We start from the raw sequence: 63,069 nt of genomic DNA, 5'->3' as shown, positions 1-63,069 counted from the left end.
AAATAACGAATGGGTGTCCGCGGTGCATGTAATAAGAAGGAAACATAATCGTTAATCATTAAGGTAATACAGGTCATCCCTAAAAAAAGCAAGCGTGGCAGGCTGCTGCAGAAAGTTAGGTGTGCGGATGAGACAAAAAATTTGGGGGGATAAATTGGTCACAGTTAGCACAGGACCGGGATAAGTGGATATCTGTGGTAGTGGCCTTTGCCCTGCAGCGGGCGTAGACAACATGATGATGATGCTGCCGCGGTTGATCATGAAGATGATAATGACATACTGCTAGGGAAAGGGAAAGGTGCGTCAGTGCACCGTCGTTTTCGCTGTCCCCTGAAGAATTGATTTTTTTAGGGGTAGTTGGTTGCACTAAGCGATTGGTGAATTCTGTACACACTTGTCGGTTTAATTTACGCCATACGCTATAGGCCGGCGCTGTGGTGTAGCTTGTGATACAAGCCGGTGTGAGAATTGCGATACTGGTTGGTTTGTTCTTGCCGTGTTTTTTATGAGCCCCTGTTCTACGTATCATATACATTAACGTGTTTCCGTGTGTCTGTGGCATAAACGGAGTTCTTGTTCTAGCGTGTGTTTTGTGTCCCCTTTATCTTTGTCCCTGTTTTAATGTTCGCTGGTACGACGAATTCGCTAGGTCGCACATGATGCTAGGCAGCAAATTAAAAAAAAGCAACTTGTTGCTAGGACCGAAACGGATCTTTTTATACGGCAAACGTATTGAAAGAACTATGGGAGTAATCTCTAAGACAAAACGTCAAGGAAATACCATTTGTTTACTCGTTTTTTTTCTCTTTCTAAATTATATTTTCCCCCGCAAATCCAGCCATTTACCGCACATATATACAGTAGACTCGATATCGTTGGAAGTAGTGCCTATAAAATTTTTAGTTTAGAGGAACAATGGGTTTCCGAAACATCAATGACATGAGGAGTCATGTAAAAAAACCGCATCGAGGTGACCTAGCGATTTTGGTATTGTTTCATTTCTTGTCCTTATTTACCCTACGTTATGGACATTAAAAATGTAATTTTATAACGTAATGGTGTTACCAGCAAGGGGAAACAATAGCACGTGCTGCCATTTGTAAAGAAGAAAACAAAAATCTTCCATTGGTTAGAATCGCCCCTGGGTTCCTCGCCCTTTGAAACCGGCATCTCTCTGACTGCGCTACAATCCCATTCGGGGCGCACAGCATTTTCTTTGCGTTCGGCTCCCAGGCGTCTGCCTTGGAATTTGGTAGAGTTGAAGTAGACTTTTGCTTAGGACTTTGGAAGGGGGGAATGTGGTCACCAAAAGGCTAAAATATGGGCTTTGATGTAGCTCAGTTTGCACAGAGAAAGCTTTGTTTTCTAACAATCTTTTTCTTACGAAAGGGGGAAGACTTTAAGAATGAAAAGTTAAAGCTAGTAAAGAGCACTAGCTCTACCGCTTTCCAAGTCTCTCGCCTCTTAATGGCGAAGGTGGCCAAATTATTAAACCTCAAACGGTTTTCGGGGACACTTTACTGTTGGGTGTTTCCTGTCGACAAATATCTTTTTACTACAGTTGATATTCAAGAGAAACCTGTGCATGCTATGTTTTAATATGCAGGCGCACAGCATAACAGCCATAAAAATAACGCAGCACACGTTGGTCAAAGAAATTAAGCCACGTTAACACCTCTGAGACTTTTGGTACTTTAGAGCTTCGCAGCACTATTTTCTCATTTCACGCAAGCATTTTGTTCCCTTGGAGTGTATACTTACAAAATATGTAATGTTGTTCTCTTGGGTCTTTTACTTTGTAGGAATGTGTATTATAAATGGTAGGAGGTTATTTCGGGATTTAAATCCCGTTTTAGTTACACGTAATTCTGGTTTTTGAACACATTTCCATGGCATGTAGTAACGGAAGACGATACGCTAAAAAGGAGAGTATATCGAGAAAAAGTGCGACTTTTTATTCTGGTACATAAAAAAACTTCTCTGGCCAAAGTGTACGAGTATTAACCGTCCTTCTTATATCTACCATCAGATATGACCACTCATGCCAACGCCTGCCGCCTCCGCCCCCCCCCGCCCCTAAAAAAAACAAAAAAAAAAAACGAATTGAAGTGTTTTAGGAAGCCTGCACTGTGGGCGGAATATTTGCTGTCATCAAGTTCGGCCCATTCGGCGGTCGCTTCTGTGTGTTACCATACATGCCGGCATGGTACTATCCCACCACGAACCCCGCATGGAAGCAGATATCTGGCTTGGCGCTTGTGCACACTGTTTGGACACAAAAATTGTACTTTTAAGTGCGACCAAGAAAAAAAAAAATCGAGTGGCGTTCTCCCCGTGGAGAGCTTTCGGAGGAAACACGGGAAAAGAGCGTGGTACAAGCGATCACCCCCGCCGTCAGTCCAGCTATCAGGTGTCCAGGCAAGATTCTCCTCCGGTCGTCGCACGTCCAGCATCGCGCACCCAGATGGGGAGGACCATAAGGCCACATTTGCTTGTGTGTTGTGTAGCTTCTACAGCATATATTGCGAAAATACTTTGTTCCCGGGAAATATTTCTGGGCACTCGCTGCTGGGCAACATTGTTAGTTATAAAATCTCTTCCCCTCCCTTTTAATGCAAGCTAGGGGGGCCCAAATCATAAGTAGGCATGAGTAGAGGTCAGCGCGTATTTACGAAGGATAACAAAACGACTCAAGAGTAACCGCAGTGCATCAAGATGAATCAATTCAGATAGCTGCATTAGGTTAATTAGGATGGATAAAAATAGTTCAGTGAGGAAGACAAAACAAATAACTGGACTCAATGCTGATTAATACAATCAAAGTGGAAAGAAACGCTCATGTAAATAAATTACGCGATCTTCAAAGCACCGAATGTAAGACCAAGGACAACAAACAGTTTACAAGAACAAGCGCTTTCGTAATACACTGTCATAAACAGTGCCTTTAACAGTCATCAAATGGAATAACAACTCGCCGAAACATTCGCCTAGGCAAGTGAATTAAGACCTATCAAAGTGTACTAGGGTAATATAAATTGATAGAATACCAAATAAACTGAATTGAGATGGATCAAAACGAATTAGGGAGAAGTTAAAGCAAAAAAAGAGGAATAGAATAATTAAAATTTTAGGGGTACAACGCGCCGAATTATGCCAATGAGATGTGCTGAACCACGAGTATCGATTATTTTTCGTGAGCTGGGGATTATTAACGTGCGCCGAAATCTCGACCAGGCCCCATTCGCGCCTTTTGCCTTGTTCTAAAATGCAGCCACCATTGACGGGTTTCAACCTGCGTTCTTGGGCTCACCAGCCCAAGACCTTAGCCACCATGCCACCACGGCTGGAAAATAAGAGAAACCAGTGTGAATTAGGAAGGCAAAAAATATCAAGAATGAAAGCAAAGAAAAGTGCATGTATAATAGTAATAACAGCAAATAAATTGAAATAAGGTGAACATTACACAGTCAGGCTTCACCATGTTATTGCTTCCAACCGATACTCTGTACCTTGCGAAATAAACAAACTGGGCCGAGAATATAACTGTCTTTTTTCATAACCAAATATTTCGATTCAAATGCGCGGTCAGTAAACAACAAGCACGATGAGTAGGGTTTGCTCTCATCTTGATATTGTCGTTTAATAAAATGTTGATATAAAAATGCGGTTATATTCTGGTATTGGTTTTCTGCTTCCTTCATTTTCTACTTTTACTCTCAAAATAAGTGTATGTCGAGGTGGAATTGTTTGTATTCTGGTTAGCAATAAGTTTAAATTTGGCTTAATATGAGAGTTTTGTTTATTTAATGCCAATTTTGTAATCGTATTGGTAGTGAGCAGCACTAAAGTACTGTCGGTGTTCTACACACCCATGGGGCTGATATCCGTTCTATCGTGGAGTTCATGGAAGGTAATTGTAGTCGCATTACTAAGCACAAATATCAAGCCAACATAAGTGCTTACTTCAACACAGACAATATTGCGTAGTGCCCCAATTACTACAGATTTTGATGTGTTATTGAAATGATTTGATTTTCTCGTTTCGACCAGGCGGTCCACTCGCATCAATTTGGCAAAAAAAACATTGATTTTTCTTGTATTGCAACAATTGTCTCCTCGCTTGTACAGTCGGGGCTTACATGTTGCAATTTCACTGACCACCTAGGCTTTACCTTTATTGCAGTAAATCTATTTATCAACGTAAAGAACTTCACGGGTACTCACCTCACTGTGTTATACAAAAAAGACTCGAGAACGCTTTCGCAGAACTTCAATAAGAGTACCAGAGTAACGTGTACCCTGAATTGGACGTTCAGAAATTTTATGAAACATTTCCGTCGAATTGTAGCATGATGTACCGGAAGCACTTCTTCAAAAACACGTAGAAATCTGAATCATTTTCATAAAATCATAGTTTTTACGAGAGTTAGGTAGCTGCATCAAACCAAGAACCAGGCTATATTAATATTTTCCTAAAATAAGAAATCCCGATACCCTAATTCAAGAATCTGAAAATAAAGTAACGAACGTCACAATGCAAGACATCATTCTTATGAAAAACTATTTCAATCACACGATCGACCTTATCACCTGGGGAGGTAGATTCGCTCGGTGGATGCAAAATTTACTCATAACATACCTTTGAAGAACAATCCATGCAGTGGGGCCGAGTACATTGCCTTTGAGCTTGCTGATGCTTTAAAAACGTTCTTCACTCCTGAATCTAACCCGGGCACGAAACAGGTGAATTTTATCTACAAAGGTGCTCTAACAATACATCTCTAGTACGGTTTAGGAAAGCACATCAGGTCTTTGTTTTCAGATATTAATTATAGTTGCGGTTGTGATGCCCACAATAGTTACGTTCGGCCTGTTAAACATGTTATTGACACAATTGCGATTGTGTGTACTTGTATATTGAAATGTATGTATAGAGACAGCCACTGGTCTTCCGAGTATACAACTAGCAAAAGTAACGGTTCTTTATAAAAAAATGAATTCCGGAATTAGAGACTTATTAGCATTGTACCAGTATATTCAAAAGGTTTACGGATGAAAATGTTTAAACGATTTGACGCATTTTCCTACACCCAAAGCGAGATTACAGGTTGTGAATAGGGATGTAGGAACAACAGTTCCTATTACGCATTTAGGAACTCTATTGCCGTCTGTATACGGCGCGAGTGAAACGTGCGTACAGTGGACGTTATGGAAACTGAACGCAAGCTGACAATTCTTCTCCCAGATTGTAAAACGTAGGGTCACAAAAAAGCTAAAACTCTGTTTAGCTTCCAATAAATTTTACCTAGTGCATATAATCTTAAAAGTCAAAAGGAGGGGAATGCTGCGGATCTAGATATTGGACTATTGTTCGAATATTTTGACTGTGGCGGGCAGAAACGTGGCCGCCTGAAAAACCGATGTTTCCGGTCATATCTGTGACGCGTCGGTAAAATAAAATGCCCCTGAATAAAACCTGCATTTACCAACCGCTGTTTTCTCGAGAGTATTGAAAATCACCAGGAATTCCGCTAGAGTCAACCCAATTTCATGCAAGCTAGGGCAACTCATGGCTTGAATGCACCTTCTATGCGAGGCTGGCTCGAGTTTGCCCTATTCGTTCAACTCACGAAAATAAACATGAAAATGGTTTACCAGCACAGCAACGTTCTTTGTCCTGCCAACTATTCATCTCTACCCATGTCCTGCTATTGAAACGAGGGGCAACGCCTTGTGTCTGACAGTCACGCGCTGCGCTTGCATTGTCATTACGAGTCGGTAGATCCGGGCGCGACCGTCAACGTTGCCATGGAGAGGTCGGCTTTTTTCTTTCTACATTTATGCTGCATAAAGAAACGCTGACGCAGGAGTGGGATTTTAAAAGCAAAACTTCATGGTGCACGTGGTTGATAAAGCCCCCACTTCTAGCCATCAGCCTGATTGCTGTACCCTGTTCAGCTTTATACACGCACCATACGGCGCCAGCATAGTTCACCTTACTGTTTTAATAGAGGCAATAGAGGTTACTTTTTATTTGTGGTGCTTTTGTACATAGTTGCAGTCTAACAGTGTGCATCTGTGTGCTATGCAGAGCCTTGTGGAAAGAGTAACGGGCTACAATGAGATTCTTCCCAAGGATTTTGTACTGATGGGCCTCATCAGGTTCCTGTGCTCATCGTTGACCATACGAACTTGCGCGTTTTTGGGAGATACGTTCAACAACCTTGGGAGCAAGTACATTAACAAGGTAGGTACTGTGTTTAGCAAGTGATTTGTAAATAGGAAAACGGCCCAATAAAAATCTGTCGCTTCGCAAACATGGTTCTAAAATGACCAAGTTTGTGAAAAAACACGTAATGCGAGTTCACTTGGAGTTACAGATGTTCATCAAGGTAGGTTGAACGTATTTGAAAAAAAAACAAAACAAAAATGAGTGTGCATTGCACAATCCACACACGAAACGCTTCAGAAGGAAAAAAAAATTACCAGGAATAATTAGGTAATGATGTGGTCAAGATGTACACAGTGTTAACGTTTTATTACAAAACCTTTGTTGCGGAAAAATGATACCAAGGGATCTGGAAAAATTTATTAAAGAGAAGGAGGTATGAGGGAATTATAGTGAAGTATCAGACTACGGGCCTTTAAAAATAGCTTTGCGTCGTCCTCACTGGAAGTCGTTGCTTGCAAAGCACTAGAATCAACATTTATATATATATATATATATATCATCCCACTCGGTGTATAAAGAATTTTCCGTTGGCTATACCAGCAAGATACGGCTTGCTCCAAGGAGAAAAACTGGACGCGGCAAATTTGCACATACTGGACTCATTGCTTCAATGGTTTCTAAACCTGAAGGGCCAACTGACGACCGTAGTTTAAGTTGTGGTAATGAAGATTTTTCGGCGTTTTACTTAAGTGGTTTAGCTGGCTGGGAATATTTTCAATGTAACTGAAAGGAATGACCAAGTGTGCCAGATGTTGGAATAACGACATGGTTTCCATACAACGATGGATACCTTAGCAAAAGGCGTCGCATAGCGCAAGGGCAAACTGGGTAGTAGCGGGCCGCGGCCGCACACGTGAGTACGCTGTAGATGAAGAAAGCGGAGGAATGCGGAAAAAGAGCACACAGTAGAGCAGCCAAAAAATAGAAGCCATCCGAAAGCGTAAAGGCAGATCACACAGCAAAGCGTCCTGAGTTTCGACAAATCAAATTCGTTGAATAAGGTCAGGCGTGAGGGCGGCATCTGAGGTGTTCAACTGGACATTAATAGTTTAGCATTTACAATCCACTGAGAAGTTCTCAGATGTCCTCACACTTTGTGGAAAGGGTATTGTCTGCGTCTGTCCAGTAAAGAAGAATATTTTCTGTACGTGTCAAGTGAAGAATTCCCTTCACCTATCTTATACACGCCAACAGGACAATGAATATATATTTACTTATAATACAAGCAGTTCTCAGGAGCTTCAAAACGAAATTTCAGAGCTTTTAAACGAAAAACGTAACCTATAAAAACTTAATGTTCGTTTAGGCGAAGCCTGTATGACCGTGATTTAGGATTTTATGGCGTACGCAGACAGGCCTGGAAAAACTCAATATGAAAAAGCCCTCTTAGAAGTACCTGGCTTATTCATAAAGGAAGCTCATATTGCCTATAGCATGGCGCCAGAACTTTCCCCTAAAAGTGCGAGTGAAAAAGCCAAGTTAAAAAAGAAACTCATATCGCGATCGTATAACAGCGAAAGGTTCCCCGAAGGTGAGAGCGAACAAACGATAAGGAGAATGCAGGTGCAAGCAAAAAGTATGAACGCCTTTTACGGTTGTTTTGTAGGTACGAGCCTGGGAATCCATGACATAGTGCGCGACGCATTAATCGCTTGATGAAACTAACAAACAAGCGTGCTTAGACGGGAAACGTCCCATTTGCGTGCCCTAGTAAAACGCAGGGATCACCAAAGTCGCAATACATGCAAAACAAGATATCAACACCAAGGTCGTGTCTTATGTGTTGGACAAAGATATGATGTGGATTTCTTATCATTATAGGCACGCTAGTCAAGTGCAGTATAGTCAGCATGAAAATGCGTGCGTGTATTTCTAGGAATGACCACGCTCAACGAACAAGAGCAATAAAAATTTCATAATACACTCGAGGTTTTTGCTGTTTTCTCTATGTTGTGTGGTAAACAGCGTTGCGGAGCATTCATTTTTACAAGGCGGGAATGCGGCTTAATTTTCTAGCCATCTAATAATAAAGCGGCCGCCACACAACGGATTTATTGAGTTGCTGCAATATTAGCTACCATAAAAGTGCACATTTTATTTGTGTCATTTTTTGCACATCTTTCTATTCTATGCCGCACGGGAAAATTTGCGAAAGTAGTTCTGCCCTTTTATGGTGTTGTTTATGAACTTTCATCACTGAGATTTCTTCGCAACAAAGCCCTCGCACGCAGTGTTTCTGAAAATTGTGGAAAGGGGAAGGCAAAATTTCAATCAGATTACCGTTCTAGTTTAGTCAACGACAAAATGAAACTGATTCTTTGAGGATGGTGTAAGCCGGAAGGGTGCCTTTAGTGTTCGCAAAAGCCAATCTGCCATCCTCTCCGCAGTCACAACAGAGGTACTGGAGCTGTTCGTGTTATGGCAAAAATTTTAGTTTAGAGAAGGGCTCGCTAATGACTGTCCGCGTAAAAAAAAATAAAGCACTGTTGCTAAAAAGGAGAGACTTCTTTCTATATGAGAGAATAGTATTTATGGCAGGCCGAAGAAGCAGGCCGAAGAAGCAGTTGTGACTGAGTTTACGGCAGTACAAAAAGTGTATTTTCTTTTTATTTATTACACACGACATAGCTGTTTTATCCACGGCTACGTTCACAGTTAAATTAAGTTCACAGTTAAATGCTGACGTGGTTGAAGAGACACGCCTGCGCAGTAGAGTGTGAACGGCGGACAACGACAACGAGGGAGGGAGGCACACAGCCCCGAGCATGAGATGCTTCGCATCTAATAAACCAACGTGGGCAGCCTCTTTGAGTACTAAAATCTAGGCTTTGATGGATGACCGTGTGGTCGGAAATGCTCATATAAGACATAAAAAGAAGGCGCCGAACACAGGAAGAAAATAAAAAAAATGAGGTTCTCCTCCCCTTAACTCTGAACTGAAGCCTTGTTCACACTAAAATCTAAAAAAGCGATTTAGGAATTTATCTACGCTGAAGCACGTAATATTAACTCATTGCATAAGGGTAGGGAAGATTGCCGTTTGTGCGGTTCAGACTGCTTTTTGGTCGTCTGTGTTGCTATAGATTCCATATGCAGCCTACAGGTCAAGTCCTGGGTGGCGAAAACACGTGCCTTGCCCCAGTCTATCTCATGCTTAGACTATTGTGCATAGTTCGCGAGGGCATTAGCGGATATGTTTCTCCTGTTTACGTTGTTACAATGCTCTTTTACCCGGTTTTTGAAAAAAAAAAAAAAACAGATTCCCCTATGTATATTCTATCGCAATTTGCTCATGGCCCTTCATACGCAACACCGGGAAATCGGTTTTTTGGTAACCTGCCTTTCTCCGTCACAAGAGCGTTCTTTACTTCTGGGTAGGAACATCGTAAACGTGCACTTCATACGTGCGCAGAACATTGGCCAAAGTATTATTCCCTCAAGGCACGCACGGTATGCCGCTGCAGAAGGGCGATCCAACCTTTGTTCCCCCGAATTCACGAAGGAATCTGGGTAACCGCTTGCAGACAGGTCCCGACATGCACGTTTGATGTTAGCCGAGTCGTCAGAAGCAGTGGAGCAGATAGTGCGGATGCGTTTCATCAAAGAAGATTTATATGATTGATTGATCGATTGATTGATTTATTGATTGATTGATTGATTGATTGATTGATTGATTGATTGATTGATTGCTTGACTGTAGGGTTTAACGCACCGACGCAACGCAGGCGATGAGGCGCACCGTAGTGGAGGGCTACGGATTAATTTTGACCACCTGGGGATCTTTGAGGTGCACCAAAATCTCGTATACACGGGCGTTTTTGCTTTTCGTCTCCATCAGAAAAGCGGCCACCGCGGCCGGAAGCGAGCGGGCCACCTCGTTCTCAGCAGCGTTACGCCTTAGCCACTGAGCCAGCGCAGCGGGTTTCATTAAAAAAGAAATCACGGTCCTCTTGTGGGATCCAGGCTGAACCGCCTTGAAGTTTAGGTAGCGCCCCGTGTGTGCGCTTTTTGTGAATGCAGGAAATGATGGTGAAGTACCCCCATGGTGTAATAGAGCGTACAGGAAAGGCAACCTCCCTTGTTTACTTTTTCTACTATAAACTGAATTGATCTTTCACTGAATTTACAGTAATGCGTAAACGAGTACAAACCGTCTGTTTCAATTATTTAAAAGCAGTAGTCAACGTAGAGCACAAATATTCTAGGGGATGAAGTGAAGGTCAAAAGCGCTTGTCATTCTACAGGATCCATTGTCAACTTGCCTGCTATGACCTAAATTGAAGACCCAATGGCTGTACCGTGAACGTGTTTGTAGAAAAATTTGCTAAACACGGAGAACGTCTCCGAGAAACAAAAGAATAAAATCCTTGCAAGGTCGGGCATCTCGATGGGCGTTCTTTTCGGGAGAACGGGGTCAAAATCGACTGCGTCTTTGCATACTTGATACAAGTAGCCGGAAATACTGTAATTGGCAACCGGGTGAATTGCACGATGTGCTGTAACGGGGTACCGGACTTGTAAATTTTGGGAACGCCGTAAAATGCCGGAGCCGATTAGTTGTGGGATGAAAGCTGGTGGTAAAAGGGCTGATTTTGCTCTGAAATAACCTCGAAGACGTCAGCAAGCAGCGTATAAAAATCCTTTTGTAGTTTTGACGTAGGGCATTTGTCAAAGCGAGTAGCTGTGTCTCCGTCAGAAAGCAGCGCCTGAACACTTTCGTCGTATTCACTCCTGTTCAGCAGGACACTCGCGTTGCTTTTATCTGCAGGTAGGACAGCGACGTCCGTTTTATCGCGGAAGCTCTTGATAGCTCTGCGTTAATCTCCAGGGGCCGAGATATCCAAGCACGTGGGCGCAGTTCGGAAAGAATACCTAATGCTCGGGTGCGGGCTCCGTCACCTCGGTACGGTTCCACACGGGTGACAGTTCTGAAAAGCCACAGCGACTGCTGCTAATTTGCACAGGAGATGAGGCGTAACCCATAATAATTAAGAAGGAATACTGGTCAACCCCCACTATCCTTGTTCCGGGTAGAAAATGATGTTATGCGGGGCATGGTGTAGCTTCAAAACCGGTGGTACATCGTATTGGGAGAATGGCAAGTTAGACAGTTGTAAGAATATCTAGTTGGAGATATACGATGAAGGGGAAGAGTGTTGCATGTGTTTGGTTGTGGAGACTGTGCGAAAGGTGGCTTTTACAGGAGTGGACAGAGGAATGAGGCTTGGGTACCTGAAGTAGCTGTTACGGTAGCGGTGGTGTATATCCGTGTAACGAATGGGATTGAGATGGTTGGGGTGGTGGTTGCTGCCATTCACCCGTCCAAGCATTGGAAGCTGCCAGCGATAGGCTGCCTCTGAAGGGTTGCAATTTTTATGGGCAAAGATATCAAGCTGTAAAGTTCTTGCACAATACCCTCAGACGGCTGATATTGAGGCATTGTAGCTTTGGGTTAAGAAAGCGAAAGAAAATTGAAAATGTCCACTTGAAAATCGCCTGTTTTGTTCAAAACCCACAGACCCGGATGCGGATCTACTTGTGCCACAACCCAGCAGGAACATCCATGAAAAATGTGATACACTTTGGTCAGGTCTGTATAAATGGCTTCTAAACGTTCATTTTTTTGTGCATACAAACGAGATGCTTTTATTTACCTAACACTTTACCTAAATTTCCTATTCAGTCATAGAAAATATAGTGGGCGGCGGCGACCCCCTTCACTGAGATTCCGTCTGCAGTAAACTAAAAGAAGGCTTGGATTTTTGTATCTACAGTTTTTTCTGGTTGGAGAGAATTTTGTTGATTTTGTTAAGAACATTTTGTATTTAGCGACTGTAAATATTGAAATATTTATTTCTTCACATGTAAACGTGTGAACTGGAAAGTAGTGGTTTTGCAGGGTATTTTAGCTAGAGGTTACTTATATTCCTCGTATTTAGACCTATGATACCGAAGCAGCGTCCTCATGAACAAAGTAAGACTCAGTCAGCACTAGCGAATTTTCCAGACTACAATTTGTTTTAATCAAGAAAGTCAGCGATTCAACAACAGCATGCAGTAGCCTCAATATATTATCCGTCGTGATTATCAAGAGGGGCACACGATTTTTTAAAACAGGATAATAAGCTAGCTATCTACGTTTCTGATTCATCGAGGAAGGTGGAGACATGTCAAGGTGTGGTGTACGGAGTATGGTTGCATTTCGTCTTTTGCGAAATGCTGCTTTGGAAGTTGTGAGTTGCACTCGTAGCCGTTGATGTGCAGTTTTTTTGTAGCTGAGAGATCGGTCATCATTGTTATTATATTAGGTAAATTTGACTGTATTCCTGAGGTTCTTATTAATTAATGGCAATGTGATAAATTTCTAGTTTATCGTCTTTTGTTCAGGCACGTTTGTTGGCAAGAAGGGGTAAAGGCGAAGCCGGGTTAAACAGATACAGCAGTGTAAGGCAGATGCCGTACGTAGATTGGTTATTGCGGTAATGACAGCTCCCAAAAAGTTGCCCGCACTCTCCAACGTAGTGCATTCCTCGCGTTGTTCTCAGCGCGCTCACGTCTATGGCCAAGTACGGCAATATTTTGTGCCGTATGATTGGGGCTTGTTACATGGTTGTGATCCAGAAGACGTAACAAAAAATGTCGTTTTATTGTGTGCCAGCGGTTTTATACGGAGCATCACTGTAACAGTGCCAATAAATATGCAGCAGGTGCAACGTGTCTTCCAAAGTATGTATCAAGTTTTAAGACGCTCTTTATATTACAGCTCGTAAAATCTAAAAGGTCTCAAAAGTTTGATTATGGGGCAGCAAGAAACATGAAGGTGTACGGACAGGTAAGAAAATTTGTTCACCAACTGCTCTTTGATACAGGCGTCTCGAAAGCTTTCCAGTTTAGTATGTTGCTTCAAGAAAAGTATAATGCATTTCAGCCTAATCATCCAAGAAATTTATGTATTTGTTATTTTTAGTTTTAATAACACACCTCTGTTTTGGCGCAAAATTAGGGTAAAAGGTTGCACTAGGCATTCCAACCATACCCTCCTTTTCCACTTAGGAACGATAACAACAATCCGCAAAACTAAATGGATAACTTTGAATTACCTGCCAAGTAGTAAAAGAAACATTAACCGGGAAATAGAGGAAACAGGAGGGCACAGAACGCAGGGCGCTCAAAGTTGCAACAAATCAATCATTAAAGAAAATTAATGAAATTCTATAGAAGCTTCATAATAAGAAGCTCTAAAATAAAAAAAAAACAACGAACACGTACAAATGTAACATTTAGGGCTAAAGAGCACGTCACAATAAAACACATCTTTGAAGCAAAAATTGTTTTCTGTGTACTGAAAATTAGGCAATTTACAGATTCGGTTGTTTATAGCCGTTCACCGGCAGATTAGAATAGGTTTGGTTGCAGAAAACAAGTTCTGTGGTGGCCATGCAATCTGGTGGGTTGCTTGAACACAGGCTGACATCTCTTGTGCCAGCAAATCTTGCAATGTTTTGTAGGTATGGACTGACGTGAGAGAGAAAGCTGATAAAAAAGTTTCTTGTTCTGTTTCTAACTACGCAAACTGCAACTGACCTCGGCATAATTTGTCTTTGTTCAATCTTCGAGACGGGTTCTTTGTAAACCTTTGAGTTGTTTAGGGGGCGACATTGGCTCTCTCGATGAAAAATCATCTAAAGCGGACCTTGCAAAATGCAATATACGAATTAGGCTGTTCACGTTCGTTTCAATACGTCTTTATATCATCTTGTTCACAAAAATGTTTGCATTTTCGCCATTACTATATCACTGCTTAAATTTATTTTCTAAACCTGAAAAATTAAAAAGACAATCTTACCGAAAATTTTAGGCGAAATGTTTGATAAACTTTTTGCTTTATTGACAAATATTTTCATCACTTGACCGTTTTAAACGCAGGCGGTTCCTCCTGAATACAACCTTTCAAGGGTGGCTACGAACATTGGACTGTTTTCTAGTCAAGGAGACCAGTTTGTCACTCCAAAAGAAGTCGCCGACTTGAGAGCTCAGCTTGGTAATAACGTGAAAAAAGATGTATTTATTCGGGACCCAAACTACACCCACGTTCACTTTGCAATAGGGCTCCTCAATCAAAAATACTTGTTTAACGATCTTTTGGGATTCCTTGGTTCGTATAGGTTAATTATTGTGCGATCAGACGTCACCGATGAAACGACCACCATTTCTGAGACTGCATCATTACTGACACCTACATTGTCCACAGTGTAAAAACGCTGAAATAAATGTTTGCACACTTAATGCAATTCGTTTTTTGAATACAAGGAGTTCATTGCAATTTGCTGCTAAAAATAAGAAAGGTATTTCACAGCTGTATGTGTCTTTGATAATTTTTATTTAACTTAGATGGGATAAAACAAGAAGCCCTACAAGTATGGAATGCATGTAAAGCGGGAAACAAAGTAAGCGACAATTATTTTCAGTAAATATATTGAGACATGACATAACCTTGTCAATTCGCATACTTTGCCTATTTAGTAATGAGAAGGTGAACTATCATGAAGCAAAGGAGCACCTTCAACTATGTCTCTATTAAAGAGTTGAGGTAAAGAATACTTGAGGTTAACGTTGATTACCAGGCTAATGTTAGCTTAGGGTAATCTCGAGCGCATGTAGAAGAGAGGCACGTTTGTGAGCATATTGTTGCACGCGGTTGGAGACCAAGAATGTTGTTCGACATGGATATTTGGGTGGCCAAAAGTAGATTTTAGGAGCCGAACACTTTACCTTGCGTTGGAAAGTTTCATTAGCAGGATTGTCTGATCTGAAGATTTTGCGGAAGTGATGCTAACTATAAGCCCGGAGGTCTTGGTAATCTAGGCGTTAGATTTTAATATAAATTAGTGCAACTGAGCGTGAATTTATTGTGTTCACATATAGTATTCGGAATTTATTTTCGCCATATAAAAAATGGTGTTACACAGCTGCTTCACGCCTACAAGCTACAAGTTTGTGAAGCCCTCATACACTGTTCGCAGTGTATAACATCGCTATCAATGCCACCTATAGTTGCCACAATATCTTTTAGCCAACGTCGCCAAATGGCAACTAACGGTTGAACCAGTTTTATTGTTGCAAGTGCACTATGCTTGTGCGTATTTGAGTATAGTTGTGATGAGGGTGTTATCGTTTCCGCCAGCTTTGCGAGACACAGTCCGGTGAGTCGAAGTGCTAGGGCATGAATCTATATATTTTAAGGTAGCGAGAATGGGCTGTAAACCGCCGCGGTGGCTCAGTGGCTAAAGTATTACGCTTAGGCACACGTTAAAAATCCCCAATCGGTCAAAATTAATCCGGCGTTTCCGCTACGGCGCTTCTCATCGCCGGTGTAGCGTCAGCACGTAAACCTCATAATCCACAAATCATTTAAAATGGCTAACAAAAAGAAACGCCTTTACAAATAACCAAAGGAACCTTACTACCCTGGGCGCTGCTTTTCCTTTAAAGCTGCTCATTATGCTTACCTAGAAGCACTCACAAAGGAAATAATACCTTTCTGCAGAGCACATTACCACGCCTATTACCAATGAAAAATAAAAGGTTTGGCGCACGATAAATCCGTGTAGTAACTACCATTTAAAAATTAGCGAATCTGATGGATCGGATAGCCCTTCTTACCAATGTGCCGCAGCTCTTGATGCCGCATATACAAGCAACTTCTGCCGAAACACAAACCCTTCGTTTACTGCCACCCCTTGCTATGACTTCGTAACAATGCCAGCGGTTATTATTGACATTGGGGGCGTAGAGAACTCATCATATCACTGAAACAATCCCCGGCTTTCTGTTGCTACGCGATATGCCGAAAGGTTTTAAATAACACGCGTACCTACTCGACAAATACGCTAACAAAACATTTACAGCAAAAACTCGACGAAATCAATTCAAAATCGGGGCGGTGGTTCTCCTACTTTAGTCCACTAACACGCATTCTCCGCTCATTTACATGATCATTTTACTAACCAACGTTGCATGTAAAATCACTGAGCACATCCTCTTTATGAATCTGAGCAAATAACGTGAGTCAAAGTAATTTTTTTATAAATCACAGCATGGCTTCAGAAAGATTTACTTGTGTGAAAAGCAGCTTATTCTTTTACACTTAAGCTTAACCTCATTAAATACAACAATTACATTTCTGACGGATTTTTTTTTCAAACTTTTCCAGAACTTGCGATTAAGTTGCTGCGAAATTAGTCCTACGGAAAGTATGCCCACTTACCTTAAATGACAAGCAACTAACATATCTTGAAATGCTCCTTCCTAACCACTCCGAGTTTGTTTCAGTTACTCCGAGCCGAGCGGTGTTTACTCAGCTGTTACCCAGGGCTCGCTATTGGTTACTCTTTTCTTCCTAAGTAATGTTAAAGAGCGTTTTGATTTTCTTCCGTCATCAATTTGTTCGCGGACGATTGTGTAATTTACATAGAAATGATATGTTACAGAGGCGTCACATTAATACATGTATATCTAAATGCTGTGTCACCTTGGTGCAAAACATGGTTCATGAAACCAAACCCTAAAAACAGCATATATATGCTTGTGACCCCAAGTATTTAAAAACTGCCGTGGTACTCGATTAATACCTCCATTTTAGAAAACGCGTGAAGTTGTAAATAGCTTGGTGCGCACCTGCGATTTGATTTCACCTGGAACATTCACGCGGATTATGTTGTCAATAACACTAACCCAACACTAGGTACATTCGACGTAATTTTTAAAAGCACCTTCTTCCCTAAAACTACTCCTCTTCAAGACGCCGGATCGGCCAAACTTGAATGTGCGGCATCACTGTGGTACTCAAGGAAAGTTACCCTGACCCAACAACTAGAAATAGTTGAGAATAACGCCGCCCGTTACATACTCTGCGATTATACCCGCAGCGACAACGTCACACACAGGAAATCGAGCCTATCGAAATACCAATCCTAGCATCTCGTCGGAAACTTTTTCGCCTGCGTCTTTTCTTTAAAATGTTGTATCATCCCGACATACATAGCAAATTTATGCTAGCGCCTCGGTACGTATATTCTCGCCTTGACCACTCAAATAAAGACAAGATACCTCATTCACGGATGAACGCCTTCTCAGAGTCATTTTTCCCCCAGACGGCATCAGATTGGAACCACCTTCAACAGCCAACTACCTGAATGAAAAATCAGGTATATTTAAATAACGCCTTCGCCTACAATGTATACAAAAAGATTTTGGTATTTATCCGCGTCTAATTACTGCTTCATATATTTATTTCAATTTTCACGCTAGAGTTTACAGCTCACGTTGAATAATTAGGAAATAATTTTTGCTTCCTATCGTCTTTAATTTCACTGATTGTTTTTATTCGCTTCATTTGTGTACGCACTCCCGTCTGTAATGCTTTCAGGTGTTTAGGGCAATAAATAAATAAATAAATAAATAAATAAATAAATAAATAAATAAATAAATAAATAAATAAATAAATAAATAAATAAATAAATGCGGGGATAGAGACCTGCTCTAGCTGGGCTATGGCAGGTTTAAAACCAATAAAAAATAAACAAATAGGGCGAAAAGCCAACCAAACATTTTTAAGAAAAAGCCATTTTGATGATTTAAAAAAAAAGAAAAAAATTCCCCGACAAACCGTTGTAACAAGCCAGGACCATGTAAAAGCCTGCATTTGCACAATAAACGGAGAATTTCCGGAAATACCACATTTCATTGCATAACTCCTTGCATAACTCCATTATTCCTTTGCAAAAGGAATTTTGCGAAAACAAACACCAGAATAGAAAACCAAACTCTAAAGAAATAAACAAACAAATTATGTACGTTATCCATCTGCTCCACAAGAGCAGAGAATAAACAGGAGAAAAACATTGAGAAGAACGTTGAAAATAAGAATGCAAATATTGAAAATAAAGAAACCGTATAATACCCTGCCTTTATAGAACAACGCAATATTCGCGGAAGTAACATACTTTATTCACTCGGGATACTTAAATGAATATAAACCCCCTTTTTTTGAAGCTGCTGCGCACGGGCGTGGCCCTGGCAGAGGTAGCAAAAATAATTCTGGCAGAGATTGTGCGGTCTGTTCAGAGTTTACAGACGTGTCGCCTGCTGCTATAACCGAGCCCGTATAGTGAGTTACCGGGTTGGGCTCCTATCGAAAAATGTAAATGCAGTATGTTTTACAAATGCAACTGTCGCGCAATCTATAACATGAAGAGTGAAATTGTTGTTTCGGTCGACATGCGCTACCCTGAAAAGGAGTGAGCAAGTCAGGAGCTTTCCGTCAGGGCACCTTTCATAAACTTGCCGTTCTGTTTCCCGTAGCAGTCACACAAGTTATTCATAGAACCGGTGACGACCGGGGGTGCTATGCCAAATCCGGATATCGCCTTGTCATTCTACGCCCAAAACGACACGAACACACTGGGAGACCGAAATCCGCCGTAGTATCAAGGGCTCACCCACAAAGGCGAATAGTCGTCCCAGACAAAATATAGGCGGCAATGAATTCACGTCTAGTTTGTAAGCTTGTTGAAGGTAGCAAACTTCCTATGGTCAACGAGGCAAAGGTGCCTTCACAAAAGCTATGCGATCCAATTCTGGCACTGGACACTTAACTGTCTTTGCTTCAGAATGGCGTGCACAACTGGCATGCTTGTAGCAAATGTATTGTATGGTAATTTCAGAAGAAGAGATACTGAAGCAATTTAAGACACAAGGAATCAAGCTCAACCGAAGCTCCTACCATAACGCGCAAAAGAAAGGTAGGAAGAGCTCTTTGTTTCGAAAGGCGGACTCGTGATCTCTTCGCGAGCAAAAATTTGCGAACGTATTCGCTAGCTGAATACGTAACGCCACCTTTGGGTCATCAGGAATATTAATTCAAAGCTTTGTACCTATACCTGCCACCGGTTCTTTCCTGGCGTTCGGGACAAGAAGCTCCCAACGCGGCTGAGGATGGGGGGGGGGGGCGATAATTCTCACACAGCACAGTGTAGATGGCGCGTCGATAGGGCGCTATTACCCAGCGGTCGTCGCACGCACCTGACTGCTAGCACAGGCGGGCGGGTCGGTGAGATGGCTTTGTCGTCTGCTTTAGCGACAGTTGTATTGGGCCTGTTTTGGCACTGCTTCTCGTTCATTCCGCGCTTTTTTGCACGGCTTGAATAACGTTTTGGACAAAACTTGCTAGGTAACCCGGACCAGACTGAATGAAGTGAGCGTACGGCAAAGATACGTTAAGGATTGCTTTGCAGAGTGGGAAAACAAAATGCAGAGGGAACATACCGGCATCAGGGCGTTAGCGTAACATTACCTTTTGCGAACCGCTTGCCATAAATGGGACTCCTTTTTCTGAATCGGTAAATACCAATGCGGTTGTGTTTTAAACGTATTATAAAATCCGAAAGGAGCAACCGGTTATGCTAAATAGTGATTATAAAAGTTTCCTCAGCTTTCTCGCAATTCTGAAACTTACTATACTAACTAGTTTAAATCGGTATAAATGGGAATCGCTGAGCTCACATGCCAAATTATTTCAGTGTCTCCGCATGTGTCACAGGGTGGTGTAGCCGCGAACCAGCACATCAGGATGCCTATCTCACCTTTTAAAAGACGCTGTTCTCCGCTTTCTTTCCGCCGACGCACGGCCGGGCTACAGTGGCGGCGTTCGCCCTTCTAGCCCGTGCGTGGACGGCGCTGCTACTTTGAGGACGCCACTCTCACAAATTGCAGGAAATGGCTGGCGGAATATCTGGTTTCAGTCTTTGTACAGTCACGTGTGTGAATTCAGTTGGTGTGTCTTGGGTAATTCTTAAGGGTGTCGTTTAAAGCCTTGCTTTCCAACCACCTAAACAGGGTGGATTGGAGCCAATTTTTTGGGTTTTGCAGAATTATTGGGGAAGTTTTGTGGACAATCAGTATTCTAACAAAACAAGGTAGTGTTTCATAAATACTATAAATAATGTTTTTGGAGAGGTGCGAATTGCGAGACGTCACTAAATCTCATCAGAAAGCTAGCGTGTCACCTTATTCCTTCAGAAGCGTGTTTAACGAAAGCAAAGTCGAAAGGGCTGAGTCAATATCTCTACATGCGGGCGCGGAAACATCGTTTGCGGAAAACTCCTCTAGATATCGCGTTTTTTAATCTCGCTGTATGTGCCCTAGCCATGCAGTTATGGAGTCCTACCGGCTCCCGAAGTAAGATTCATCCGAATAACTACGGGGATAGTGTCAGAAGGTTTAAGCATGCTATTAAAGCTCTTAAGAGCATAAACAGCACTCCCTCATGAAACAAGAATCTGGCCACCCTGGTGTAGTAGTTAGCCGCCACTTCCCATGCCTGACCAACTCAACTCTCGGCTCACAGCCGCAAGCAGCAGTAGAGCACATGTGGGCGGTGGTGGTCGGAAGAGCGTTACTGCAGAGCGTTCTGAAAATCTTTGGGTGCACACAGGCCGCATTTGAAAATTTACCTTAGAAACCTCCAACGCACGCACCTTGTATAGTGAGAGATGCTTACCTGTACACAATGTCCGAGCTGTCGTTGGTAAAGCGGGATATCCTAGGTTTATTCGAGGTTAGAAGAACAGGACAAGGATTCATGGACCACAATAGTGGTCATATTCTATAATATGGTCTATAATTTTAAATTTTAATAATTTGGGTGCAGCTTGGTGTCATTTCTTAATTTGTTTTTTTGTGTTCACCGGAAATAACCTTCAACATCATTTTGCGGGCTGTTATTTAGTAACCCCAGATTTGCTGATGACGTTGCCTTGCTAAGTAACTCTGTGGACGAATTGCAAAGCATGCTTTCCACACTGGACAAACAGGGTAGAACGATGGGCCTGAAAATAGTATGCAAAAAAATAAGGTAATAATCAATAACTTTAGCACAGCATAGAGGTTTCAGGTAGGTAGCGAGGCAGTGGAAGTGGTAAGCGAATATATCTACTACTTAGGCCAAGTTGTGACCACGGATCCCAACCATGAGGCGGCGACAATTATAGGGATAAGAATGGGGTGGAGTACATACGGCATGCATTCTGAGAAAATGAATGGCAGCCTACCCTTGTCCCTGAAGAAAAAAAATTCCCCGCATTTCCCCGAGGGGAAGAATGTGAAAGTGCGAATGCACGAGTTGAATTTGCGCGGTTCGGTAATGTTCGCGAAAGAGAGATCACACACACACACACACAACTACAAAGAAAGAAAGATGCATTAATTCACAGACACCTATTTGTGTTGTCGTTGTACTTGATTGCTAGAGCGGATCTCAGCTTTGAAATTTCTTGTCAGTACTCCTTTAAGCAGGTGCATTAGCCCTTCTCACGCCCGATTCTTGGCCAATCCCCCACGTGGGTATGTGCCATGTCAGCGGCCAGGCAGCGCGCGCCCATCTCCGCCCGTTGCCAAGGAAGACGAGGAGATTCCTGGCCAATCCCCCACGTGGGTATGTGCTATGTCAGCGGCCAGGCTGCGCGCGCCCATCTCCACGTGCGCGGACATCGCCGGTGGACGCAGGTTCAGGGTCGCTTAAGAAGTGCATTGCACTTAAAAAGTGCATGAGAGCTGCACTTCACCGGTACTCACCTACGGGGTAAAAACGTGGAGGCTCACTAAGAGAGTTCAACATAAAATGAGGACGACTGAACGACTCAGCGCGCAATGGAACGGAAGGTGATAGGTGTAACATTAAGGGACAAAAAGAGAGCGGAGTGGGTCAGGAAACCAACGCCTGTAAAGGAGAAATTAAGAAGAAGAAATGGATGTGGGCAGGGCATGCAATGCGAAGGCAAGATAACCATTGGTCATTAAGGGTAACAGAGTAGCAGGGGGTGGCAGAAAATTAAGTGGCCTGATGTGGTAAAAAAGTTTGAAGGGATAAACTTGTCGCACTTAGCACAGGACCAAGATAATTGGAGAATTGGTAGGCTGGTGATGATGATGATTACCCCAAGAGAAGAAAGAATAGGGGGTGGGATTGTTAATCTGTAAAGAAATAGCAGGGAAAGTGGACGAGATTTTCAGCATTAGGGAGAGAGTCGCGCTTGTTGTGACCAACCTAAACAAGTGATAGAGGATAATGATAGTACACGCCTATGCACCAAACATGTTTATGATGATGAAGCTGTAGATAGCTTCTTCGAGGACCTCGAATCAGCAACAAAAGTGGCAACAGCGCAGTTCACTATTGTTATGGCCGAATTTAACGAGAAGATCGGCAAGAAGCAAGTGGGTAAAGATAAGTGGGAACCTTTGCAATAGAGAATCGCAACAGCCGAGCAAATAGACTGGTGTGATTTGCAGCGAGAAATATCCTGAACACATTCTTCTATAAATGAAGGAATGGCGAATTGACATGGAAACGTTCCGATGGTACAACCAAAAACGAAATTGACTTCGTTTCATTGCTTGGCAGAGTTTCGCGTGAACGCGTACATTTTGTGGCAACAGCAGCTAAAAAAATGCGGTGTTCGATTGTATGGGGCGTCATGATTCGTGAATGAGAATGCTTCTGCTGGGTTCAAGTAACTTCTCTATTCATCACCCAGCCCTCCAAGTGCTCGAGGTTGCCGAAAGTACACATGGACACAGAAAGCTGAAGCGAGACCGCTCACTTGACCTACGTCTGCGCTTTTTTCCAATCGTCGCCAGTTTGCATAATCGGGATGGGCTAGCGGTTACGTCGAAATGCCCGACTGGAGTCCGGAGAGTTGAACGAAGTCAGGAATTCTTAGCGTAAGTTACCGCGTAATGAAGACCATTAGGCCTACGAAGGAAGCCAGTAGGTCACTAAGAAAGAAGGAACGAAGTCATACTATTCGTCGCGTTAGCCAACTGTGGGTGCGCCAGGCCTGTGCAACACAAACGAATCAGCACGGTGTGAAGCCGCCGCATGTTGGCTGACATTGTAACAGATGGTACACCAAATACATTTATATATATATATATATATATATATATATATATATATATATATATATTTATTTGGAAATGAGGGGCTCACCCGCCGCGGTGGCTCAGTGGCTAAGGCGTTGCGCTGCTGAGCACGAGGTCGCGGGTTCGATTCCCGGCCGCGGCGGCCGCTTTTCTGATGGAGGTGAAAAGCGAAAACGCCCGTGTGTACGAGATTTCGGCGCACGTTAAAGATCCCCAGGTGGTCAAAATTAATCCGGAGCCCTCCACTACGGCGCGCCTCATCGCCTGCGTTGCGTCGGCGCGTTAAACCCTACAATCAATCAATCGAAATGAGGGGCTCGTTAGGAAAAACAGAAAGAAATGCCGGCAGTCTCCAATGCCAAAGAAGGCATAGGGGAATGGTTAGACTATTTTTTGCCGCTAGTGACGTTACATTATTATGTTTTATTAATTTCGTGATAAAGAAAGAAAGAAAAACACGCACCCAAAGTGGGGACCGAACCCACGCCTTTCGATTAGATCTCGAATGCCTTACGAATTCGGCCATCTGGGCACTCCGTTCTCCTTCACTTTCTGGGGTATTTATTTTACTACAACTGTATCTGACGCTTGAGGGTGGTAGCCAGCGCCATTCAGACTACACGGGGAGAAGGGGACCTTCTTTTTCAACCGCCGAGGCGTGACGCGAACGTCTACAGCATGTCATAAGCGGGTAACTGGCGGGAAACCCTCTTATGCTACTTTGGCATTAAGGCTGCCGGAACCGAGGCCCTCGCTAAGCTTTCGCACGACAATAGGGTTTGGAAATGAGGGGCTCGTTAGGAAATACAGAAAGAAATGCCGGCAGTCTACAACGCCTAAGAAGGCATAGGGGAATCGTTAGAGTATTTTTTACCGTTAGTGACGTTACATTAATATTTTTTGTTTTTTTATTAGCGAGGGCCTCGGTTGTGGCAGCCTTAATGCCAAGGTAGCATATGAGGGTTTCCCGCAAGTTACCCGCTTATGACAGGCTGTAAACGTTCGCGTCACGCCCCAGGGGTTGAAAAAGAACGTCCCCTTCTCCCAATGTAGTCTGAGTAGCGCTGGCTACCACCCTCAAGCGTCAGATACAGTTGTAGTAAATATAAATACCCCAGAAAGTGAAGGAGAACACAGTCGCTCAGATGGCCGAATTGGTAAGGCACTCGAGATCTAATGGAAAGGCGTGGGTTCGGTCCCCACTTTGGGCGTGTGTTTTTCTTTCTTTCTTTCTGCGTAAATTATTAAAAAATATATATATCTTCACTAACGGTCCAAAATTGTCTAACCATTCCCCTATGCCTCCTTTGACGTTGTGGACTCCGGAATTTCTTTCTGTATAAAAATATATATACTTATATATATATATATATATATATATATATATATATATATATATATATATATATATATATATATATATATATATATAGATATGGTCTTGAAGTAGAGTCCTTAGTTGCTGCAGGAACACGCACAAAGTAGAAGTACGCTCTTCGGAGACTTTATTTCCAACGTTTCGACCTGAGACAGGACTTCCTCAGGAAGACCTGTCTCTGGTCGAAACGTTGGAAATAAAGTCTCTGAAGAGCGTACTTCTACTTTCTGTATATATATATATATATATACATATATATATATATATATATATATATATATATATATATATATATATATATATATTTATATATATATATATATATATATATATATATATATATATATATATATATATATATATATATATATATCTATATATATATAGATATATATATATATATATATATAGATATATATATTGCAAAGCGGTTTATTGGAAGGAAGACAGAGTCCCCTGGACAGGGATCCTGAGGCAAAACCATCCAAGGTGAACCAGCCAGAGGATTCGACTCGCGCCGCGCGATCACGCACTGGTGATGACAGCAGTTGATCTGTGCTACATGCTCAATCGGGGATTGACCGGTGGGTGAAGAGGGATTGGACGGTGAGAGCACTTCAAGCAATCCCCATTACAATTGCCCCCGGTGAAGCAGGAGCCATCCTGACGATTTACGGCGGTGAAACGACTGCGGGGTCGTAGTAGGGCTTCAAGCGACTGACGTGGACGGTTTCGCTGCCACGACAGCGAAGGTCTGTAGAGGGCGTCAGTGGTTCTACTGTGTAGTTCACAGGAGAAGTACACTTGAGGACACGGTAGGGGCCGTGATATTTCGACAGCAGTTCGTATGATAGACACGGTGTTGTAGCGGCGACCCGCAGGCACACAAGGTCGCCAGCACGAAAGGAAGATGAGGCGTGGTCGTTGTCGTGAAGATGTTTCTGGCGACCCTGGTCATTTGTTGTCAGTGAGCGGGCGAGCTAGCGGCACTCTTCGGCTTGTCGGGTTATGTCCGAAGTAGGGTGGCACTCAGAAGAATCGGGGCTGTGCGGCAGTATTGTATCCATTGTACAAGACGGCTCGCGTCCATAGAGAAGAAAAAGTGGTGAAAAGCTAGTAGCGGTCTGTGCGGCGGTGTTCTAAGCAAACGTTACAAAAGGTAGCACCACATCCCAATTTGAATATTCACGAGCGACGTACATGGTGAGCATGTCTCCGAGTGCGCGGTTGAATCTCTCGGTCAGGCCGTTCGTCTGTGGGTGGTATGCGGACGTAGTGCGATGAACAATTCTGCACTGAGCGAGGAGGGATCCAACAACCTCAGAGAGGAATACGCGCTCTCTTTCGCTGAGTAATTCGCGGGGTACACCATGCCGCAAGACAAGGGACCTCAAGACAAACCCAGCAACATCACGCGTAGTAGCGCCTGGCAGCGCTGCGGTTTCGGCGTAGCGGGTTAGGTAGTCTACTGCAACAATAGTCCATCGGTTGCCTGAAGGAGTGCATGGCAAGGGGCCGTACAGGTCGATGCCGACACGATCGTAAGGACGAAGAGGACATGAAAAAGGCTGCAGAGGGCCGGCTGGTTGCGGTGCAGGCGTCTTGCGGCGCTGACAGTCAGTGCATGCACGAATGTATTTGCGCACGAAGCTGTACATTCCCCGCCAATAGTATCGTTGGCGGAGGCGAGTGTACGTTTTAAGAAGTCCAGCGTGAGTGGTTCAGGGATCAGCATGGTAAGCAGCGCATACATCCGCACCTAAACTGCGCGGAATTACAAGAAGCCACTTCCGACCATCGGGCATATAATTGCGGCGATAGAGAAGGTGGTCATCCCGTATGGCGAAGTGGGCGGCTTGGCATCGAAGAGCCCTGGGCCGCGTAGGAGTCGGTGTAGTGGAGAGAAACTCGATGATCTTCGCAATCCATCAATCCCTGCGCTGCCGGGAAGCTATGTCGGTGAAGGTCAATGACGCTACCAGCGTATCGGTTCCCGCAAGACGTTCCGGGTTGCCAGGCAGCGGAGAGCGAGACAGTGCATCCGCATCAGAGTGCTTGCGGCCGGATCTATAAACAACTCGAATATCATACTCCTGCAGGCGGAGCGCCCAACGAGCAAGACGTCCCATAGGGTCTTTGAGGGACGACAGTCAGCACAGCGAGTGATGCTCGGTTACCACGTCAAAAGGGTGGCCGTAGAGATAGGGTCGAAATTTGGAAAGAGCCCAGAAGATGGCAAGACATTCTTTCTCGGTAACCGAATAGTTTTGTTCAGCTTTTGCAAGAGTCCGGCAAGCGTACGTGACGACGTACTCTTCGTAGTTAGGCTTGCGTTGAGAGAGCACCGCACCGAGTCCTGCGCCGCTGGCATCAGTATGGAATTCAGTAGAGGCGTTCGGATCGTAGTGCCGCAGTATGGGTGGCGAAATCAACAGACGCCGCAAGGTTGTAAACGCTTGATCACACTCGTGGGACCACAAGGGCAGGTCATTGTCACGACCGAGGAGCTTGGTCAGTGGCGCTATGATAGACGTGAAATTTCGCACGAAGCGCCGAAATTATGAGCACAGCCCAATGAAGCTGCGGAGGGCTTTCATTGACGTCGGTTTGGGAAAGTCGGCGACAGCATGGAGCTTCTCGGGACCTGGTAGGATGGCATCCTTCGACATGACATGGCCGAGAATAGTCAGTGTGCGAGCGCCAAAGCGACACTTTTTAAGGTTCAGTTGGAGCCCTGCAGCTGTTAGGCATGTCAATATTTGGTGCAGACGGGTCAGGTGAGTCTGAAAATCCGAAGAAAACACGACGACATCGTCTAGGTAACAGAGACATGTCCGCCATTTGAGACCACACAAGATATTATCCATCATTCTTTCGAACGTGGTGGGCGCGTTACATAGGCCAAACGGCATTACATTAAACTCATATAGGCCGTCTGGCATGACAAAAGCTGTTTTTGGTCGATCAGACTCAGCAACTGGGACCTGCCAATAACCGGAGCACAAATCAAGGCTGGGGAAGTATTCAGCGCCGTGCAGACAATCCAGGGCATCATCTATTCGAGGCAGGGGATAAACGTCTTTCCAGGTGACCTTGTTAAGGCGGCGATTGTCAACACAGAATCGGAGGGACCCATCTTTTTTCGTTACTAGCACCACAGGCGACAACCAGGGGCTTTGAGAAGGTCGGATGACGCTACGTCGGAGCATATCATCAACATGCTCACTAATCACGCGACGTTCCGATGCCGACACCCTATTGGGCCACTGTCGCAACGGTATGTGGGTACCTGTGTTATTGTGATGGGCGACCGTGGATGTTCTGCCCAAAGGAGCTTGCTTGCAGTCAAAGGAAGGCTGAAACTTCCTAACAAGAGCCAGAAGGTCTTTCGTTGCGGGGGTTCTAAATCGGAAGCGATGGACTTCTGGAAGATGTCGTCAGAGGTGGGCGTATCGGTTGGACCAATCGCATTCAGCGAATGTAGCTGCTGTGAAGGTGCGTTGTCGGAAACGTCGAGGCTGAAGACGGATTCGGCAGGTTCAATATTGCCGACAGTTTCACCACGAAGCAAGCTGAAAGGACGGGTCGTCTGGTTGCAAACAAACATCGGGGTCCGGCCAGATAGGAGTGTCAGCACAGCAAACGGAAGCGGCAAACCCTTGCGAGCAACGAAAACGTTTGATGGCGTTAATAAAACAGGTCCACCCACCATAGTACTGCCGGAAAGGCGACGAGAACTGAGCTTTGCGGCGGGATATCCATGTCTTCGTCTACGGCCAGCTTTTCCCCGTTGGTAGAGGAATCGTTCGGGGTCGGAGCGTCATTTTGCGAACAGAATTCGACTTGGGCGGGGGCGCAGTCAATTACGGCGTTCTAGTTTGACAAAAAGTCCCACCCAAGAATAACGTCGTGTGAGCACATGGGCAAGACGGCGAACTCAATCGTGTAGAGAATATTTTAAATGGCGACCCGAGCAGTACACGCAGCCAAAGGTGCAACATGTTCTAAGCTTGCAGTTTGTAGAGAAAGTCCAAGAAGTGGCGTCGTGACTTTCTTCAGCGACCGACATAGTTTAGCACTGATGACCGACACGGCTGCTCCGGTATCAAGAAGCGCCAGCGCAGGTAATCCACCTATTAACACGTCAATTACATTTTGCGGAGGTAGGTGAGGGCTTCGGTATTTTGACGGGTACGCAGTTCGTGCCTCAGGAAGTGCGCGAATCAGTTTCCTTTTGGAGTGGGGGCGTAGTGGCGGCGCATGGTGGATAGGGAGCGGCTACGGGGTGACGGTGATCGGCGGCCTTCGAAGATCTGACGGTCAGCGGAAAACGAGGTGGGAGGTGGTCCGGAGGACACGTTATGATGTGGTGGTCATGCGGCGAAGGCGGACGTCTGGGGCACACGAGGAGATGAAGCGAAACGGCGGCAGTAACGGGCAACGGGACCGGGGCAGCAGCAAGAAAAACATGTAGGCCGGTTGTCGGGAGTGCGCCATGGATTACCGTACGGCAATAGCTGGTGGTCTGGTCGGTGGAAACTGTGGAGCGGGCTGCAAAGTGGGAAGGGCCACTGCTGGTATCGCTGGCCGAAACGACCGGAAAGATGGGTGCACTGGCTGTGCGAGACAGTCAGCGTACGTCATTGGCATGACTGCTGGAGCTGCAGCGACTGTAGCTGTGAGCGTCGCCGCGACTGTAGCTGCCACCTGCGGAACGGCCAGGGGTGCGACCGCTGCGGTAGCGACGTTAGCAGGCGGGAGGGCCTCGGCAACCTGTTCGCGGATGGTCGCCTGCAGAGAAGAACGCAGGCTGGACGAAGCCTGCTCAGTAAACGGCACCAGCGATAGCTGACGTGCTACCTCCTCGCGGACAAATTCTTTGACTTTCGCCTCGAGCTGCAATTGGTTCGAAGAGAACCTGAGGCTCGAGAGAGATTCCGTCGTCGGCAATGAATGGCGAACGAAGGTCCTTTGCCGGCGCAGTTTCTCAAAACTTTGGCACAGGCCAATCACTTCAGTCTCGTTTCGAGGGTTCGTAGACACAAGCATGTGGAACGTGTCGTCGTCTACTCCTTTCATGATGTGTTTGATTTTGTCATCATCGGACATGGACGAGTTGACGCGCCGACAAAAATCCACAACGTCTTCAATGTAGCAGGTGAAATTCTCTTCCGGTTGTTGCGCCCGTGTACGCAGGCGTTGTTCAGCGTGCAGTTTCCGTACGGCGGGTCGATCAAAGTCACGAGTCAAGTTGTTCTTGAAGTCAGACCAGGTCTTGATGGTCGCTCCGTTGTTGTTGTACCACAAGATCGCGGGTTTTTCTAGGGAAAATGCGACGTTGTGCAGCTTGGTAGCGTCGTCCCATTTGTTGTAAGCGCTAACTCGCTCGTAAGAAGGCAACCAATCTTCAACGTCATAGTCACCTTTACCGCTGAAAAATGGCGGGTCGCGCTGACGGAGCGCCCCAGCGCAGATGACTGATGGCACGTGCGGAGGTGGTTGGTCGGCAGCGGCCTTGCGAGTGACTGGCATTGGTAGCTTCCGGCTGCGGAGTTCCAGGCTGTACGACGGTTCACCTCAAAACCCGGCTCCTCCACCAATTGCAAAGGGGTTTATTGGAAGGAAGACAAAGTCCGCTGGACAGGGATCAGGAGGCAAAACCGTCCAAGGTGAACCAGCCAGAGGATTCAACTCGAGCCGCGCGATCATGCACCGGTGATGACAGCCGTTGATCCGTGCTACATGCTCATTCGGGGATTGATGATTGGACGGCGAGAGCACTGCAAGCAATCTCCATTACAATATATATATATATATATATAAGAGAAGAAAAACTTCCAACAAGGTAAAAGCACGATTGTGGCCTACGTTTCAGCAAAGAGAACTTGCTTTCCTCAGGGCAGCCAATCAGGCAACCAGGCCCTGAGGAAAGCAAGTTCTCTTTGCTGAAACGTAGGCCCCAATCGTGCTTTTACCTTGTTCGAAGTTGTGTTCTCTACCATCTTCAAAGTTTATATATATATATATATATATATATATATTGTGAGCAACTGCGACACCGGTAGGCAGGTTGATGGAGCGTGGCGAGTGAGCCAGAGAAGAAGAAACCGTCTTTAGGTGGCCCATGGTGACCGTAGTAGTTGCTAAGAGAGTTTTTAGGAAAAATGGAGGTGAGCTATCCGAGCAGCAATTTGAATGTCCACAGAGGAACCCCCAACAGTATGTATGGGTTGCGAACATGAGTATAAATAAACGGAAGTTGAAAAAGGAGCTTTTTTTTGAACAGTGATACGAGAAACCCGTAGATCCTGCAGTCACAAAGGAGCACAAACTCGCGAGAACGAAGAATTGTTTACCTTGCTTCTCGAAGTGGAGGTGGCTCCAGTTTAGAGCAAACATCCAGAAGCTGCTAAAAAATCGCTCCGCCTTGCAACAGAAGCAGGCGTGTCCAAAACAATTCTTCATTCCACCTGGACTGATGAACGTTCCCATTCGTTCAACCAGTCATTCCTACTCATGGACCCGTATAGCGAGACCTGACCAGCAAGAACCCAAGAACTGTTGTGTTTTACACCGATTTCATCATGCCCAGACAGATACCAGACACTGCGGGAAAAGAAGATTAGTTGGTTTTCGATGAGGCCGAGCCGTCTCAAGCTTCACGGCCAGCGCTGCTGGAAATACAGAAAGAAAGAGAAGGGGCAGAACTGATCGGCTTCTGATGGCATGAAAAAACAAATAACTGGATGACTTCACGCGCACGAGTGCTAAATTACGAGTCCATACCCCAGTATTAGTAAGCTTCGACTTGCCACAATCTGTTTATGCGAGTCACTCCAACTGCATCACCTGACATTTCGGCGCTTTGTGAATAAGTGGGATTTCTCATCTTACGGTGTGATTTTTTCGAAAGTGCGTTGCGTGCCCCCAGCTTTCTTAAGGGGGCAGCCCTGTGATAAGATAGAGGACAACGGTGGGAGCTTTGTCAGCCAACGCTCTTACGAAGAGAAACTTCATTGAAATACGATGACGGACCATTGCAATCGGTATTAGTGGGAATGCACCGGAGGAAGGAAGAGATTGAAGAGACAGTGGCGGGGGTAAAATCAGGGGCGGATTCCGAGGGGCAAGGTTTTAAGGGCTGCCTGCTATATGGGGTAGCCGTGTTCTCCCAAGGCCTTTGAGGAGGACACCCCGAATCCCATCCAGGTTGCGGAGCTAGCAATATCTACCTGCTGGTCGACTGCCGCGCAGTGAATCGCTGGCATAGGCGGAGCAACGCGGTGTTACCGAGCCAGGCTGCGGCGCCGGCAGGTCTACGGCCTTCTTGTAGGCCGTGCAATAAAATCGCTGGCATCTACTGTGCGACGTGGTGTTTCCGTGACGAACCACCAACAGCTGCCTCATCGAAGATATTTAGGCACCGCATCATGCGCGCCACCACACTTGAGACGTTTTTTGACTAGCGGTTTCGGAACTGCACTTGGACGCGTTAATTTTCCGATTTTTGCAAAACTTTGTGTTCGGAGTATAAAGGCGAATTTAGCATTCTGTATGTCTGAGGAGCTAACGATATGAAGGTACAGTACCTTCATATCGTTAGCTCGTCTCGTCGAGATAAATGTTTGTGTCCATGGTCATAGAGTGTATCAAGCACATACCTCGCGTGTGCGATGCAAGTCTGAAGTGCTAGCACTAATACCACAACAATAAGTCTCATTCTGACTGTATATAAAGCCTTTTTCTCAACCTTGGCCGGAGTATTTACGCCTACTTATGCTGCCATCCCCGGTTGCCTATTTCTGCGTGTACGGGTTGTTCGGTGAGGGGACATGCGGACATGCACGGACATCAGCACCTTATCCTTGTACCGATGACATACCAGTTGTGGTGGGGTGGATTTAAACATCGGAGGTTCATGGCTCAATGCGCCCTGCTAGCTCTCCTCCGTAATCGGACGGTTCGGATCTAGGTTTTGAGTTGCACAGACAATAAGATGCCTACGACTGGGCAGCGAAAGGTACACCCACGTGTGTGCCCGCCAGAATAAAGGGCGAAGCGTTCGAGGTCTTAACTCGCAAATGTGACGGATGCATGTCGTCCGCATGTCGTTCGCACAACTGGAAGAAGCGTCAGCCCGAACAGAAGGGTGGATGGGTACGAAAGCAACAAAAAGCTGCTGCTGCCACCGCAGTCACCGCCTCAAGCTCCAGCTGGTCGAGTAGCTGCAAATCTGTCATGGGATAAACAGCAGCTGGCTGCTTGGAATGATGACGTGGGTCGATATCACTTGCTCAGTTTTAATGGCTTTCTGAGCAACCTGTTCAACGGGCTCTTTCACTTCTAAGCAACCGCTCATCACCATTTGCCAGTTTTTGACGGCACGGGTTAAGAGGGGGTGAACAGGAGGTGGCACGCGCAGCTTAAGGTTTTCGGCCCTTACTGATGAGATGCCTGTTGTATTGGCGTGAGGTTTAAACGTGGTTATGAAACGGCGCAATGCGACCGGTCAGGTGTACTCAGAGGTTTAGTGGAAAGGGTTGGATTGTTAGACAATCAGTAAGGTGTCAACGTTGCGGGACACAAAAAAGACCGCTCTACGTTTGTCTGCTACGATAAAGGTCGGGTCTTTACAAATTTTATCTATGGAATTGGCCATGGAGTATGCTTACTTGTATAATAAAAACAAACAAGTTATTCCCATACACTCCGTGAAAGGCGTGCAGTTTCGCAGGTCATCCATTTTCACAAAGTGTAAGCGCACAAATTTTGTTGATTCATTTTTACATAAATGAATTCGAAAATCTTTGAGTAGTCCCGGTATAACACAAGTTTTACTGGGACTAATTTTTTTAGAAGTTAAGTTTTAGGAGTTACAGTTGTCAGCAGGGCGGTGTAGTAATGCTGCTTTTGCACCGGTTATTCCGTGGCTACACGGGTTTGTACCATGTCTGCACACCTGGCACTTCAAGCATGGGGGCGGATTGGGTTCGTAGGGACATACTGCACATCTTAAATGTAGTTATATTTAGGAAGTGTGGAGCTGTGCAGATAAAGAGAATGTGTTTTGTTGGGATTGCTGAAAAATCTAGTCTGATATCGTGAAATTCACTGTCCTAATAGCCTAATTGTTCTAGCCTTCCAGGAGGATCCCACTGCTGTCCGAAATCAGATATGCCTTGGAGATGGCACCCCGAGAGCTCCAAATGCTGCGGTGGGGTGTGACCTCAATCTCTAGAACAAACATTCAGCGTTTGAGGAGGTCTTGCTTATTTACCCCTCATAAGATTTCTCCAGTACTCAGAATTCTTGCGAGGCTTGACTGACCGATTATGCTTTCCAGATATATTTCCATTACGATCGCTGATTGTGAGGAAAGATGCATTTTTTACTTTATCAGCATTTATTGTGAATAAACGTGAGTAGGTTAGTGGCTTTGGAAAAGTGATGGTTGGCAGGGGTGGAAATGAGTTTTCTGTGCCCCTATTTTAGTGGTCCGAACAATGGGCTAACAAAAATCGTGATACACCCTACACCACGACCGAAATAGGAGGGAACGAGTAGTGCATGCTCAACTAGGAATACCCTAATTACATGCAAAGTCATAGAGCCCTCTGCCTGATCAGCAGACAAGCAGCCTATCGGCTGGTCTTTTAACTGGGCTATGAAAGCCAACTTTCCAGGCTTCTTCCCCACACCTTTGCACATAGTCTCTGCTGGTAACAGCTTAAGTAGGCGGTCCCGGAGATCGTGGTGTTTCTCCTCACCGTCACTATGAATACTGTAGAAGTGACAACTGGGCTAGTTAATGTTGGATTTGGAACATCGTGATGGTAGCGCACTTACACGCGTACACACAGAAAACCGTCTCTTTTTTAGTGTCCCTGTGTAAGTGGGCTGCCATCAAGATGTTCCAAACCATTATTACTCCCGGTGCTTCGTGCAGGGTTTATAACGAACTGAGCTTCCTCCGCAGCAAAATATGCAATGAGTTCATTGAACTTTATTTCCGGCATACCCTAATCGCTCTGACGCTTTCAATCGATGAGCAACCGCCTCTTTTGCACTGGACGGGTGAATGAACAACTGGAGTAGGGCGATTAGAATTGTGTTGTCCTATCTCTGTAAAGAGCATCCACCTTCAATGAAACGATCGGCTATCGGTTAGGTGAATTCAAGAGGCGATTGTACATCTCTATCGTTTTCTTGTTTTCTAGTTTTCTGGCCAACACTGTACACATGTGCCTAGTATTTCGGGCATTTTCTCGCTCTTTCGCCGCTACGATATTCACAGTTAACACTTCAAGTGTCGATTAGGTGACCGACAAGTAGATATCTTCGCACATACAGTCGCTGCTCCTTGTGTATGAGCTCATACAGATAATGCAGCCACCTTCAAAGCGTTCCTAGTCCTGCGTGGGGGAGTATACGTTTGCAGCCTTATCGGGAAGGGTCTTACCTTTGCCGTTTATTGAAGATTTTAAACAAAGCCCACGTGCAAAAAGATATTCTCAATTCCACCATACAGTTCTCGTACGTATCAAGTAAAACACTTTTTCCCAGATTTACCACCAGATGTATTGAGAAATATCCACCCACTTTAACAATTCAGCTTCAACCAAAATTTGCACACACACTGGTGGTCAAGTTAGAAAGTCGATATGCCCGAGGAAGACGGAGAGAGGATTGATACTTTATCTCAGTCAGCTTTCGCTTTCCTTCACACCAAAACTGTTCTTTTAAACAACAGGAACACCTCCAAATTGTTTACCTTGCGAGCCACAACCGTCAATATTTGCAGAAGAAACCATTAGCTGCAGCTGCAGCCCATGTTGCGTTATGCAGAGATTCTTTGCAAACACCCCTCTTTATTACAAGAATACTACTAATGGGTGGTCTGACCTTATGATCTAATTCACGGGGATGAAGAGTGCTTGCTTAGTCATATCGTTGACCGGACTGTGTCTGCTGAGTGCGAAAGACTCACGAGGACAGTGTCTGGCGGACTTGTTAGACACTGCAGAACACAGGTGGCTTCATCCTTTGTTTCAGTTGACCATCAAATGTCTCAGCTTCAAACGACCGGAGCGTCTTCAATGAATTAGTTTATATTATGCAGGGGTGTCTTGTTTAGCCTAAACGTCCGCGCGGAAGTCTCGAATTGTTTTTTTTCTGTACCACAGCCCCTTTGCTCCCCATAGTTCCTGCTGACTTAAAGACGTGCTGAAAGATTGTCACTTTGGAGTCTCTTGGACGCACGATTGTTGCCACGGGCGCAGTAAATTCTGTGCCCTCTGCTACTCTGTACGACCGTACACCACAGCGTGTGACTTTTGCCGGTTCTAATGATGACTCGTACACTTTCAGCAGGCCTTTTGACCTAATAAAGGTTCCACGAAAACCTCCTGAATGTGTAAGATTAGACCTTTATGGTCTTTTTTTGAACTTTCCTGGCCTTTTGTTGTTGGGGCCCCTTCCTGAAACAGCTCCATTACTGTTGCTATCTATGGTACGACGCTCTGCGACGTTACAGGAAACGTTCCAGAATTGGTGACAGGGACTTCGCCAATCGCTTATGACGTTGCCGAGGAGCACGGGTTAATGTCGCACACCAGAAGCATGCGTGGAGAGTATAAAAAGGATGGAATTCTGGTGAAATCCTGTGAAAACACTGAACGGAAAAGGGTAGAGCCATAATTACTTCTCTGAGTGGTTTTTAGTAGCTCAGGATTTCCCGTTTCTTACGCAAGCACCTGATGTCGCTTAGCATTGCCTGTTGCGTAACAGTACGTTAGTCCACTGAAGGAAGTTTTTTAAAGAACCATCACTACCTTCGGCGCCCCGAGCTCTGCGTCCTCGGCGTATGTATTTAGTGGGAGCAAATTAGGCTGATTAAAAAGCACAAAAACAACCTAGCAACATTATACAGAATGGCCAAAAGACCCATTCCTTGATGTTTTTTGCCTCCAGGTTAACATTAGGAAGTAGTAATATTGTGCTCAAGACAAATATGAATGGGGCAGTATAAAGTACAAAGAAAGTATTTTGCAGTAAATATTTTTTGAATAAAGTGCATAGTTTTTATCGTATTTTTGTCATTTGGAAAGAGGTGTATAATTTGTATTTTGAGCGTAACACCTAGCGTTACACCTCCTTACATTTGGAATGAGCGAGCTATACGGCGTTGCTACTCTACATGGTAAAAGCTGCAGTTCTCGTCTGGATGTGGGAGGAGGAATGCCGTTCACAAAAAAGTGGAACCCCCTTTGATGGCACTTTTGTCTTAGGCAATTGGTTGTCTTTTGTTGTTCGATTAGGGAATAAAAACGTAGTTTTATACTTTAAAATAGTTTTAAACGTGATGTTTGAATTTTATCCTTTTTGCGATGTTATGTTCTTTTGCATATTGCGGTATTTAATTGCAAATATCGCAAATTTTTTTATTGCTTTTAGTTTCGAAAATTATGTTGATGTCTTTATTATTTTCTCAGTAAATCTCTTGATTTGCAGCAGACAGAAGCGCGCTGCTTCTGCCGATGATTGGCATCGGTACCACTTACGAAAACAATAATATTTTGCGTGTGCACAGGCGTGTGTGAGTGGTTGTTTGAACCGCCCATAATACCCTACGCAGTAGTGGTACTCTAGCATCATGGGCTCCGATTTGAGACATCAGCAACAAGAAAACCCTGCCTCTAGAGCTAAAAAATGCATGATTTAAAAGTTGAAGGTGCACTCATCTATTTTATTTCGAGCAGGCTTTTGTATATATTTGGTAGGTGTTTCGGCCACACAGTGCATTGAACACACCGAAACAAGCCGGAGTGTAGTAAGGGCCTTGACGGTTTCCCTTCATTCGAATCTCACAAATGATCCACCTTTCATATTTCCCTGAAAAAAGAAAACGGTTTTGCATATCAGATATAATTTGGCACCCTACCTACTTAAATAATAAGCCGCACCAAATCAGTACTTATATTAAATAAAACTTACCATTCGATACTCCCGCAACTTCGCAAAGGTGGTGTCTTCCCAGGGTAGACATTTTTTACGTTGAAGAAGTACTATTACACTTCACTAAAGCACCGTAGAGAGCTAAGGTCGTGTCGGTTTTCTCCGAACATTCGGACAATTGCGAGAGTTGTAGGTGCTAAAAATTTGTTAAAATTTCTGATAATGCAAGAAACATTCGATGTCCTTTTAGGTGCTATTTTCATGTGAGTTTGCGACGTCAGAATATTGTCAGAAAAATATTCTGCGAGATACGTTCCTCTCCCTCATCAAAAGAAAGAGAGAGGCAGCGGTACATTATAGGCCACTGCGGCCTCAATAGCTACATTTAGGTGTCGCTTTCTTTCAGGCCGACGTTCTATGACCACTACAGGCTGTATCAGTGAGTCTCGGAACCTATTCCTATTCCTGCATGGCGCAAATCATAGTGCAGACTTACTAAAAGGATCGGCGCACAACCCTTCCGAAATTAAAATGAAGAGTACAACTCATGGCGTGGCGATTATTTTACCTTGCACGATCACCACCAAGGCGTAAATTTCTACCTTTTCTAACGTCGGTGCATACCACTTCTGCCTCACACTTTTTCGTGACAATAGCTCAGCTGACCGTATATATATATATATAGATATAAAGGCTTTTCGCCTTCTATGGAATTTTGTGATTTTCAAAGTCACGGTGTCAGCTGAAGTCCAGGCGGCAATCCGAACCCACAAAAACGCTGCCAAGGGCTACTAATCGATAAAATGTTTGGGCAAATTATTTGGCTGTTTGCGACAAATAATGACCTGTGCCTACGCCTCAGCACTGCTGTGGCCTACGGACTAAAGCCTAGAATAGATGATGTTTGTCCAAAGCGTGTAAACAAAATTTTTCTGAAAAGTTCTCTAATCATGGCTCAAAACATAAATGTCCTTACATCGTTTTACCTCTTCTTGCGTACTAATGTGCCCAAGATTTCGTGGGTTAGTCAGGGCATATTTCTGTGAGCATGGCACATTCAGTCAATGCCTTTATAAAAATGGGCAGGGGTAAGTCTGATTTCGGTCGCACAAACTTTGATCCTTTTCGCTGAAAACTTGCCTGGGTGGCCTCCATCTGTAGATATACTTTCGGGCGTGTTCGGTACTCACAGACCATACTCCTCTTATGTAAAAATTGGTATACCCCGTACAACGTAGCACCACGACGGAAGTTACTCCGAAGCCGGATGTTACTCCGCGCGGCCTAAGTAGTGCGTTAATGGGAATATTTTGAACATAGCTGGAATCGTTTCCGTAATTGTTTTACTTAATATGCTTATAAACTACTGCAGCAATGACAAACAAACAATGTGAAAAAAAGTGGATGATATTTTGAACTCATTGCCATCTTCTTTCAAACCGCGCGGGCGTGTTGAGATTCCGGCCCGTCGCTTGACGGAGTCACACCCTACATAAGCTATTGCTGTTATTACCTTCCTCCCGAGCACAGGAGATGAATGATACCAATCGAAATGAAAGAAAAAGAGTGTGTATGTATCTGCAAGGCACTGCTCTGCCGTGAATGCTAAGATCAAGTTTGTGCAAGAAGCTTCCTCCTTAGACCGTGTAGCTTATCTTCTACGGCGGCACCTGCATGCTTAAACGTAAAGCAATAGAGCTCAGAGAAGAATTTGGGATGTCTTCTCCCACTTATTAAGACTGAAGTTATTCTCACGCTCTTTCCAATGGCAAAACACTTGACCATGCGACGACTAGCTTTTATTTTCAAAATTTGTAAGGTACGACAGTTAAAGCAAGAACAATAAGGGTTATCTTTAGCGGTCGTGTGCTCGGACTTCTGTTGGCTGCCCTATATAGTTACAAGCACGGTTAAGTATTTGCTGCCGTGATTCGCACACACCGTCAATACTTATTGTAATCGATCGCAAGTGATTATGTGAAGTGAACTAGACAGAACCTGGCATTCAAAAGTAAGGGATGGTCTCGTGGAATTCTTTGCCAGGCAAACAATTACCATGGCTATTTTGTCATTAACTAGCTTCAATTTGGTGAAGAATATAAAGCTTTGGAAGTGTACGTAGGAGCCCATGATACAGAAATCGCAGGGGGCACTACACTAGTACTTATATCAATAGGCTTCCTTCTTGTCCTTTTCACCACATTGCTTTATGACCAGCTTTTCATTACATGGGGTTAAAAGGCACACTCATTTGGCAGCGGTCTCTTAATTTAAACTTTTAGACCACATTTGCTGCCAAATATTTATGATAACGTGAAAAAAGTCAAACAGGTTATATGGACAGGTTTTCTTACCCTTTAGGTAAACATTGCTTTCTTTATAACCATATTTGCACAATATTTACACCCATAAATCCAAAATTTACATTCCTCATGGAAAGCCGTAAGGTCTTGCTTCCTGAACCAAAAAGGCACGCGAAAACTAAATGGAAGAGGATTTCCTATCACAGAAGATTTCTCTTAGCTACCAGAATATAAAACAAAACTGTACAAATTTGCCAATACGACAGAATATACCAAGTTGTGACTTTGGGTCCTGTAGCGGCGGCGCGATGCTCAGAAAGAGGAGCAACACGTCTTCATGGAATGTAGCTTTAATGGAATCTACTAAAAAACTGGGCGCGAGCTTGCGCAGCCACGAGAGCGTGCGACAGCTCGTGAGAAGCAGAATGAAATGGTGGTGTTTAGCGTCGTCTGTCACAATGGTGGTGAAGTGGAAGTCACGACAGTCTCCCCCGCCGACAGATGACGATAGGTAGCTTCCACAGTGTAGAGTATATCGGCACGGAACAGTTGACGCATGGCTAACGTACGATGCTGGACCTGACGATGCTATTGTGTCCACCGATGAAATTTTAAACAGTTGTCTTGGACGCTCGGTTGTACCGAGTAGCCTACTGTCTTTCTTAAATAAGTTTGCGTTTTTCTTGGTTACAGATGAAATTTCCTAGAATCGACGCTCTAGCTTCCACAGAGCACTTTCTCCGCTATCGGTGTTTATAGCGTCGGACTTGTTACACATTAGAAACAGTCCTCTGCATTTAGCAAGCCAGGCTCACCTCGTGGAGTTCGGAGTGACAGGGGTTTCTAGACCAAGGAAGTTCACTGTAAACGGAAACTTTTGTTTGTAGGTGTCGAATCTCCATTAAATGCGGGGTTGTGCAGCCTGATTTTGGGGTTTTACTCCGCGAAGAGTTTTGCGTTTCAACGTTTGTTCTCATGTTCCGCGTGTGGGGCTAGGGTTTAGGACGAAAAGGTCATGAAGCGAGGCCCCAGCACTCTTAGGGTTCCGGAAGGCGAACAGAAGGTTTTTTCGGCAACGTCATTCTCTGTTCTAAGGTTGCAACTACAACAGGGTCGTTGCTGGCCGGTTTACAAAAGTTCGTTCACGCTTCTTCGACAACGTCTGTTTTCTTGTTCTGTATCGGTTCTTTATTATTTATTAGTGTCGGCTCCTATGTGCGGTTCGTGCGTACATATCGCGTATTGTGTAGGTCGGTCTGCTAGTGGATGGCGGATTTCGCCGGGTTGAAAGTGGTGCTTCTAAGTCGCCGTCATGAGTACCGGGGTTCAAGTAGCTCCAAAGGGCACCAGAGCCATTTTTCACACGCGGAAGTCGGGAAGTGGATGGTCTGGTTATGGTGAGTTCCACTTGTCTTTCGCGTGCAGTTTTGTTCGGAATTCGGCAGCACCAAATCACTGCCAGTCACTCGTCTCTCTTGGGTATTGATTCCAATGCTTTCAACGTCCAAGAAAGGAGGGAAGCGTTTCGTGACTACTCCATCTTCGTTGGAGGAGCACAGCACAACAGCACTGCCCACTGAATGGTGTCGGCTGCAGCAGGCAGTGGACCTTTAACATTCCATTCTAGTTTGGTCACTACAGCCTTTGGTCACTAGTTTAGTAACTAAAGCCGAAACTACTGAAGCATTATGAAGGAGGCAGTTCAAGATAGGACAGTCCGATAAATGTCTGGTTATTAGGATTACTACTTAAGCATAACCGAACCATGTGCTCTCCCAAGCGCAACTACTGAAGCATTTTGAATGAGGCCGTTTAAAATGGGACAGTCCCGTAAATGTCTGGTAACTGCTATTACTACTGAAGCATAACCCAGCCTTAAGAGCAATATTAACTTTAAGCACCAACCACTTGCCACGAAATTTTCACGCTGCATTAATAAATGCATTAACATCACCCAAATAAACACATTTCTGTTGAAGGACGCACATATCGATCAAACAGATTACTCAACCGAATTAATTTCTTCCGCATGTATGGGTAGACACATTCTTTTAAGACATGCTAATTGTTTCGGGCCATCAGGTTGCGGAACGATCTTCCCCATAAACTGGCGTGTCACAGCGATTGACGTTTCCACCGTAACAAAATACGCTTTTATTTCAAGTAATAACTTTGTGTTTCCATATTTGTACTTGTATGTATCTGGCATATTTAGCGCCCTGACACGAATAATCAATGGTTTTATCCTAGTATTTTTGCGGTTCATTTTTTTTTGGTTTTACCCCGTCTGAAAACTGTTCGAAATTTCTGCAAGCCCTCTTATAACATCGGCTGTTTATAATGCCCGCCTTTGTTGCAATTTTTGTGACAGTTACTGTACACTTTTCGAAGTTTTCTAGTACTATGAAATGCTTCTTTTTGGTGTTCAGTCAAGAAGTGTGAAGCTCGCTAATATATATTTAGTTTTTAATGCTACGCCACTTACTATAGCGCCAGCTTTATTTGCGATTTTCACACATTACTTATTGTACTCGCTACAACGTGTGATTAACCACCCAACTGAACGCCCTATGCAAGGTCCTGTAAGGTACTCCAAATAATAAAAATAAACAGCCACAGTGTAGAGCAATGAAAGGTCAATTTAGGAAACACGGTTTTCGCACACAAGGCACTGCACAAAATTTCCTTGTGGCAGCCCTGTAGAAGCCTAAACGCACAATTAAATACGAAGCTTTGCATGTGGAAAACAAATATGGCGGTTTTTTCCGGATGTTCAAAGGGGTTTCAGGACTGATCACACCTCCATGTTCAATAACATAAAGTCGCATTTGATATGCATTGTCGGCATTAAGAAGTTGTTTTTCTAACAAGGGACGCTCGCGTTATTGAAAGAGTTTAAAAGTGCAAAAAAACGAAACAATTTACAAAAAATAATAAAAGATCACAAATAAGAAAATAGTTAACTTACAATGCTTATATTCCTGGGAGAGTGGGGCATCGTTAAAAGTCAGAAAGACGCCACACAACTGCTGATCATCTTCGTAGACCACTTGCTCTGTAAATTCATTTTGCCGTGCTGCAATAGAACAAAATGGCATCATTTGAATAACCAAATTAGCGGAGCCTGTTTCTGTACACAAGTTTGCCATATTTGTGTGAAGCACCCGTGGCGTCAGTTCATAAGTTTTTAGGAAGATAACCCCTTTGCAGAAAAAGAAAGGGACTGGGCCATGCGGGCTACAGTGATGGGCCACAATGGCGGTGTGCAGGGTCTACACAAAAGTATTTTAGGGCGTATAAAGTGGAATGAAAAGCAACAAGCCTCAGCCTGCACCACTGGCCTATAACAGGCTTAATCCAAGTGGTAAAATAAACGAAATGGCTTGAGCAAAAGGTAACTTTATCACCAGATGGCAAAAAGGTAAAAATACACAGCAGGCACGCACAACCATACAGCGCAGCCGTTAGTTTTGATTACCACAGCAATGGTCCGTAAATCGGAAGTAACGCGTGCAGACTGCCACTGAAAAATAGGATTTCTTTAAGTTTGAGATCTTTGCAGGGGTTTGCTCGTCCTCGATGAGTAATTAAATTTTCAGGAATAGACGAAACCACGTTAGCAAAAAGCAGAATCAACCATCAAATAGAACACGTTTTGCGTAAAAGAAAAGCCACTATTTGACTTCAACATCTCTGGATTTGTTATACCTAACACGTGTTCTAGGTTCACATTTTTTTGCAGGAATATATTGAGTTTCATAGATACCCGAGACGCCCATTAGGTTTTGCTACTATTACGTCCCAGCGCAATCTTTTTCTTACAAAGATCCTCGCAATTCCAACTATATAGTAAGCAGCGCGTAAACCCTAATGTTTGTGGAAACCTCGCATTCAAACGAAACAATATTTTCCAAACATCTACTCAACGTTTGCTTAGAGAAGTTGAGAATAGCGTATAGTAATGTTATTTTCAGATTGATTTAGGACAACGTATTTAAACTTCGCGCCTGCGCCTACACTTGCCAAAACAAATAAACTGGCGAAGTAAAAAGGTATTTTTCCCAATTCGGAAGGTCATTTTTGAATATACATTACCTGACCCACTTATTTGCATAATTGTAGGTCCATAAGGATATGATGTTGAAAACCGTCCCGAGTCGGTGTCTACAAACGTGCCTTTCAGCATTTGTTGCCTTTGTGGAAGAAAAAAACAGACCTTAAAAGTTTTCTGCGCATCACTACTGCGACATAATAAATTACGGACAACTTACCCTAGCCCGGATACGTTTCTGGTGAACATCACCTCTTTGTATACCTCGTAAAGCGGGTGGTCCACTTTGCAGAAGGTGTTAGGAGCTGTTCCAACGTATGTCCATATGTACCGAGTGAAATTATAAAACTGCAAAAAAGGAACATCTGCTATTACTACAAATGATTGTGATATTTTGCAAACTAGCATAGAATGCTCAAAACAATTTTTTTTATATTTTGTTTGCTCTTTGGACTGCAAAAAAGGCGTAACGCCTACGATTTTGACATTCTAGAAAGGCGTTTTCTTGTCTACGTCCTTTTAACGTTATCGTTGCGAAAACTTCCACAATGTTGAGAGTGCTTTACGGGTTACAACGTAGAATTATCGATTGTCGCGAAAGTTTTGAAAAATCGCAGGTGATGCGCGTACTCTGACGAGCCTAACCGCTTTTCTTGAAAAACATGGTACTACCAGGATTCTTACGTACTTCTGGAAGTAACAAGCTTGCCCGGTTCCTTCTGTTTTTTTCTAGTTTAGTGTAGTTTTCTTCCTCAAAGAGAAGTTATATAATATATATAATAATATATTATATATATTCCGCAAATACATTGTTTTGAACAAAAAAATGTTTCAGTTTAATATTTTGAGCCGTTTAAAAGCTTCGAGAGATATAGATGTCGATAAGAATTTGCTGGAAAATGCGAAGCGAATTTTCCAAATATTGGACGCCCCCTAATCTGAAGCAAGCAAATCTTTACCAGTTTTTACTGCCGAACATTTCAGGGGTCTTACTGTCTGGGCACAGCACGCCTTCTGTGAAGTTGCTTATGTAGCGGTGAAATATCGTAAAAACCTCATAAATATTGGTAGAGCTATCGTAAAGCTGATGGCCTCAAAAATGTTCGCCGACTATTTTGAGATTTTGTTTTGGAAATTTTAGCTTTGGTCACCACATAGTATACAATGACGGGCAAGAAAAACGGCACAAAAAATTGAAAATTGCACAGAAGTGTGCACGAATGGTCAGTTCGTAACGTAAAGCATTCGCAAATACCTCCCGCAGGTCCACGATAGGAAAGAAGTCGTATCCAGCTAGTGCATCGTGAGGGAAAACAGTGACAGCGAAAAAGATTCGTACTATCATTGAAAGCTTCATGTTTGTGACAAGGAAAGCGTTTGTCCAAGACAGCTTATACCTCTTCAGCCTCACAAAATAAAAAGATCCAAGTCGTCCTTGTGAACCTAACAAAAGCGCCGTTTTCGAACTGAGTCTGCGTCAAGCCATTGCCTACGCTGCAGCAGACACCGAATTACTGCGCTTATGTGGCCTTCCATGGTGGGGTAAGGCCACATTCACTTCTCCAGAACAAGACATGAAATGGACTGGTAGCAGCGGCTGGTCTATAAAATGGTACAGAAGAATGCTCTTACGGCACGTAAATATGACTAAAAAAATATCATTTGGGATTATAGCGAAAACGCCTTTACACAGCAGTATTCAGTGTGGAAGGCGTGCGTGCTACCAAAACTCACAAAGAAGCCACTCAACCTCGTAGCGTGGACTGTTGTATGTATAGTTGGTCACCCGAAAAGGTTTTGAGAAAATATAGCAATAAATTTATAGACAAATACTCGAAGCGGCAAGACCTACATGAACACTTCGTTCAAATAAAACTACAATGAGTAACCCAGACGGTAATCGAGTCCCACATTCGTGGTTTTTTTAGCCACAGCCTGCCAAGAAAACTGCTTACTTTTTGTGAGAAGTGAACAAATTGTTTACATAATACGATTACTGACTACATTAGCCGCAGCCCAAAGTACAACCCTGCTATGCACAGGCCTCTTCAAAATTATATAAAGAACGTACAAATGTGCCACATGGAGTACGAAACATTACCAATATGACTATTTAGAGCACAAAAATCTCACGCATTGAAATCGGAAGAGCGAGGCACGGGTAAATAGCACTGTTGGGAAACTGTTTTATTGGCAATTATATATATATTAGGACTTACGTGTTGCTATAGTGGTGCATTTGGTATTTTTCTAATATTTTATTTCAAATGATAAAGCCGGGAAGGGCACTCTCTTAAAAGGGTTCTGAATTATATACGTATTCGCAAATGGCCTTCAGAGCCCCTCGTGGCAGATTGTTGGAGTTGGGATAGCCCGAGATATAATTATGGTTATCAAGGCTGTAAACTTGCAAATGCCGCCCATTTTGAATATTGCCTTCTATATATAAATGATGGCAAAACTTGGGGTAGCGTCGCAAGCTTCACATAGGCATCAAACAACGTAGAGAGCTGTAACATTTTGTACTAAACCAATGCGCACTGAAAGCGAGAAAACGTGCCTTACAGTATTAAAGAGATCAGCGGTTCCCGAGTTAGTACTGGTTATGCATTTTCAATGGCTGCGTAATGCCAGAGGGAAGGAAGCCCACAGAGCGACACTGTACTCACAACTAATTTTGTTAGAAACGCAGCACAGCATACCTAGTACAACCAACCCACGCGCTCAGACCTGATGACATACAACTATATTACGACAAGCAGATGTTACACAAGGAATTATACAATAAACAAATCGCTTATCGTGGACTTTATAGTTGGCTCACTAATACGTACTTCCCCCTTTATCCAACAGGATATGTCTCAACAATTTCTATAGTGAGTTGACGACCGTACACTCAGAGGATGGTGGCTTTATAAAAAAGCGGAGCGTAGCCGTGTTCAGAACTACGCATGGTGACGTGTGAATATGTTGTGTTGGAATGAGTTACTCTGTTTCAACAATTTCTTATTGATATGTACACCTAACACGTGCAGATGTTTATATGTACTATGGTGGTCACACTTAGTGGGAACATGGAAACGTGTGGCTCGAGCCATACTAGAGCATCGTAAGGGCGCTTCGCGGAAAGAGCACGCATGCGCGTTGCGTGGTTAAGGAGAGTACAGATCTCGTAGCGCGCATCCTGTCATCAGGTGGCAGCGCGTCATCTGCTTCTGGCAAGCTGCCGCCGCTCAAGAAGCCGTCGACGTTGCCGGTGGCTGCCGTGAACCGCAAAAATAAATGCTGTGGCGCTGGAAAAAAGTTCAGAGATTTTTTTACGCGCAAGAAAAACGGTTGATGCAGGGATGCAAGAACAAATCGCGCTCTTTTTCCACGACATGCAACGCTATTCTGCAGCCCTGAAGATCGCTAGGACGAGCCGTCCCTGCGAGGTGTGGAATGTTTACAATGCTCCATCAACCTGACGATACGCGACGCATTGTCTGCAGCGGGCGTCACAGTTTACACAACTTTCATCTGTGTGGGCATAAAAAAGACGAATCTCAGCTGGTTAGGGACCTCGTTTGAAACCAAAAAAGCCAGTGTCGGATTTGCGATGCTTCGTTTCCTTATTTTCTTGTATCTTCGCGCGTTTTGTGCACTATTGTCAATAACAGTAGCTCCTACTTTGGTTCTAAATTTGTTTGATTTCTGTCATCTGCTAGCTATGCCTGGCAGCATATCTAGCTTTACTGCAGGTTGAGAAGGACCTTTTTTCAACTGGAGAAGCTAGCTAATCTGGGAGAATATGCTGTGTAGTGAAGCCCCCCAGCCCGGGGGCACTACGAGGAAGCCAGCTTCTCGATTTCAATAAATTTCTATTTCATGGGCTAGCACAGCTTACATCGGTAAACAACCACGACGATGTTGTAGTGTGCCGTTCTTGGTTTTCTGGTAAAATACACACGCAACTTCCTCGTCTGGGTTTCAGTGAAAGTATCATAACTTGTGGAGTGAAGCCGCCCGAACGCTTTCCACTATCATCCGCGAAATTTGTTAAGGGAGGTCGCATGGTGACTAAGAATACATCGTAAGTTTTTTGCGGAACTCCAAATTTAAGTATTTTTACAGTGTTTATGTGCACCGGGGTTGGCAGCAGCGCTCTATAATAACAACAATGACCTATTGCCGCAGGCGATATACCGCAAGTGAACTGGTACCAACATCCGGCCCACGGGCAGCGCGCATCTGCCTAAACCGAAAGAATACAGCAAATGTATGGGCGCAGTTTCAAATCTCGGGTGAGGATACACAAGTCTACGCTAGCCCGATAGGCTCGGTCGTCATTCCATTCGCGATTTACGGAAACTACTAGTACAAGTCATGGTGCACTTCAGCCACCGACGCCTGCTTTAGTGTTTTTTTTTAGCTTACAAATGGACACACCGAAAAACTGCGCTGTAGTTTCTTCAACCACGTTGGTATGACGTATTGCTACGCCTATGCGGGTACAACTTGTCTCGGAGCTTGCAGTCGTGGCTCGGGCTACCGATTTTCGCGGCTGCAGAATGACGATGCGCGCAGTAGAAAAATACTCAGGATTCGTTCTTGCTTCCAAGCACCAAAAGTTTTGTTTGCGCGTGAAAAAATCTCTGAACTTTATTCGAGCGCCGAAGTTTTTGTTGTTGCCGTTCACGGCGGCCATGGCAGCCACTGGCCACTGCTTCGTGAGCGCCGGCAGTAGGCAAGTAGCATACGACATTCTGCCGCCTGATGACGTGATGCGGGAGACGGGATCTCAACTCTGCTTGCCGACGCAACGCGCGTGAGCGTTGTTTCCCCGAAGCGGCGTTAGGATGCTCTAGTAGTAGGTCGCCCCACGCGGTCCCGTGTTCCCACTAAATATACAGTTTTAGTTTGGCGTTTTTACACTCCGCTCCGCTTCGGGTAGCAACGCTAAGCTGCAGCGGAGCGGCGAGCTATTTTCTCGTTTTAGTTACGCGTAATGCGCAGCGGAACGGACCTTTCGGACTAGCAGCGCCGTCTGGCCAAGTTTGGCGTAATGAAACAGAACCGAAAATCATTTCGCCAATTTAACAAAGTAGAACTAGTACGTATACCTTATTTTTTTATTAGGTATTGACATGTGCCGTCGTATTGCGTTACTAGTCAATTGCAATGGATGAAAATAAATTATTGACACGATGATAACCACGCAATAGTCAACAAAGTTGCGTTCCCGATCCATTCGAATTCCTTTAGACGGCAACGATCCAACGCGGCGTTTAGTTACAGTGAACTAGAATAGTTCTGTATAGTTTTCAAAAGGGTTCGCAGTCGCCACTTATCGCAGCAAGCACAAGCCCTCGTCGATGCAGAACCCTTTTCGCGGTTTGTGCGTCAAACAAAACCTTAAGCCGCGGCGCTCGTGGCAGGCGTGGCAGCCATTTTAGAATATGCAAAGACGTCGCAAGCGCACGAGATGGCGCCCGAATCGCCCCGCTGCGCTAGTGGAGAGGGCCGTGACGTTCCGCTCAGGCTGCGTTTCAGTAGACCATGCTTCTCGCTCCGCTAGCCCGCTTAGCCGCCAAGCGGAGAGCGCATACGCAGTCCCACTCCCGCTCCGCTTAGGTGCTGAGCGGAGCGTAAAAACGCCAAACTAAAAGTCTCTAGTGTGACCGCTATAGTATAGAGAATCGTATATGTACTTGGGACAAACCGGTCGCTGTATGAATATACGATTGGTGGAACACAAGAACTCACTGCAACACAAGACGTATTCAGACGACCCCAAGTGCAGTTCTGAACACGGCTGCATTGTTTTTTTTTGTGTTTGCCGCTATCATTTTGGTGTAGGGCAATCAAACCACTAGAGAAATTATTGAGGCACATCATGTTTAAAAAAGAGGGCAGTGGTGTATATTATCGAGCCGACATTAACATTTCAGGATAAAGAAGTTTGTTTGTGGATTGGTCTGTGTGCTAATATGGGATTGTTGTAATCTAGTTTTATGTCGTAATGTTATAGCACAAGACTAGTTGTGGTACCTATGTTTGTGTTGTGCTTTCAAAAGTTAGTTGTGAGTACAGTGTCATCCTGCCTTCTTCCTTCCCGCGTATGCCTGTCTATGACGATGCGGCTAAAGACACGTATTTCATCACGACTCAACCCGTGGCCTTTGAGGGATGACAAAGCCAGCAGGTGTTTAAATTGTGTACGAGGGGTACGAAACATCAAAACAAAGTTTCGTTATCAATAATTGATTGACGGGCCGTAACAGCAATAAATTTTACGCTGTAGTTCCAAGTTTGGCATTGATAAAACCATGTATGGTAAACCAAGAAGGATAGTTTTAACGGCTTTTTCCTTACCAACAATAATTTTGGGCAATATCGAATGAAATAAACCTAAAGAAAATGGGTTGAGGTGAACGTGCTCGCTTAATAAAAAAAATTAAAGAAACCGATTTCCAAAATATCTGAGGAAGAAATTTTGATAGTGGCGGAAACATTTGACAACAGGGTAAGGAAAGCATGATGGCCACAGTTTTCCGTGTGGGAGACTAAAGATCTCCTAGTGAGAAAACAGTGGTCACTGGTGAAAATTTATTGATTGAAGAACAGTAATACCCAGAGGAACGAATTATCCTTTGGGGTGCTGCGCTGTGAATATAGTGCGAAACAAGAGGAGCAAAATTGTTTTATCACAGCAGACAAACTGCTCCTATATGATAACGTCTGACCAAACACTTCGCAAATTCGAACCTGTATTTTGAGGTTTGTTCATGGTTTACACTTTAAGCGTTATCTTACTTACCAAATTCACCGATAGTATTATAAACTTACAATTGGAGTTATTGTACTTTTTTATCAAAGCATAGGGGTGCATCGCAGACATAAGAGCTCGAGGTTTGGTCAACAATAAAACGGAGGTCACTGATATTCAAAAAAGCAGTTTGACGCCGAAATTAATTCCGGGAGACGGGTCCTGGTTATAGCTAGAGCACCGTGTCTTCGAAATCAATTTCTCACAATATTTTGAGTATGTTTTTAGGACCTCTCGGTCTGATTCGCTCACTAGTAGGCTCTGGCGTGTGGGTACTACAAACAAATTTGAGAAACTCAGAACCCTGGCCGTGACCTATACAATGGGTGTCCGCTATTTTGTAAGAACAGGTCCTCCTTCTCAGATCCCTACTTCTGTGCTACTGAGTGCGTTTTACATCGTGCGCTCTCATTTTCGAGAACTGCCAAGGCAAACTAGAACAAAAAGTACCAGCCTTTTGTCTCAAAAAATACAATATTTCAACTCGTTAACAATTTTTTTTAACATGATTATTTCTTTTTATCATTGGGGAGACAGCCTGACGTAAGCAGCTGCGTTTTACAGCTGTTTTCAGCTATACCGATGTAGGCAAGCCTTACGTGAAGAATACGCCGTGTACAGTTCTGTTCCGCTACAATCCGAACAGGTTTGTAAAAGTCGCGAGCGGATGATATTCAAACATTCTGATACCATAACAAGATTCGTGTGAGAAAGCTTTCTTTTTACCTTCGGTCAGGCAAGAAAGTGCCTAATGTACGACGTGCGTGTGTGCGCCAGCAACGCGTGGGAAGTGCTTTCGCAGAGGCAATAGTATGCACACAGTGTGTGAAAGCTTCGCACACCAATCTTCCTTTAATATCAAAATGTTGGATTTTGATTCGCTGAGGTATTTTTAGAGTTTGGAAGGATGTCTTCTGCATTCGCCACATGGCCCAGAAACTTCATTGCTTCATACACATAGATTCATATTTCCACGTCGACGTTAACAGCGACGTTGTAATGGCCCTGGGTAGCTCCATTTACATACAACGCTGTAGTATCTGCTCTGGATGATTTTGACATGGCTTTCAAGCTAGATGCCGCAAGTTCGGTAATATGTAGTGACCTATGCAGCGTTCACTCCCACTTAAACGCTTTGAGCGTTTCACACAACCCCAACAGTATAAATGTGAACTGTACAGGTCTGTCACGTTTTAACCGTAGCCATTTATTGGCTGGATAGGCCGCTTTCAATTTTAGGCAGGCGTTTTAAGGATAGGTTAGGAAAAGTACTTTGACCGTATTCTTGGAAAAAAACCTATTATCCATCTTTTGTAGCAGTGGTTTCTTGTGGTGTTCTTCTGTCATTATTACTCAACGCAGAACCAGAATGCACCAGCTTTTCCCATCACCAGAACTGTGCAGCCTGGGATCTTTTCCTTCGTTGTTCGGTGTAACTACCAAATATGCCTTAAATTTGCGACAAGAAATAATTGCGCTGGCAGTCCGCGTCGCTAAGTGACTATACGAACCATCCTTTGCTGTGTTTTTGATAATTTGGGGTTTTAATTAGGACTTGTGTAAAGCAGGTGTACGCCGCCGAAAAAAATTCAATTTAGAGATTAAGCAGAGAGCTTTTCTGTTTTCTGCCTTTATGCGACAACTCAACAGTTCCATAAAAAGGCTTACCCTGCCTGGCAACAATACAATATTTTTAAAGCTACTGACAGTGATCGCTGCTTTGGCTTCCTCATTCGCTTTGACAAATGCTGCAAGTGTGCCCAAGGTCGACCATTGTTGTTTCTTAAGAAATTTCCTCACATAGTTTCGGATCGTCGTCTCTCAAGACAATACACTTGTTTTCACAAATGCATCTTGATATAGAAGCAAGCTTCTCTCTGTTTTCACAATGACGTTGCTGTCATGCAGAGCATATTCACAGGAGACTACTAGTAGCAGGCTTTCCATGAGAGACGGGGGTACACAGCCATCATGAACCCTTTGAGCTGCGTGTTGATTAGGCTTTTTCTTTGTTTGGTAATCCTGATCTGACCATGCAAAACAACTTAAGTTGACCTGCAGGAATATTTGGCGTCGTGCCTACAACAGTACATTTCTTCAATTGAGTAATGATGGCACTTGGTACTGATAGTGAAGCAGCACGGTTTCTGGTTCATGTGTGCTGACACGGGAGTATCATTCTTTACTCTACAAGGACGTGGGCTCGTTCTTCGCCTATGTGCTGAAACTAGCAGCTTGCCGTAAAGTTCTCAATTCACATGCGAATGCATGGACAGGTGAAGTTTCTTCAACATCGCCAACCTAAATACTGTTTATGAATATCTGTACGTCGCACGTAGTTATCTCTCGGTCCCCGCATCGAGCGTGTGGCCAGTTAACATTGGTTCAAGTTTATCGTTCGTGTAGCTTCTCAACAAACAGATGATGAAAAATTTCGTCACGTGTAATGCGCGTCATGCCGTATGGTCATCATGGTTTTCAACTATGGGATGGGACTCCGCTGCGCGCTTGGGCTTTAGGTGTGACCACTAACCTTGAATGCGGTTTTAACGCTATGTCATTGCGGCATGTCCCGTCTTTTTAAATATAACTCTTCCTTGTAATGCTTCCACTTCAGTTGTGATCCGTCACACTGTGTACCTTACAAACGAGAAGTGCGTAGCATTGTACTTGATGCAGAGTTCTGCACGGTATTTTGTCTTAGAGAACAAAATATGTGGCCTGTCTTTAGCTGCTTGCAGACAAGTAATTGTCGATCTCACTAGGCTACTGACCTTGCAAGAACTGTGCTTTTTGATAGGCAATCGTTAATGCCGAGTGTACTGTTTGTAATAAAAGTGATGAAATGTACGGGCTTCTCCGCAGTGTACCACGGAAGACGGCGATGAAATGGCTTCTCCCTAGTCTTCCTGAAGGTGGGGTTTTGCAACGTAAGTACCGTACTTACCCGATTCTAACGCGCACCTTTTTGCGGCAAAAATAGGCTGAAAAATCGCATGCGCGTTAGATTCGGATACGAAACCGAAACTGCCAAAAACAGCTGAAATTTTGTTCCACCCATCGCCATCACCATCTCAAGATGGCGCCAAGCAGCTTTTAGCAACAATTTTTCGGATCTAGGCGCCTAGGCTTTTCTTTCGGCGTTCACACAAATTGTAAAATTATTCCACTTGCGTGCTTGGTCACAGCAATGGCAGCAGGGACCGCCCGCGTTCACAAAGAGCGGTTGGCTGAACCGTATGCCTCTGGAGAAGCTCGCGGGATGAGCATGCGAGGCGTGGACCACGATCCCACCGAACATGGTTGAACGTTCGTTCAGAAGTGTGGCATCGCGAACGCGCTTGACGGCACCAATGACGAGAGATCGCGATCAGCGGAAGGCGACAAGGAGCTCTCGGAGAGCGACGAGGAGTGAGATGAGTGAGATTACTTCGGGTTTCTCTCGCCTTCGTTTTTCTTGCTCACAAAATTTCTTTGCGTGTTACAAACTGAGGTGCAAGTTTTTTTGGTTTTTTGCCTCGAAAATCGGGTGCGCGTTAGAATCGGGTAATTACGGTATTCGGACAGGCGACCACGACTCTATTGCGGAGCTTCGAGATGAACAGTTGAAAGTGGCGGAGAGTGACACGCAGCAGGAGCAGAAGCTGGTGCTTCCGGCTTACTGTGTAATGCAGCCACTCAGAGGCATTTAGTCTTCTACCTCGTCCTGATGCTTACGGTTTCGGAGGCAACATGAACTTGTTTTGTCGCTGCGTACGTTTTAGAGGTTTGAGAAAAGATATCCCGACTGTTTTTTTTGTAGCCGTATGTTGCTTAGAAATTATCGCCGTGCTGGTTCGACACGCACGAGGTACTTTAGATCTGACATATTTCCTCTGCCATGGCTCAGAAAAACAGAAACTAATTGATGGTCTTTGCAGGCTTTTTTGATGGTCACAGGGTGGGGTTTGGCGCATTGTGTACATAAAAATGCGTTGCGTTTTTCTGTCATATCGAAATTAGCGATGTAATATACTGTTCGTCTCCTCCACGAATACATGGGCAATTGTATAGCATGTTCAGCGCGACTAGGCAGCAACAGGTCAGCACATTTATTCTCCACGTTTATAGTGATTGTCTAAGGACACAAGTTCTATTGTTGTTTGGGGGAAAGTGTACCTATTGTCACTCTGTTCTTTCAACAAAAACAACAGACGCTGTTAGCAGTTCTTTTTTGGTGTTTTAAAGTATATTGAAACTGAACCAGCACTCAAAAGTTTATTCTTATTGTATACAAATTAAATGCGAAAAATATTGACATATTTTTCTGATACGTTTTCTTGGATTGATAAATGGCACAGGAGGATCAATAGTACATAAAAAAACGCTGTCTTTCTTTAACTTGAAGCGGCATCTTTTACTTACTTTGAGGCCAGCCGCCGAAATAGCTGTTTTTATGCCATCTTTTTGATTGTCTCGTGCTCCTATTTATTGTAAACACTTTTTATCTTATGTATAAAGCGCAACATCCAGTGAGTGCTTTTCCTCACAGCATTTTGGCAATTTATTTGTAACTGCTTTAGCGCGTTGCATTGGTACAGAATTATCTACGTGATTTGGAGGAATAGGGTCAGTATTAAAAATGCTAGTTAGAACAATAGCTGCTCACACGGAAGCACCGAATTTTCTCATCAAGCTGGGTGTTGGGGCTTTAAAAGACACCAATAATTTAGGCCAATTACATGTTAAATCAAATACAGTATGGAAACCTTTGTCGGGTAATCTATAAAATTTTGACAAAAACTTAAGTTTGTGAAACTTCTATGTGTGTACACAATTTGAAGTACAAATCCATGAGAAGAGCATTGCAATTACTCTGAATTATTTATTATAAATTTCCCAGTTCGTACTACGACATTTTTTGTGAAACATAGGACAATTATGGCTCTTCAACGGGCTCGAACATCAAACTGTAGGTATAAAATGCTGCGCTATTGATATTCGCATGGGACATTTCACCTCGTATGCGTATAGGAGAAATCAAAATAATATTTCCTAATAAAGAGCGGTTTATGCCAGAAAGCCATAATATTTGAGAAATCCCTGTAACGTGTCGAAAGTGTGCATCTCATTTTAAATAATCATAAGATAAACTGTTTTTTACTGTTTGGAATTGCTGATACTGAAATTACAACCCCGCTCTATATCGGCTTTCAAGTTTCACTTACCTTTTTTTCAGACAAATGAAGGTGTTATGAACTAGTATATACTTTTTCGCATATATACGACTAATCCTTCTGTGAAATGGTAACTAAACGCTACTCTGCTGCCGCCATAATTATATCGGAGCCTTTCTATAAAAAGCAATGCAAGAATTGATACAGCCCGTCAAAAAATTGTTGTAGTCACTGAACAAAGTTAGCCATTTCTAGTGCGTTACTAGAAATTGTTTTAAATAGTGCTTCCTACCAAAACCGCTAGACAGAAAGCAAGCTCCCCAATTTGCAGAAGCATACAACTTTATTTTAGAATAATAATATTATTATCATAGCGCTTGTAAAATGCAATGTTAGAATAAACCTGTGCGAACTGTGCTTTTCTTTCTGAATATCGCTTTATGAAAATTTTCTGTGTTTGTGGCGCTCCAGGAAGTCTCACAGTCGTAGGCTGGTGAGGAACCTCCTAATAATAAGTACAACCAAAAAGCACCCCTTATGCCGTAACAGCAGTACAATTCCTAAAAACGCAAACGAAGAACATGTTTACACACACAACTCAAATCTTTGTAATATTCAATATTATTACACAAAACCGGTATATGAAGGGTATATTCACACCCGTAGTGCATATAAAAGTATATAATACGCATTCCAAAATCATCCAGGGAAGCTAGGCCCTAAAAATGAGCTTAAGGGGATGAATTAGTGGTAGGGGTTACCGATTTCCAGAACGATGTCACTAAAAAGTTCGCGGTTAGTTTGCCGTAGTTTGTAGAAAGTTTTCGTAAACGTTAAGTAAGGTGGTGCGAGAATCGAGTTGCAGCAAGATGTGGGGTTTGGTTTTTATATATTGCAAAATTAAATTTACTTAAAAGAATTTATATTTTCGTATGCAAATAAAATGTTTGTTTAACTGACCAATTGACAACATAATAAATCTGCGCAGCAATGTCAACGGAATAGATTACAAATGGCAGTAAATTAATATTCTTAAACCTTTGTTTTGAATGTCCTGAAAAGGGTCCAAGTGAGTTATATATGTGTTGCCTTGTAAATAAATGCAACTTGGGAAGTGGCTCTGAAGAAGTGCGAAGTAAAGGCAAGTTAATAGGCGTTCATTATTATGGTGTCGGACTCTCGGGCCATAAGCCGCTTTAGGGGTCACTATAATTGTGATTTGTAATTTTGAAATGATTGTGGAGTTAGACGCCGCGAACTGTAGCACGGTTTATGGCGTAAGCAAATTCGAATCAAGGAATAAGGATGGCTTTCCCGTAACAGTTTTAAGCGGGAAAAAAAATCAAACTGTGTGCGGGAATTTTATTGAGCATAATGTCACTGAATGAAATAACTGTTTTAGCGGTATCAGCATTTAGGTGAGATACTACCTAAAGCAAACATGTCTCCCAAGAAAAACCACGCGTCTTTAGCGTGTAAAATACAACTAGAATGTTAAATTTTGTCTGGACGGTCGTTAGTGCACATGAGAAATAAAATGGGTTCGATTAGTGGGTCATTTAATACTCCAATGTTAGTGAAAGACAAGAATGAATACCGGAAATCTAGACCAGATGGTTTTCATCACACCAGTAACTGTGAATTAGAAAAGTGTAGGGCCAAATTCACATAGAGCATTAGGTTTTGCAAAACGTACGTCGTGATTTATTGTTTTTATTGCTTTAAAAAGTAAATAAACAGGACACCGGTAACTATTTCTTTGTCAACCGCCGTTTTAAGATGCACAGTTGACTAATGCGAGCTCATTCAGTTGAGTAACCAGGTCGATAGTCAAATGGATTAGCTGACGGAATACTAAATTTTGAGGAATAATAGCCTAAACGTAAAATAAACATTTGTTTCAATAATTTACCGATTAAAGGCAAACCAGCAATGGGCGGTAGTTCATTAACGAAGTTTTGCTACTCTTTCTGGAACGCAAATAATTTTGGAATCATCACTCAACTAGGAAAAACCCCAGTTTTGAAAACTTTGAAAACTAGGTATTACTATGTGTGAAAGTGTGTCAGTGATGAGATGAGCTATGGTCTTCACATGAGAAGAACGAAAGCTTTCTAAATTACCACCCTTGTTTTCTAGCCTCATAGTGATCATGCTCACTTCTGTGGAAACGGGACCGAGAAACTGCGTGGCATTCAGTAATAACCATTGTCAGTTGAAAGTTGAGAGACAGTACTTATCAGGATAGAAGGAATCATCGTTAGCATTAGCTATGGCTGACGGATTATGCGTATTATTTTCTATTTGTTCACCACTTCAATAGCAGTAATAGGGGGGATGGACGATGCTTTAATTAAAATTCGTCACCTATTTTTCCCGAGTAAATAACAACTCAGCTATCTCGAGGGAGATTCATGATATGCTGGTTACGTACCCCTGACCTCTGCGGCAACCGTGGTTCCGGCTAAATGTACTTCCTGATCACATTGCGGCGGACAGTGCCTGCCACACTGCATTTGTTCCACGACCATTGCCTTTACTGACACTGCATGCCCCCGTACAGTTTCGCCAAAGAAAACAAGGTCTTCGTCGCGCTACACGAGCTCTTCTTCTACCGTGTGGAACGACCTCACTAGGAGACTGGCTCACTGGAAGGAGGTCTTGCACGAAGACTGCGTGTTAGTGTAGCCCTTTCTCCCATGCTTACACGGTTGTGGCCACCACGCTGAAATTCCCCGTTCGCACAGTACTGCCCCTCTTGCAAGGCTCCTGCCGAAGATGGGGGCAGAGAACTTTTCCTATTGACGTGCCCTTCATTGAAACCGGCCCGAACACGACCCCTTAAAGGCACAGGCCTCCACCCTGGCAGACCAGCTTACCTTCATTGGTAGATATGGGGACGACATGATCGCTCCCTCCTTGCGTTTCTTTGCGAAATGGGAGTTCACCTATACTTGCAACGTAGCATTTATGGCAACGAGTTGGATATCACAATAAAAAATTACTTATTTCTTATTGCGCTCTTGAATCGTTGCCAGCAGGCAAACTTTCGTAATATTTCGTCTTAGGGTTTTTAAGAAGCCTAATCAAAACAATCCAGTAGCACTTGCAACGCGCCAACCGAGTCAGATTGAATGGCTTCTTTGTGTTTTATTTTTCAGATTATCTTTCCTACGGACGCATTCGTTAGTCATTTGTAAAATAAATATATATGCAAGGGGTTCGAATTCATTGAAGTGTTGCGTCAGTTTTGCTATGTGGACATCACTGGCTTGGTACTGAGAGTTGAGCTGACACAATGTTTGCAGAAAATTAAGCTAACAGAGCCTGATGCAGTCTCTTGTACCTGACGTGAATTTTTCTGTTGACAGCTGTCCATTGAAGTTTTCATGTGAATGGACTTTTCACTCTTTGGAGTATTATTGCGGGATGCGTTTTGACCACAACACTTGCGCAGGTATTAGGAAAACAAAAAGACAGTACAGTTCTCGCGAAAAACTACAAAAAAACAGCTAACAGATAGAAATTTCAACTTAAACAATACTGTCGGTGTTAGCAAGAGTAAGAAATAGACAAAACGAACGACTTCGCACTAAAGGAGAATAACGCTAAACTATCAAGCCCTAAAGTAAATAACTGCGCTCGAGTACACGACAATGCCCATACTTGTAGAAAAAAAAAACTACTAGCCTGCAGTTATCATGAGTGACATCAGGCGCACTCATCGTGATGAGGTCAATATTTTTCCATAAATTTTGGCGCGATCATGATACTGAGACCGGGTAGCGGCAGTCAGTGTTCGAGGTACTCATGTGTCGGTACAAAAGCGCCGCAGCGGTGCTTCCTTGACTGGCAGGAGATTGCGTAGGCTGAGGCTCTGCAGCGCCTAATACGTGTGCATCGCGGTATAGGTCGCGTGCTTCTCCCGACGACGTATAGACCGTTGAAGTATTAAACAAAGGTCAGTCAAACCGGCGCAAAGCTCCAGAGCCTGAATATCAAGCATAAACAGCTGGTCTGAATTACTACGCAAGAAAAACCTTGCCGGGAGTAGGTGTCGGCGTCCTGTTTTTTTTTGCATGCTCGCCTGGGCATTCGTGCTGGCAGTTACTGCGCCAGGGTACACTCGAAGTCGCTCAATTCCGTCCTTCCTGCAAGCGTTTGGACGTGCACGCCTTTCCTCCCCTAAGCGCTTTATGAAGTGCACACCCGCATGCGGGTGAATGTCAATTTCCCCCGTATCTGCGACTGCTCCATCGTCTGTTCCAGCTTTTTCTGGTATGATTACAAACTTTCTTTATTGAATATGACGACACCTGAAGATACTGGTTCATAAAAAGTCTGAATAAGTCCTCGCATTGTAACGTTTAGTTCATGTCGTTCGTCTTTCTAAGGCCTACAACGGCAGAATACCATACTATCAATTATGGCAGTACTGCACTACAACTTGGGAACATTTTTTAACAATTATTGCACTGTTACCATTCTTATGATTTAATTGATCTTAGTAGTTTAGGAAGCAAGAGCGCCACCCGATTTTTATGTAATAATTATTTTCTATTACTAACATTTCGCACTAATTACGGTGACAAAGTATCTTGCATCGCAGCTGTTAAATTGTGGAATATATTGCCTGTTACGGTCGAATTATCGTCAGCTATTACATGCTCTAAAAAGTCTTAGAGTTTCTTCTGGTTAAATACGATGCTGCTTTTATTCGTATATATAATTAGTATTCTGTTTTATTTGTGCCGTCATTTCCTTTGTGTTACTCCACATTGTTTGTATAACTGCTTGTATATGTATATCAGGCTTACAGTTAGGTGCATGTAGATTGCAGATCAACTTCACTTATCTTTTTACTATTATGATGAGATGTCACGCCCAATCGCTGCTTTCATAAATTTGTTTGCGTATTCATAATCGAGGTCTCCCTAAAGTCATTTGACTACGGTACCCTCGTCTGTATATGTTTGTATTCTTTTTTATGAAATTAACTTTGACTTTCAAAAAAATATCCTGGCATATTCCATACCATTTCCGGCAATACCGCATTTATTTAAAATCTGTATAGAAGCGCCTGTTAAGAGATTTTAAAATAAACTATTTTGAGTACTCTTGAAGGAGTTTGTTCAAATATATGTTGAATAACGTTTCGTAACTTTATCGTTGATGGTTTTTGTATACTTATTGCAATGTTAATACCCTTAATGCTTTGTCTCTGAAGAATGGAGCGCGGACACCTCGTTAGTGACTTGTAGCTTTCCGCCATTTGTCTTGAAAATTGAACCTGCATTTTTAACTAAGCTTTGAACCTTAAAATATACGCTGCTTCATTTTTTTAAATCTCCTTTCTTGTTGTTATCATTGGTATGTTCGTATATAATGACGCAATCCCTTGCAGTTTTTTTTTACGGTTGTATTTTAAGTTTTAATAAAGAAATTGTGTGCCCTATTTCCCCCTTAAAGTGCGCGTAAATAAATTGCAGTGATGTGATAGTAAAAAAATTTGCACCCATGAGCTAGTATTTTGTGCTTTATTTATGCTGAAAAGTTTCGCAGCGACATTGCCAAGCGTTCAGTTTCAAGTCAAAGCCTGCTGACATCCCCGGTTGCGGTTGAGCCTGGAGGACTCCGAAGGAGCATTAAATCAGGCATGCAGCATGGCCGTTCGGGTTGTGGGTGATTTAAATGTGAATGTGCATTTCAGGGGCCATTACGTTAGGGGCCATAACGGTAGAGCCGTTAGGGTTGACGTGTGACTAGAATATTGGATGCCTACGATGGCGAAGGGGTATGAGCAGTCTCATGTTGGGCTGCTAGAGTGAAACTGTAATTCTTCCTAGTTTTAATGAGACAATTTGCAGTTATTATTTTAAAGTTTACACCACGAAATTTTTTTATGCCCTTATTGGACTTTCTGGTGCTTTTCTCGTCATCCTTCTTCAAAGTGTGGAAGGTCAGACAATAGTTTTTAGATGCGAATCGTCTCATGCTCGGGGCTGAGTCACTCCCTTTCTTGTTGTCGTTGTTGTCCACCATCCGCCCTCTACTGCGCATGCGCGTCTCTTCAGCCCCATCAGCGTTTGGCCTGATGTCAGCGCAGTCCACTATAAAAAGAAATAGTTAGGCGGCGCCCGGGTTCGACCTCACGACTCTCTGGCCGCAGCGGGAGGTACGTGGTTCTCTTCCCACTGCGCTACAAACCGAGACGGGAGCTTGTGCTACGAACGCGCCTTATGTCTGTCACTCATTCAAACTACTTCACGAAGCTACTGATGCAACGAAGACATGCGAAGCTTAAACCGAACGAAAACGACGAACTGAAAACTTTAGAGGAGGATGTTGAATTTTCTGCGGGAAAGCTTTACGGGAAGAGCCACGCGCCTTGCAGCTCAACCAGAGAAGAGGACGAAGGCGGGCAGTGGGGTAGGAGCGTAAACACGCAATAAAGAAAGGCGAGAACCAGGAGGTGTTCGATAAGGTAACTCGGGTGTCGGTCTCTTTGCTGTCTCTACATTTCTCTACATTTCTCTACATTCCGCGGTCTCTACATGGGGGTTCACACTATGTTCCCATTCATGCTCCGATAAATGAAACAACATAACGGCAACACAATGGAACCTACACGAACCCCCATGATGTTTCACATCCTCCTCATGGTTACCCATAGGAGGATGATGTAATTTTTTATATCAAGCTGTATGCGCACACTTCGTGCAGAAATTCAGAGCTCGTCAATACAAATCGTTTAGAGAAAGAAGTTTGGCCTGCCTACACCAGAAGGTGCAAGCACCAAACTCACCACTAAGGGCCTTTGACAGGTTCGGTTTCAGCATAGAGTGCCTTTGTTTAGCAATAATTTGACTCGAATACAGAGTTGTAGAAAACTGGGGCCTCAAACTACAGCGAAGACGATTTATTTCAATTCAGTGTTTCATTTTGTTCTGCTGTAGGGGCCTGACGTCAGCGGTGCGGCGACCGGCCGTATGACATTTTTTTCACTGAAAAGAGAGGCGATATAGGTTTTCTGTGAAATTCGGCAGCGACCGCGGCGGGTGCTGTCGTGTGCTGTTTCTTGGCACTCGTCGCTGCGCAGCTTCTGCTTCTGCCTGCTATACCAAAAGAATCAAATGGCGTGTAAACACTTACTTGCAAAAGATTATCATCCCAGCTCAATGAGCTTGCCAAACGTGGCATTTTA

The 63,069-nt window shown here is 43.8% G+C and overlaps 2 protein-coding genes across 3 annotated transcripts; one reads left to right on the top strand and one right to left on the bottom strand.

Annotated features, from left to right (window-relative positions):
• The first annotated feature begins 5,749 nt into the window (after positions 1-5,749).
• Positions 5,750-14,518, top strand: LOC144141380 (gastric triacylglycerol lipase-like). The gene is made up of 5 exons (XM_077672965.1): positions 5,750-5,816; positions 6,092-6,247; positions 11,751-11,822; positions 12,996-13,064; positions 14,159-14,518. Exons 2-5 carry the CDS (start codon positions 6,149-6,151, stop codon positions 14,486-14,488), a joined length of 570 nt encoding a protein of 189 aa, XP_077529091.1. The 5' UTR covers positions 5,750-5,816; positions 6,092-6,148; the 3' UTR covers positions 14,489-14,518.
• Positions 14,519-37,317: 22,799 nt separating this feature from the next.
• LOC144142223 (uncharacterized) lies at positions 37,318-45,299 on the bottom strand. 2 transcript variants are annotated; one of them, XM_077673581.1, is made up of 5 exons: positions 45,157-45,299; positions 44,122-44,249; positions 43,946-44,043; positions 42,819-42,926; positions 37,318-37,484 (listed from the first exon to the last, which is right to left on the bottom strand). In XM_077673581.1, exons 1-5 carry the CDS (start codon positions 45,256-45,258, stop codon positions 37,339-37,341), a joined length of 582 nt encoding a protein of 193 aa, XP_077529707.1. In that variant the 5' UTR covers positions 45,259-45,299; the 3' UTR covers positions 37,318-37,338. The 2 variants fall into 2 exon arrangements, 1 of the variants encoding a protein (XP_077529707.1); XR_013316898.1 differs by lacking the exon at positions 43,946-44,043.
• Between the last annotated feature and the right edge of the window lie 17,770 nt (positions 45,300-63,069).

Source organism: Haemaphysalis longicornis, unplaced genomic scaffold (assembly GCF_048455015.1).
Source record: "Haemaphysalis longicornis isolate Haplotype H1 unplaced genomic scaffold, Haemaphysalis longicornis Haplotype H1 scaffold_6, whole genome shotgun sequence".
NCBI lineage: Eukaryota > Metazoa > Arthropoda > Arachnida > Ixodida > Ixodidae > Haemaphysalis > Haemaphysalis longicornis.
This window is presented reverse-complemented; position numbering and strand designations above follow the sequence as displayed.

Bases quoted from the DNA above. Each gene is read 5' to 3' on its own strand.
- LOC144141380 (XM_077672965.1), top strand. From the start codon at position 6,149: ATGGGCCTCATCAGGTTCCTGTGCTCATCGTTGACCATACGAACTTGC. The intron at 6,248-11,750 runs GTAGGTACTGTG...CAAAACCCACAG, and splicing joins GGAGCAAGTACATTAACAAG to ACCCGGATGCGGATCTACTT. The intron at 13,065-14,158 runs GTAAGAAAATTT...TTTTAAACGCAG, and splicing joins ACATGAAGGTGTACGGACAG to GCGGTTCCTCCTGAATACAA.
- LOC144142223 (XM_077673581.1), bottom strand. From the start codon at position 45,258: ATGAAGCTTTCAATGATAGTACGAATCTTTTTCGCTGTCACTGTTTTC. The intron at 44,044-44,121 runs GTAAGTTGTCCG...TCTTCCACAAAG, and splicing joins AGAAACGTATCCGGGCTAGG to GCAACAAATGCTGAAAGGCA. The intron at 42,927-43,945 runs GTAATGTATATT...GTTCTATTGCAG, and splicing joins TATGCAAATAAGTGGGTCAG to CACGGCAAAATGAATTTACA.